At 39.8% G+C, this 72,089-nt stretch overlaps 1 protein-coding gene across 2 annotated transcripts; it reads left to right on the top strand.

Moving 5' to 3' along the window:
- The first annotated feature begins 1,305 nt into the window (after positions 1-1,305).
- Positions 1,306-59,861, top strand: SLC16A9 (solute carrier family 16 member 9). Of its 2 annotated transcripts, XM_033208798.1 has the most exons (7): positions 1,306-1,900; positions 17,120-17,260; positions 24,668-24,899; positions 35,693-35,836; positions 44,235-44,330; positions 56,004-56,918; positions 57,653-59,643. In XM_033208798.1, the coding sequence occupies exons 3-7, from the start codon at positions 24,704-24,706 to the stop codon at positions 57,829-57,831; spliced, it is 1,530 nt and encodes a 509-aa protein (XP_033064689.1). In that variant the 5' UTR covers positions 1,306-1,900; positions 17,120-17,260; positions 24,668-24,703; the 3' UTR covers positions 57,832-59,643. The 2 variants fall into 2 exon arrangements, with proteins under 2 accessions (XP_033064689.1, XP_033064688.1); XM_033208797.1 differs by lacking the exon at positions 17,120-17,260 and having other exon boundaries at positions 1,489-1,900; positions 57,653-59,861.
- The last annotated feature ends 12,228 nt before the right edge of the window (positions 59,862-72,089 follow it).

A 72,089-nucleotide genomic window follows, 5' to 3' on the forward strand; every position in this document is an offset into this window, starting at 1 on the left:
GAGAATCACTTGAACCTGGGAGGTGGAGGTTGCAATGAGCTGAGATCATGCCACTGCACTCTAGCCTGGGCAACAGAGCAAGACTCCATCTAAAAAAAAATCTTTTATTGAAACATATAGAGAAAATAACACAAATTATCAGTGTAGAGGTCAATGCATTATCACAAAGTGAACGCACTTGACTAACAATAAATAAGGTAAAAAATACAGCCTAAGAATCCCCTATTGTGTTCCCTCTCCTCTTCGGAAGTAAGTTTTTTATGGTGTTGACAGTATAGCTTCTCCATTTTTTCTTCCAGAACTTATTCTTGGAACCACCTTGCTCTCTTTCTGTTACTTTTCCCCCTTCTCTTTTTCCTTCTTACAACAAAACAAAATACTATTGACTAGCAGTGGTCATTCTCTTCCCTCTAACCTGAAAGTCAGTAAATTGAGTAGAAAGGACTGATGGGGGCAAAAGGACTGAACCTCCACCACATTTGTGCTGTAAGAAAACATGACATGGTTGCCTAGGCTCCACAGGTTTTTTAAACTCTCATCTCACACAGACTCCATGATACAGGAAGATTCTTGTGATTTCATAGACAAGGAAATGGAGGCTCAGCAGCTTGATCAGCACTTCTGAAACCAAGCCTTTGCCGGGTGTAAAGTCTTCGTCTAGGCCAGGACCAGTGACTTTCAGTGTATAAAGGGAGTTCTCATCAAGGTGGTTGATGGCCCCAGTGTGGTGTGGCTTCCCAGAAAAACACATACACAGAGAAACACAAAAAGTGCCTATGACTTTGGAGGGTTCCCACGGCTGGCGAACCACTGGTACCTCTGGACAGCCCCCAGCTGCTGCAGTGACTCTGAGGGATAAAACAGCCATCCGTATCCGCGCGCAAGCCCATTACCGTTCAGCCAAAGATAGTATTGCTAATGGTAGTATTGTTAGTGCAGTTCAACTGCAGGACAGACTGACGTCCTTAGAAGCAGCCTCTGTGTGTGTGTGTGTGCACCACGGGACGCCCTCCTTTCCCGCGGAGCTGTCACAAAGGACTTCACTTGGCATCCTCACTCCTCACTTCCCAGGATCACGGACTCCACAAAGTTCTGGTGCCCGTTTCTCCGGGACCACTGCCAGTTGAGCATACAGCTCCGGCCAGGAGGGCGCCAGTGGCCCCGGGAGCCAGGGAGACCAAGGACAACTAGCATTCATTTCTAGACCCCGGCTCCCCCGAAATGCGCACGGTCCTTGGCGGGCTCCGTCAGGGCACGTGGTGGGCGGCGGGGGCACAGCGGCGCCTGGGTACGCGCGTGTGTGCGCACCGAGAGGGTGCCTGGCCGACGGTGCCCACCTCTCTCGTGGCCTTAGTGGGTCCAGGCCTGGTAGGGCCGGGGCCGCGGCTCGGGCAGTGCCCTCCCTACTCCTGGTGGGGCTGGGAGCAGCGGGAGCAGGCACAGCGCCCCTACCGCCCGCTTTTCCGCCTCCATCTCCTCCGCCGCCTCCTCCTCCTTCCCCCAACCACCCGCGCAGTCACAACCGGTTCAGACTGGCCGGGGTGCCCCGCAAAGACAGACAAGGGAGAAAAAGACAACAGGGAAACCCCGGGGAGGAGGAGGAGAAAGAGAAGGTGGAGCCCAGAGAAGGGGGCCGGCTCCCCAGCTCCATGTGGCCGCCGCCGCTGCGGGTCTGTGGGGGCAGAGGGCAGCGGCTCCCGGGGCCGCGCGTAGCGGGACCGATTGCCTAATACTCCGGCAGGGGCCGGGGCCGCAGCTGGCTCGGATAAATAGCCGCCCGGCGGGCCCGGAGCTGTACGGGAGAGCGGCAGCCGCGGCCCCCACTACACCACCAGCCCGGCCGCCCGGGGCATTGCGCCGGGTGCTGAGTACCGGAGGCCCCGCAGAGGCCGGGACTCAGGTAAAGGGCTGGAGCTTGTGGGGAGGGTTCCAAGGGAGGGCAGCAGTCCCTGCTGCCCTGCGTCCTAGAGACAAGAAGTCACTCCGACTCCGAGCAGTAGGAGGGGGTGGTGGAGCAGCATGGAACGTGGCTTTTGTCTGGGGTGTATGCCGGGGCTTCGAGTGTCCACGGTGCGCCCGCCCCTCGCCTCCTCACTTTTTGATGGGGCGCTTCTACAAAGTGGGCAAGTTTTCCCGGGAATCTGAAGGCGGCATTTTGCACGGAGTAGAAAGAGAGGGAGGGTGGTCCTGGGGGTGGTACGTTGGCCCCCCAGAGAGCTGCCCCTGGACTCCCGAGAGAGCTTCTAGGGTTGCTGGTGGAAGAGCAGGGAGAGGTGCATGTGTTGCAGGTCTGCCTCCATTTCCCAGAGGACCGAAAGGCCTCCAACTGCCTTGGTCCGGAGCGCGAGCAAGCAGGTGCCCTCGGAGGGTTGGGATTGGGGAGCCGGCGGTACTCCTGACCTACGTGGAGCGCAGCGCGCAGGGCCGGCGGATTCTGCACGCTGGCGCCAGGTTCAGCACCACCCGTCAGCCCTGGGCAAGCGCGGGAGCCCAGCCTTTGCCACCGCCGCAGGAGGCACCGGCACCGCGGCCACCTGGCCGCTTAGCCAGAACTTGGGAGGACTTGGTGCTTAATGCCTCATCTTTGGTTCGCCCGAGGTAACCTGCCGTGGCTTCAGCAGCGCCCAGAGGCTTTCCAGAGAGCTGATAACCACGAACAAACTTGGCCGTCCAAAGCAAATCAATGCTTTACCTTGTTTTTGGGGTCCCTAGTCTATCCAACGCAAATTATTCCGGAAGTTTAGTCAGGGTTTACACTAAATATATTACTTATATAGTAAGTTATTCGATATAACATTTTTGATCAATTTTCTAGGCTACAGTTTTGATGTGTTTTTAAAAAAATCTTGAATTAACTGAATAATAGTTCATACTGAAGGTGGATTCCCCCATTCCCTACACCCAGAGTAGAATTTTCCGTTGTTCTATCGAATTTTGTAAATTGTTATGCCTTAACAGTTTCTTGTATTGGAGTTGGCTTCAGCTTTGAGAAATTCTTCAGGCAGGTTTAGGCAGAGCTGAGGAAGCTAGAGAAGATTCCGAAGAGAAAGGATGATTATTTGCTGCACGATTATAGCGTCTTTTAAAACTTCTAATAGGAAAACACTTACACTTTCCTGGACCAAATGCAGAGTAAAGCCATTTTCTATTATCTGTTGCAATAATTAATAATAAATATGTAAATGCAGAAAACATGGTTAATACCCAAATCATTGCCAGAAACCAGTCCCGCTCCCCACCACCTCAAAAATGTCCTCGGAAGTAGGAATTAGCTAACAAAATAGCTTAACCTGCAATTTTGCAGCAACTCAGACTTTCAGCACCACCCATCCCCTAATAACATCCCTATTGGTTTCTTCCATTTTGTGTGTAGGCGAGTGGAATAACAAGTATCCTTCATATCCATAGGATGAGCATCGGGAGGAACCAAAGATATGGGGAGGTAGATCAAGACATTAGGAAATCTTTTCCGGCTTCTGACTTTGAGTCTGAAAAGGTGGTGTGAATTGATTGGTGTCTGAATCTTTATCAGGACACATGGTGCTCTGGGGTGGATCTGGCCTTGCAACTCAAGCTAGAGGATGACAACTACACAGCCGTGGTCACATTTTCAAGTTTTACTTCCTTGCCCCAATCTTTCAAACCCCTAATTAATTAATTAGGTAATAAAAATTGTATATATTTGTGATGCACACAACACGATGTTTTGAAATAGTAATACATTGTAGAATGGCCCAACCAACATAATTAACCTATGTATTATCTCACATTTTTATCTTTTTTTTTTTTTTTGGTGTGGTGAGAACACTTTCAGTCTACCATCTTTTTTTTTTTTTTTTTTTTTTTTTTTGAGACGGAGTCTCGCTCTGTCGCCCAGGCTGGAGTGCAGTGGCCGGATCTCAGCTCACTGCAAGCTCCGCCTCCCAGGTTTACGCCATTCTCCTGCCTCAGCCTCCCGAGTAGCTGGGACTACAGGCGCCCGCCACCTCGCCCGGCTAGCTTTTTGTATTTTTTAGTAGACACGGGGTTTCACCGTGTTAGCCAAGATGGTCTCGATCTCCTGACCTCGTGATCCGCCCGCCTCGGCCTCCCAAAGTGCTGGGATTACAGGCTTGAGCCACCGCGCCCGGCCCAGTCTACCATCTTAACAATTTTGAAAATACAATACATTGTTATTAACTATAGTCAATATGTTGCACAATAGATCTCTTGAACTTATTGCTCCTAACTGAAATTTTGTATCCTTTGACAAACATCTCTTCACCCCAACCCTAGCTACTGGTAACCAGGGTTCTACTCTCTTCTCTGACTTCAACCATTTTAGATTCAAGTCTCCCTCCCCTCCCCTCCCCTCCCCTGCCCTGCCCTGTCCTGCCCCGTCCTGCCCCGCCCTGCCCTGCCCTCCCCTTCCCTCTTTTCTTCTCTTTCTTCTCTCTCTTTGTTCTCACTGCAGCCTCGACTTCACCAGGCTCAGGTGATCCTCTCACCTCGGCCTCCCGAGTAGCCGGGACTACAAGCATGTGCCACCACACCCAGCTAATTTCTGTGTTTTTTGTAGAGATGGGGTTTTGCCATGTTTCCCAAGCTGGATTACAGGCATGAGCCACTGTGCCTGGCCAATTTCCTTCTTTTTTTTTTTTTTTTTTTTTGAGATGGAGTTTCACTCTGTTTTTTGAGACAGAGTTTTGCTTTTGTCACCCAGGCTGGAGTGCAGTGGTGCAATCTTGGCTTACTGCAACCTCTGCCTCCCAGGTTCAAGCAGTTCTCCCGCCTCAGCTTCCCGAGTAGCTGGCATTACAGGCCCGTGCCACCATGCCTGGTTAATTTTTTTTGTATTTTTAGTAGAGATGGGGTTTCACCATGTTGGCCAGGCTGGTCTTGAACTCCTGACCTCAGGTGATCCACCCGCCTTGGCCTCCCAAAGTGCTGGGATTACAGGCATGAGCCACCGCGCCTGACTGATTTCCTTCTTTTTCAAATCTGAGTTAGTCTCCTATTGTGTGTGTGTGTATCACATTTCTTTATCCATTCATCCACTCATAGACATTTAGGTTGATTCCATATCTTGGCTATGGTGAATGATGCTGCAAGGAACATGGAAATGCAGCTGTCTCTTCAGTATAATGCTTTCCTTTCCTTTGGGTATATAGTGAGATTGCTGGATCATATGGTAATTCTATTTTTAATTTTTCTGAGGAAATACCATGTTGTTTTCCATCATGGCTTTCCAAGATAGTATTACTTAATGACTTCGACTTGAATTAATGATTGCAAAAATGTATATATTTTGATCTACTTAGCCTTTTCTTCAGGAGGTTCTTGGCAGACACCAAAGTAACTCTTATAGATGATGAGATTGAACTATAACAAAAAACCAAGTTCGAAAAAAGAAAGAACACATGGTCCCTGCCTCCAAATGTTTAGTGAGGAAAAATAGACTTACAAATTTCTGTATTACAAGATAGGATAAATGGAGTCATAGGGTAGCAACATCAATAGTGTGCTACTGAATGACAAAGAAAAGGAGAGGTTCATTCAAGGCTAAGTATGAAGAAAAGTTGTGGGGTGGGTGTAGCAATTTAGCTGGGACTTGAAGAAGGAAGAGGATTTCCTTGATCGAAAAGAGGCCTGCTGGAACAAGAGAATAGCACAGAGATAAGGAAGTTTAGTGTGTTTACAGGAAGCGAAGCAGTTTGGAGTAGCTGAACTCTGGAATTTAAGACAGATAAGGCTGGGAGGTGGGATGGGGCTAGATTATAGAGACTATGGCATGTCATGCTAAGAAATTAAAATGTGATTGAACATTATTGGTATATTTACATAAACAGTGTCAACGTCCTTAACTGTACTTTTTGCTTTTAATTTCAGTTTTATGAGTTTCCTTCTCAAATAAGTAGTTGATTAAAATCTCAATATTTACTTCCTATCAGTTACTTTCAGTCAATAAAAGAATAATGTATTCCTGATATCCTTCAATGCTTTATCTAAATACAACAGTATTTTACCCCCAAACCTGCATTCCAATGATATGAATAGCTCTTAGCTTGATTAAAACTCTTCGGATTGGAAAACACTTGCACTTTCCTGGGGCAATAGGCAGAATATAGTCATTTTCTATTCTCTGTTGCAATCATTAATAATAATAATAATTAATGTTTATTAAACATGTTATGCCAAGGGAGCCACATAGTCTTATGTTATCTAGGGAGGCGTTATTTTGATCTTAGACTGAGAATTTTTACAAGGTCACACAACTAAGTAAATGGACCAAGGAGTCTACCCCCAGAGCCTGTCCTTTGAACTATTGTACTAACATGTAACAGGGGCGTAGTGTATGATAATTATTATTAATATTAGTTAGAAACTGTGCCTGATTCCTGTAGCAGAACTGTTTCTCTGTTTTTCTCTTTGCATCATCATTTTCATCATTCAGATTAATTTTACCTTACACGTTCAGTGACGGGACATATTTTAATGTTTTAATATACCTTTAAACACTCATGGGATCTTGTACTTTTATGACCCACCCAAAAGAAACTCTTAAACTCTGAGAAGAGACAGGATGTGGGATGAAAAAAAATGTTAGCAAAAGTGATGGCACTAAATGTGAAGACCAGGACTTACAGATTCTCTGGAAGAATGTCGATTACCAATATTCTCACGATTCCCAATAAACTCCCCAAATCACCAGATCTTTTTGCATTTCAGCATCCTATATATTTTTCCGTGTGTCTTGATTTTTTTTATTATGAAGGTAATACAGTGAACATACTACTTTGTACATGACATACTAAAGTATGTATTTAGACAACAGATCAGACATCACATGATCACGTATAAATTGTGCAAAACGTTTGCTAACTGAAAGAACACATCAGTGTTGTTATTATCATAGATTTGCTCACCAGAACACTACTCTCAGGCCAAGCTCTGCAGGAGAGGGTTGTGTGGAGTAGAGAGAAGCTGAAATGAGAACCCAGCAGTCCAGTGACCCTGGTAACAGTGTGGGACCCAGGGAGATGATGATACCAATGGATCTCAGTGTCTGGCCCTCACTCTGCCTAAATTTAACTCTGTTACATCTCTGTTTTTGTATTTACTTTGTTAAATATTCGGACCTTTCCATCTTTTCTCAGACTCTGAGTGGTTTACACATTCTGCTATTTTCACTTTTGAGTTTGAGAGTAGGACTTAGAAATAGATGACTCTTCACTGGATTGGTGAGCAAACGATCCTGAAACTGTTCTCTCCTTCAGCATGGCATCTCTCAACTTCACTTTCCTCATGGGTGGATTAAGGGATTGAATAAGATCAGTGGTGGTAATCACAATCTTCACAAGGTTTACCCAGATGAGACAGGCATTATAAATGAGCAAAGAAGACTGGGGACAGTGGTTGGGTAGTAGGTGTGTGAAGGTGTGGGGGATAGCACAGGTGAAACTAAATGCAAGGAAACCTTAGTCCTGTGGTCAGGGAGATATTAGGGAGTGGAAGGACCTGGAGAGAAAATGCCTCATCCAGTGAGAGCCAGACTTACTCAGTTCCAGTTAATCGTTATGTAAGAACGAGGGCCCAGTGTTACCACACCCTTCGATGTTTTGAGAGAATCCTGAAATTCAGATTTTTATGTGAAATCTTCTAGTGTTAAAATATCAGCAATTTGGCCGGGCACGGTGGCTCACGCCTGTAATCCCAGCACTTTGGGAGGCAGAGGTGGGCAGATCACGAGGTCGGGAGATCAAGACCATCCTGGCTAACAGGACAAAACCCTGTCTCTACTAAAAATACAAAAAGAATTAGCCAGGCATGGTGGCAGGCGCCTGTAGTCTCAGCTACTCAGGAGGCTGAGGCAGAATGACATGAACCCGGCAGGCAGAACTTGCAGTGAGCCGAGATCACGCCACTGTGTTCCAGCCTGGGTGACAGACCAAGACTCTGTCTCAAAAAAACAAAAATAAAAATTTAAAAAAAATCAGCAATTCATTCAAATTTGCTAAAAAACAAAACCAAAAACGTTGGGTCTGCCAAACAAAACACATTAAGAGATCAGATTTGGCTTGAGTGCTGTCAAAGTTTCCAAAATATCTTCTAGCTTCAGACTTGGGTGATCCTATATAACCTATTTCTTCCCCTTTTGCTAAAACAGATGGTAGTACTCCCTGTATCCAAATTATGACAGCTTTAGAGGAGCTCTTTGGCAAATGCTGGGTTTTGAAAAATCTACAAGGCCTTGAAGGTTAAAATATATTCTTTTTTCATAGCAGCACTATTGATAAAATTCAGAGGCTTCCTACCATGGGAGGCCATGGTAGGAGAATTGCTACAGCCCAGCAGTTCGAGACCAGCTTGGGTATCACAGTAAGACTTCGTCTCTACAAAAAATAAAAAGTTAGCTGGTTGTAGTGGCACCTGCCTGTAGACCTAGCTATTTGGGAAGCTGAGGTAACAGGATCATTTGAGCTTGGAAGGTCAAGGCTGCAGTGATGAGCTGTGATTGCACCACTGTACCCCAGCCTGGGCAATACAGCAAGGACCTGTCTCAAAAAATCAGAGGCTCCAGAAGTTAATTGCCTGTTTTTATTGTCCCTTTCAGGAACAGTTAGTGTGATTTAATTCCAAGATTCAGAACTGCTCTTCTAAATATTTTACTTCCTGTTCTGCCTTTCCATCTCGATGCGAAAGAATCAATTTAGGTTTCCACTTGGATGAGGCATGTTTATATGCTTGGCTTATGGTGTTCAGACAAAGAAATCTTCATTGTCTTTAACCTGGCAATATTTCACCACATATTCTGTCCCTCTTCCTTAACAGAGCTATCTAGGGATGTCCTTGAATTTCAGCTAGATGAATAAATTAAGTGTTTGACTTTTAGAAGTTAACATGGCAATTTAGATTTTTTTGAAAAGCTATTTATATGGATCCAAAAAATAAAAAGGTAAACATAATGAATGGATTGGCAGTGAAATTCTTTAATACAAGTGTGTTTTTAAAGCTGAGTTTCTTGGATTTGACTGGCTGGGATGTGTTATTTGCTTTATGTCAATGAGCTATTCTACAAACAAGTGGACCTGACTTTAACTTAAAGTTCAGAGCAGATGTTGACAATGAGAAGGAAGCATCTGAGTACATAAAACACGAATGACGTGTTCAGAGAAACCACATACCTTACTGTGACTGAGCTGACTACAGAGGACAAACAAGAGGCTCTGAATGACAGTTCTGAGCCACGATTTGCCCTTGTCCCAATAATGAGTCAACCCCACCCTTCCACATCAGAGAGTATGTTAACCATCACTGAAGGTTTAACATTTAAAACTGAATCAGAAAGAATCAGGTAATTATTTGATCATTTCAGCCCTGTCATCTGATGTTATCTTGGTAAAATATTTGGATTTTAAGTTTTTTACTCACGTATTCAGCTAGCTTTTCAGATTCAATGGTGGAAAAAGACTCTAAGCTCCAGAGAGGAAGGGGCCATATCTCCTTCACCCCACAATGCCTTCTAAATGCACTCAATTCATTTTGTTGAATGAAAGATATTTGATTAATCATTTGAATATATAGGAGATTTAGGTAAGTAGGCTTTCAATGAATTCATTCATTCATTTCATACAGATTTGTTGAGCTTTCCCTATGTGCCAATCATAATTCTTAGTGCTAGACATATGGGATAGACTTGTGGGCTAGTCCCTTAACAAATAACAATCTGTTATAATAAATGTTGTAGCAGGGATGCTTAAATTGGTGTGAGACCTTGGAGGAGGAATGACTGATGTAGAGTTTCATGGATAGCATCAAGATGAGAGAAACATTTGGGCTCAGTCTTGAAGGAAGAGTTGGAATTGGAGAAAGACATTCCAGCTGCCTCCACCTACTAATAGGAACTGAAGAGTCAAAGCTTGGACAAGGGATGGAGCATGCTAAAATGCTGAGTCACGAGCTGTGTGGGTTGGGGGACACAGATTTGTGGGATATCCTAGCGTTACAGTAGACTTTTGGAAGAAAGAATCAGGTAACTGGCTACTTATTTAAAGATCTGGATAGCTGATGTCATATGGACAAAACATGGTTTTATAAAATCAATGTTTTCATTTTTGTTTATAATTTTTGAATAACATTATAGTTTTAGTGATGGACGACTGTAAGCATCATGAGGGCAAGAATGATTGTCATTGATTTCTTAGTGTCCTTTTGTAATTAATGAAATAACTTGTGCTCTGCTAATGGGTAAATTGTGGGTGATGAGGAACCATGGAAGAATTTGAAAACTTGGAAGCAGAATTGAGATGACCAGAGAGCCGTGGTTTAGGAAGATCCATCTGGCAGCAGCTCGGCAGATGCCCTGCAGCAGGGAGACAGTGTAGGCCGAGGGATCCATCTGTAGGCAGTTGTGATGGTCCAGGCATTCGCAGAAAAGATGGAGAGGAAAAGTCTGATTGCAGAACTCTTTAGGGGACCCTGGTATGCTGGAGACGAGGGGCTGGGATTCAAGGAAGAGCTGGAATGCAATGAAGTCAGGCTCAGTGCTTGGGCAAATGGAATTATGGTCATGACAGTTTTCCAGATAAAAGTCAGGAGGAGAAATTAAGAATTGAGTTTGAGGGGCCTGGGCACATCCAGTTGAGATCTTGACATGGAAAATGGTGAAAAATTGGTTAGAAATGTGGATCTAGAGTTCTGAGAGAGGTCAGGGCTGGGGATGGAGACTTCAGACTTCTTGCTTGAGTATCTGTGATCAGTTGGTGGCTTTTGAGAGAGCCTGGGAGAGTCTTGTGGGAGTGGGCTCACGAAAGCAAGGGGGCAGTGGTTCATAAAAACAGAGAAGTAAACAGTGTCAAGAATGAGGAGGTTGTGCTGACGAACAGTGAGGAGGCAGGGAATGCCATAGTGAAAATACTTCTTCTTGTTTGGATGCATCAGAAGCCAGAAATCACTGAGTAGAGGAATGATGAGAAAGAAGGTGAGGAAGCAGAGGTAGGGAGAGTACCCTTTCCTGTTTTTCTAAGAAAACCTTTGAAAGATGCAACTACAGTAACAAGATCTAACACTTACTAAATAGTTACTTTATGCCAAACTCCTTGCCTGTGCTTCATAGCCAGGCTTGAAATCCCCTGTAGGTTTTAGCATATGCTTGGATGGATACTAGAAACATGCTCATGTGAAATACAAACTTAAAATGGGGTTCTTCATTTGCTTTTTGCTGCACATTGAATTACCACCTTTTTTTGAAAACTGGTTTTGAAAGGGAGATCCTAGGAGTCTTTGGGATAAGGAAGGGGTCTCTGAACTGGGGAAAGAGCAGCAAACTGGAGTATGAACAATGCAAAGATGAACTTGACTGTGCAGTGCTTAAGAGGAAAAGTCAGCCATTTGTCAGCTTTCATTCTACCAACAAGTACCCTAATAACTGTGCTGCAACATCTGGAAAGGGGGTGCTAACCAGCTATGTGGTTTCCTGATTTGAGGAGAAAAGTAAAGAAGGAAAGAGGGACGGAAGGAAGAAAGGGAAGGAAAGACAGGAAACAAAAGCAAACCTTGTTTGGACTTCAGTGCCTCTTGATTTTGTCTTTTTTTGGCTGTCAGTGACCTGGGAGCTTTTCAGTGATCTAAAAGCAGCCTATGATTGTCATTCTGGTCTTTCCTCACTAAGACTTCTTCTTCCTATTTGCTGACTTTTCTTTCCATCAGGAAATTATTCTAAGAGATGTTAAAAATGCCATTTCCATATCATATTATTATTTTTGGGTGAGGGGAGAGATGTGATACTAGTATGTGTGTGTATGTGTGTTTTAAGTGCAGTTGAATCTGAAATAATGAAAACCTAGAACCAAGTATCTAACAGAAGATGTGCTATTGTGGCAGGGAAGGAGGAGAGTCGAGGATGCTCTGGCCAGAGGTCTTTATAGGGAAAGTACCTTAAAGATTTTGAGGGGAGCTATAGGAGGATAAAAAATAACTTTTTGTGACTACCAATTATATCTAAAGGGATTAAAAAAAAACAGTGATACTTTATATTCAGATTACTATGTGCCAGGCACTGGGCTAAATGCTTTACAGAAATTAACTCATATAATTATTACCACAATCTGATGAGGTAAATCCTGCCATTCCCCTCACTTTTCAGATGAAGAAAAAGAGGCACAGAGCTATTTAAGTAACTTGCTGAAGGTCACACTCTTGGCTGGTACCAGAGCTGTGATGTACACTCAGGTTATCCAGGACACCAGCCAGGGTGCTTATTCCTTATGTGAAATTTTCTAGAATAGATGTTCTCATGTACTCATAGATGTAAGTATCTGTGTGTGTACTTGTATGAGACTGTAGTTATTGAAAACACAGAGAAGTGGAAATTCAACCAGCCATTCTTGTGAACCACATAATACCTTTACCAAATGATCACAGCCTCTCTTCTGCTACCTTTCCCACACTGAGAGGTTGTTTTGTTAATTTGAGCAAATTAATAGGTGACAGTCATTATCCTGACAGCCTTATAATTATTGTCATTCACACCATTATCTTTGTTAGAATCTTCTCAGGGGTTTTCCTGCCAGCCCCATGCCTGTTCTGTTGGGGACTACAGAAAAAGCAGAACTGGGGAAAGAGCAGAACGCTGGGTTATGAAAAATGCCAAGATAAACTCAACTGTGCAGTGCTTAAGAGACAAAGTGTTGTAATCCCAGCACTTTGGGGGGCTGAGGCAGGTGGATCAACTGAGGTCAGGAGTTCGAGACAAGCCTGGCCAACATGGTGAAACCCCATCTCTACTAAAAATACAAAAAAAAAAAAAAAAAATTAGCCAGGCATTTCGGCAGATGCCTGTAATCCCAGCTACTTGAGAGGCTGAGACAGGAGAATCGCTTGAACCTGGGAGGTGGAGGTTGCAGGGAGCCAAGATCGCGCGCCATTGCACTCCAGCCTGGGTGACAAGAGTGAAACTGTCTCAAAAAAAAAAAAGAAAAAAATAAAAAGAGACGAAGTGTTGACTTTTGTCAGCTGAGTGTGGCTTGGACACAAAGAATTGGGGCAAGTATCTGGGCATTGACTGCCCAGAGATTCTTGGAGCTGCTCCTCCTGGGTCTTTTCCTTGGCTACTGCACAGCAGAAGGGTGGCATTTTGGGTGGTTGAACCTGTGCTTGGCTATTTGGGACAATGGGAAAGAGATGGAACAAGACTTTTCTCTCTTCTGGCTGGCAGTGGTGTGTCTTGCCCTTTCTGGAGCCACAAGGGTGAAACTGTGCTCATTCTCTAGCCAGAGACCAGCCAACAGATTCTGGGGATTTGCCACATCAAAGTGTGGGGTTAATAGCATTGCCACCACCAGTGCGGACAGCGTCAAATGCAGCAAGTGAACGAGCAGGCAACTGTACATTCATTTGGTCTTCCTCTATGGTCCAGTGTGCTTAGGAAAAAAAGTCGTATTCTCCTGAAAGAATCTAATTATTCTGCTCTTTTGTTTTATAAAGTTTTGTTTAAGTGTTCTAAGTATTAAGAAATAACTAAATATTTAAAAGTTTTAAAAGCCCTAGGTCTCTAAATGATCCAGTAACCGGTTGTTGTTCTAGAATTCTGGATAGCCAGTAACTACTCCTTAGACAATGGCTATGAAATTACCAGAAATCCCTTAAGTTCCAGATTCTTCAATACCAGAAAAAAAAATCCTAAGGTTGTGAAAGTAATAGCTCATATTTATTAAGCATTTTTTTTTTTTTTACTACATGCCTAGCAGTGAGCTTTGAATTTGCAACCCCACTCTGATCCTGTTTTACAAATGAGAAAACAGGCTCAAAGCCAACAAGCAATTGGCTTAAAATCCCATGCTAAGTAGCACAGACTGGACCAGAACTTAGATACAAACTTGATTTAAAAAGCATCTGATCTTAACCATTACTCAGTTCCTATCGTTCTGGAACCAGATACTAGAAAAATGTGCCTTCTTCCTATCTACCCCATCTTGATGGTAAGACTAAGAAGAATAAAGGAAAGCTAGGAAGTAATTGAAAAAAATTGTTAACTTGCTTAAAATAGTTTTCTGTTTTCTCCGTCCTCCATGTGTACCTAAAGCAGCCCAAGGTCACTGATGTTGACCTCAGAAACCCTGAATTTATGTTTTATTCTCATTATTCAGATTCCTCTTTCATGATATTTAGGCATTCCTGCACCCGAGGAGAAGCTTTGCTCTGTTGCTCCTTTGTTTGAGGAGCTATAATACCAATGAAGTAAGCAGCACCTAATTTCTGATTTTGTTTCCCTCACACAAACCTGTTACTAGGTTAAAAATTTGGGTGTAGGTATAGGTGGGGAGAGTGGATGTGGGTGGGGAGGAGGGCCATTGACCCGGTATGTGGGCTCATATTTATGAAAAGTCTCGTGCAGTTGTTAATTTTATCTCTAAGTCAGGCCACATATTTGGTCATTGTAACTGTGTGTTTATAGCATTCATCTTTTAAAAAGTAAGTTGCCAAGACCAGCTTGGTTGGGGAGACCCTAACCCAGCAGCACTAGAGGAATTAAAGACACACACACAGAAATATAGAGGTGTGAAGAGGGAAATCAAGGGTCTCACAGCCTTCAGAGCTGAGAGCCCCGAACAGAGATTTACCCACATGTTTATTAACAGTAAGCCAGTCATTAGCATAGTTTCTTTAGATTTTAGATTAACTAAAAGTATCCCTTATGGGAAACAAGGGGATGGGCTAGTTATCTGCAGCAGGAGCATGTCCTTAAGGCACAGACCGCTCATGCTGTTGTTTGTGGTTTAAGAATGCCTTTAAGCGGTTTTCCGCCCTGGGTGGGCCAGGTGTTCCTTGCCCCCATTCCCATAAACCCACAACCTTCCATCATGGGCTTTATGGCCATCATGAACATGTCACAGTACTGCAGAGATTTTGTTTATGGCCAGTTTTGGGGCCAGTTTATGGCCAGAATTTGGGGAGTCTGTTCCCAACAAGATTTATCGTGTTATAACTTACATCCAGTAAAATTCAACAATTATAAGCATACAGTATGATGAGTGTTGACAAATTCACATGGTCAGGGTTTACATTAATTTTTTTGGATTTATTATATTACAAATTACATATAATTCACTTATTTAAAGTGTATCACTCCCTTGATGGCTTTAGTATATTTAGAGTAGTACCACCATCACTACAATCAATTTTAGAGCATTTTCATCACCCCTGAAAGAAACCTCATATGCATTAGCAGTCACTCCCTATTTCTCCCTACCCCAAAACCTCCCAGCCCTAGGCAGCCACTAATCTGCTTTCTGTCTCTACAGATGTGCCCGTTCTGGACATTTCACATAAGTGGAGTCATACAATATGTGATCTCTTTCAATTACGTTTTCTCACTTAGCTTAAGGTTTTTAAGGTTATACATGTTGTTGCATGTGTAAATATTTCATCTATTTTTATTGCTGAATAATAGTCCATTGTGTAGATGGAGTCTCGCTCTGTGACCCAGGATGGAGTGCAGTGGCACCATCTCAGCTCACTGCAACCTCCACTTCCTGGGTTTAAGCGGTTCTCCTGTTGCAGCCTCCCAAGTAGCTGGGATTACAGGCACCTGCCAACAGAGCTGGCTAATTTTTGTGTTTTTAGTAGAGACGGGGTTTCACCATGTTGGCCAGGCTGGTCTTAAACTCCTGGCCTTAAATAATCTGCCCACCTTGTCCTCCCAAAGTGCTGGAATTACAGGCATGAGCCATTGCACCTGGCTGAATATTTAGTATATTTAATATAGTCTATCTGTAGTCTATCTTAATATGTAGACTATTTTCTATATATATTCATCACTGTTTGGCTAATAGCATTAATTTTTAAGATGTAGATATTTAACCAAAACCTGGGTTTTCATATCCTCTTTTTTGTTTTCTTTCAATATTTAGTATGCTACTAGTCAGAAACATGAAAGTAGCTTAATCCCATCTTGACTTCTGAGACAATCTAATCAAGGCCACCACAACTGGATTTACAGTTGTACTAAAATTATTATTTGGAGGCCGGGCACAGTGGCTCATGTCTTTGATCCCAACACTTTTGGAGGCCGAGGCAGGCGGACCACGAGGTCAGGAGATTGAGACCATCCTGGCTAACATGGTGAAACCCTGTCTCTACTAAAAATACCAAAAAAAAATTAGTGGGTCATGGTGGTGGGTGCCTGTAGTCCCAGCTACTCGGGAGGCTGTGGCTGGAGAATGGCATGAACCTGGGACACAGAGCTTGCAGTGAGCCGAGATCGCGCCACCGCACTCCAGCCTGTATGACAGAGCAAGACTCCACCTCAAAAAAAAAAAAAAAAAAAAAAAATATATATATATATATGTATCATTTGGAGTTCAACCCCTGGAATAGCTATTTCAAGCTGTAGAAAATGCTTATAGAATTGTGTCTATATACACACACACACACACACATACAGAACGAAGATGACTCAATATGATTTTACAAAGAGTTTTAATACTTTAGAAGCACAACAGGGTGGATTCTTTTTCTTTTCCTTAAAAACCGATGTTGATATATAACTATATTTATTTGACCTTAGAAGAGAAATGATACACTGGCATTTTGAAATGTCATTGGAAACTGCCAAAATTAAGTCACTGGTGACTATAACTTTTAAAGGACTTACGTTAGTGTTAACTTGATGACATTTGCTAATATATAAATCAACAAAGAGAGTAGTTTTACCTGACAGTTTAGGTCTTTGACCCAGAGGAGACTTATTTTAAAGTTCCATCCTATTTAAAAATGGTTATAAAAATCAGTTATAAGTGTTGACACTGTTGCAGCTGATGACTGCAGATGCACTTTTTACCCCTTGAACAGTATAAAATGAAATTGTTTAAGAAATGGGAAAGCGAAAGTAGAAGTTGAATAATAGATGTGGTAGGGAGAAGGCAGATTCAAGAACTAGAGAAATGATCACTTGTGTTATGCCTCTCATGAAATGAAATGTAATTAATTTGTATTTGAGTTATGAGCTTCATTTTGTATTAAATATATTTGTTTACCTATTTTTAGAATTCCCCCCCAAAATCTACATTTTTGCTTACATTTCATTAAAACACCCAAAGAATGACTTGTTTACCTACATTTGTTGTTTGTTTGTTTTTAGGTATTGGTTAATTATTTCTCAATTCCCAGGATTCCTTCACTCAAACTGAGGTGGTATAGGATAAATGGTATATGTTTGGAGGGACAAAAGTCATTGAGGGGAACAGTGACATCAGTATTACAACTGCTTCTGGCTGAACAGGTTTGCTCTTTAGTTTATAAAACTTGTTACCAACATTGGAGTCAGAGCTAAAATATAATTTTCAGTAGCTTTTGAAGTGTTTCATTTTAACAGCTTTATTGAGGTATAACTCATACATGATAAAATTGATCCATTTCATGTGTGCAGCTCAGTGATTTTTAGGATGTTCATAGAGTTGTGCTACCTGTACCACAATCTAATTTTAAAATGTTTTCATCATCCCACAAAGAAGCCCTGCACCCTTTAAGTCATTCCCCATTTCCACCCCTGAAACTTTTTTCCAAAGTGGCTTCGGCCTTTTCATCTGCACCAGCAGCATATGAGGGTTTCAGTCCACCTCCTCACCTGTGGTTTACAGGCTTAAAGTGTCATAAATGTAACTGTAGGAAGGTCATGGAACCCAGCATGCTTTAGACTTTTGACTCACCTCACAGATGACTAGATCAAGGCAAAATCAACCTGGAATCAACCATTTTTTCCCAAGATAAAGTCACAGGATTCTTGGCTCTTAAAATAGAGTGCTTCAGCACCAGACAGTCTGGTAGTGATTGAGATTCAAATAAAAATGTGCTACTGTTGAACTCCTTTTGTATTTCAAGTGAAAAGTCTATGTATGAATCTTTAAGGAGATATTTATAGACAATGCTCAAATGGGGGTTATTAGGGAACGATTATTTTGGGGAAGGGAGCAAAGGCAACAGGAAACTGTTTTATTTATTTGTTTCCTTATTTATTTAGAGATGGAGCCTTGCTCTGTCACCTAGGCTGGAGTGCAGTAGCATGATCTCGGCTCACTGCAAGCTCTGCCTCCTGAGTTCAAGCGATTCTCCAGCCTCAGCCTTCTGAGTAGCTAGAAATACAGGCACGTGCTACCTTGCCCAGATAATTTTTGTATTTTTGTATTTTTTAGTAGAGATGGGGTTTCGCCATGTTGGCCAGGCTGGTCTTGAACTTCTGACCTCAGGTGATCCACCCACTTCGGCCTCCCAGAGTGCTGAGATTACAGGCGTGAGCCACCCCACCTGGCCGTTTTTTTTTTTGAAAAAATATTCCACCACTTAGATAATATAAATGATTTATTCTACAATATATAGAAACAATTATTTCTTGGGGTTATAAACACAGACATCTTGAAACTCATTCTTCTTGAATTTACATGGAGAGTATCATTTTTCTAATCTTGTTTTGCTATGTGAGCCCTGTAAGAACTGCCCTCTACAACTCCACCAAACCTATCAGGCCTATCCTGATTACACATGTATGTTCATGTTGTTCCTCTTGCCTTGGCCGCCCTTATATGAATCTCTTCATTGTTCTTTAGAACTAACCTACTTTATGAGGCCCTTCCACTCCTGCTCCCACCTTGAGTGCTTTCATTTCCTTTAACTCCTAAACATTTAATATCCATCCACTTGTTTGGCACCCAACCGTGTACATACTCTCTTGTGCACATACCTTCCCATATGGAGACACTTTCCCATGTACACATATCTTATCTTCCTAAGTGAGTTAAAAGAGCTTCTGAGGTTAGGGACCATACCTTCTAGGTCCTCTGGTCTCCCTTAGTAACTAGTGCAATATAACGTAAGTGTAAGTGATCAAGAACATTTTGAATAAAGACCACTTTCTTCTTCTTCTATTTTTTTTCTTTTTGAGACAGCATCTTGATCTGTTGCCCAGGGTGGAGAACAGTGGCATGATCATGGCTCACTGCAGCCTTGACCTCCTCAGCTCAAGCTATCATCCTGCCTCAGCCTCCCAAGTAGCTGGGACCACAGGTGCATGCCACCACACCCAGCTAATTTTTAAGACCACTGTTATCTTGCTGCATTTCTGTAAACATTAGGATAAATAGGCTTAGTGGAAATTTTAGTTAATATGGAATTTTTATTAAAAAGAATGCCAGATAAGGGAATTTATCATATTAGATCATAAAATATGAAGAAGGGACGATAATAGGAAGAAATTTTCTTAAAAACAGATACTGCACATCTATATTTCTTATATTCTATGGTCATCAACAATATTCCTCAGCTTTACCTTTGTCCCAAATGGGACCAAATGGAGTATAGAGGGTTAAAATAATCAACTTGAAATTACTGCATACTCACAATATATTTATCCAAGTAAATATATTGTGCAAGTAAAGAAATGAGTATCAATAACTTAACAAAATAATTTACTGGGTTAGCTCACAAACGTGGAAGGCTGGAGAAACCAGGCTTCGGTATCTCTGGGAGGTCAAGGTAGTAGAACTGACAGAGGTCTCTTCAGTGCACTTTCATGGGGATCCGGAATCTCTGCAGATTTTCCTTGCCTTTCCTTATAGCATTTCACTCAAGATTCAGGCATTTCAATCAAGATTCAGAGTCCTGAAAGCCTACTGGCTTCTCCTGGGTTATCTGCCCTTTATTGCTCAAGGTCGAGGAAACTTAATGAACAGTCCCACAAGCCCTCTAGCCGTAGGGCAGATCTATATCCTCAAAAAGGAAGTTGAGTACCATTACCAAAAAGGAGAAATGAAGACTAGCCTATTTATAAAATCACCTTACACAGTACAGAATATCAGAAAAACAGCTGGTGAGAGGCACCTAGGGAATAGAGGAAGCCACGAGAGGAGGGTGCTAGAGTGACAGAATACAGGAAATCACTAAATGGTAGTTTTCACTGTGTTCTATTGAGACTACATGTATCTTAAACTCTGAGATGATGACAGATCAGAAGCTGTTAGTCATCACTATAAAAACTTGCCTTTCTAGTCAGAGTTGATGTGCATGGGAACTTTGTATTTCCAAGGTTTGCTCTCGTAAATATTTACTGTGAGAATTTCTTTGGCTCTTGTCCTACATCCTGAAATGTCACCGAAGGCAAGGCATGGCAATGCAAGGTAGGGCAGAGGTATGTGGTGTAGAAAGGCATTTTTGTCTACTTAGATTTGAAAACTGGTAGGGGAGATAATTCTCTTCATCCTCCCCCATTACCCGCAACCTCTCAGGAATACTGGCTTTATTCATGATTCTGGTGCTTTGTCTCTATAAATGTGTACTTTTCCTGAAGTGCTGTGACTGGAGCATTTGAATGAAGGACAATCTCATATGCATTTGTCTTCACACAACCTCTTAGTCTCTTCAGGTGTTTGGCTATTTTATCATATCCTATCTAGTTTGAGGAGTTCAGACAATATTTTCTTTAAAGAGGATTCTGAACAGAAATTGTAAAGTACTAAATTGTCATTAGAAAGACCAGCATTACGTTGTTTACTTTTACAATAGAGTAGGTAAGAGAGTTTATGGAGAGAGTAAATGTCCAATGGAGGAACATATTTGATTACTACAAAAATTTCTGATTTGGAAGTTTGGATAATTCTGTTAACACAATCATGTGGTTTGAGTGTCTGGATTTTATACCTACAGTTTTGTTCACTACTTGTAACATCTTTCTGTTTTTGGTTATTAAATGTTGAAAGTTAATTTGTATAAAGACTTATGGCACATGGTGACATGAGTTCTGCCCATTGCTCTGAAATCAAAGTGAAGAAATAAATCCACGGAAGCCCAGGCAAATGATGGGTGTAGCTATCACTCTCTAAAGGTAGCCAAATGCCTTGTCATCTAATTAGGCTGCGTGTGAATGGATACTTGATATTCCTACTGTCTTCAGACATTATCTGTTGAAACCACAGCCAAGGGCATGGTTTGGCAGAACCTGTGGGCAAAGACTCTGTTGCACCTGACTGTAAACCTGGCATAGTGAAGAGACATGGAAGGTGCAGGTTAAGTGGGAGGCCCTGCTGGGGACTTGAAGGTTAGGCCTTGGATCTCCAAATCCATTGCCATGTAAGCTGTTTAGAAAAAGAAGAAAAATTTTTCTTTTCTTTTCTTGCCTTTTGTTGCTGTTGTTGTTGAGACAGGGTCTCACTGTGTCCCCCAGGCTGGAGTGCAGTGGTGCAATTACTGCTCACTGTAACCTCAAACTCTGGACTCAAGCCATCCTCCTACCTCAACCTTTTGAGCAGCTGAGACTACAGCTGCACCACCACACCAGGCTAATTTTTGTATTTTTTTGGTAGAGATAGGGTTTCACTCTGTTGCCCAGGCTGGTCTCAAACTCCTGTCCTTAAGCCATTTGCCTGCCTTGACCTCCCGAAGTTCTAGGATTACAGGCATGAGCCACTGTGCCCAGCCCAAATTTTTAAATAAAGTAAACACCATTTGGGTACCAACACTAGTAGAAATCAAAAACAAAAATAGACCAATTTTTCCTATGAATTAAAAAATCCCTCTGCCAAAATAGACTAACATAGTCAAAATAATGCATGAACCAGGGAAATTTAATCCAATAATTCATGGATGCTTCAGTAGTAGAAAACATATAGTTTACCATATTAAAAGTTATAAAGGGAAAATTGTATGACTATCTTCCTATACACTGGAAACACATTTGATAAAATATAATAACGATTACTTATAATAACACTCAAAAATATAAAAATGCAAATTACTTTCTTAACTTTGTAAAAGTAATCCAACTAAGCACCAGAGACACCATCATGCTATTTGAGGGCATTCCCACTAAAGTTAGGAATTAGACAAAAATGTATACTTTTGTAAATTGATATTATTCTGTATGTACTGTTCAATGCAAAGACAAAAGAAGGAAATTAGGGGCTGGGCACGTTGGCTCACGCCTGTAATCCCAGCACATTGGGAGGCTGAGGCAGATGGATCACCTGAGGTCAGGGGTTCAAGACCAGCCTGGCCAACATGGTGAAACCCCATCTCTACTAAAAATACAAAAGATTAGCTGGGCATGGTGGTGGGTGCCTGTAATCCCAGCTATTCAGGAGACTGAGGCAGGAGAATTGCTTGAACCTAGGAGGTGGAGGTTGCATTGAGCCAAGATCGTGCCATTGCACTCCAGCCTGGGCAACAAGAGCAAAACTCCGTCTAAAAAAAAAAAAAAAAGAAGGAAATTTGAAATATAAATATTTAAGACATATAAGGAGATAAAAATTGCAACTGTAGGTGACTATATGACTGTATTGCATTGTGTATTGTATATTCAGAAAATCATCTGAAAATCCACCACAAACAGGATAATTTTGTAAGGAAGTGGGGTGTAAAATTAACATACAGACATCAATAGCTTTTAAACATACAAACAGAAGACGAATAAAAGAAATGACCCCAATTACAATATTAGCAGCAAGGATAAAATCTATAAAAATACAGTACAATGAACTATTGAGGAACATTTTAAACACTAAGAACATAGATGGAGACTTGAACAAATGCAAAACATATTATGTTCTTAGAATGAGTTGACATCGTAAAAGGTCAGTTCTCCATATATCAACTTTTACATTTAACTCAGTCCTAATGAAAGCATCATCTGATTTCTTTTTGAACCAGACAGGCTGATTCTGAAGTTCATATAGAACAGAAAACATGAATAGCTACAAAATATTGCAAAAGAAGTGTAATTATAAAGACAGAAAAAGCCCCATTAGAGAGTAACATATGGTAAAAGAACTTTTATAAAAAATATTCTGTGATTAAACAAATGTGGTAATGATGTATGAATACACAGACCAATGGAACAGAATAGAATATCCAAATACATCTAAGAATTAAGATTTTCAACTGACTTTTCATCTTCAAAATGATACACCACATTTATACTATAAGAAATGCAAGTTGAGTGAGCTGAGATCACGCACTGCACTCCAGCCTGGGCGACAGACCGAGACTCCGCCTCAAAAAAAAACAAAAAAAAAAAAAAAGAAAAAGAAATGTAAGTTGAAACTATGATGAAATGCTATTTTAAAACCAAGAAATTTGCAAAAATCCAAAAATTTCACAACACATTCAAAACCCTGGAGACAATATGAATTAGTTCAATGCTCTTGAACTTAATTTGGTAGTATCTGGCCTCAATGATCCTCCCACCTCAGCTTTTTTCAATACTTTCTGAAATTACAATTGTAAATGCATATTCCCTTTGACTCAGCAATTCCTCTTTTGGATTTTATCTAACAGATATGCCTATAAGCAAAAAGGTATATGAATGTGTAAGGGTTTTTCATTGAAGCCATAGGGACTGGTCAAAAAAACTTAAGATCAAGTTCCATACTGGAATATAGTACAGAAGTAAGGAATGAATAAGGAAGGTCAGTATGCATTGATGTGCAAGATCTTCAAGATATTTGTCAAGTGAAAGAGAACACATACCAATGTATATAATATGCTCTTTTTTGTGTAAAAAATAGAGGAAATCTATATTTGAGTTTGCCAGTGCATGCATAAAGAAACCTTAGAAGGATATACAAGAAACAAGATGCACTGGTTACCTGTGGAGGAGATAAGGCTTAAGTGGGAAATAGGTAGATAGAGGACTGTCTGTCTTTTGTCTTTTTTTCATTTTGAACCATGCAAGTGTTTTTGCTATTGAATAAGTAAATAAGCAAGCATACAGCCATATGGTATAAGTACATCCTATGTACTTATAAAAATGACTAAGGATGCTGTCTATGTATTGATAGGGAAAAATCTCTCAGGATGTTAAGTGGACAAAGGAAGGTGGGGAGTGTAATATATAATACACTACTTTTTTATGAAAAAGACATTGAGAATATTTGCTTGGTTTTGCTTATACATGCATAAGGAAACTGGAAAAATACTCCAGTCAGTGAGCATTGTGATGTGCTGCCAGTTCCCCTCCAGGTCCCCTTCAGGAATGACAGAGTCCTTGCCCCAACTGTCGAGAATGCTGACAGCTCTTATGGGGATAGATTGCCTCCTCTGAAGGGAGCCACCTCACCTTGGATCACCACCCAATCCTGGGTAGCCATATCCAGTGCATGATCAATGTGGAAGTATGGATGGGAAGCTCCCAGCACCCAGCTCAGCACAGCTCTGAAGGGTCATCCCAACTTTAGAAATCCCCTTCTTTATAACTGGAAAGTTATCTGCAGCTGATCTTCTCCCTTTGCCATCTGTGCCCTTCCATAGGCATCAACTAGAGAGCATTCCTGATCAGTCTCCTTCTTGCTAGGAATCTGCTTCCTAGGGAACTCAAGAAACTAAAAACTAAGAAACTAAAATTAGTGGCTCTCTGTGGTTGAGCAGGGTGGGAACCTGGTGAAGGTAGACAAAGTTGAGAAGGTTATATTTCACTTTACGCTTTTTATAATTAAAAAAAATTGTACCATGTATATGCATCATTTATTCAAATAATAAATGCAAATGTATTTGTTAACTTGCTATGTCAGTGATATTTTATGCTTTTCCATGCATGTCTTTGGAGAATCTTTTTTATTTTTTACTTTCGGAGGAGATATTTTAACCCCAAGTGCTGTGTCCTACCACACTCTAAATAAGCTTTTCTTTTCTGTTTGTTTTTGTTTAGGACCTGCAGAGAAACGTCTCCTGATTTTGTCTTACAATGGAACTTAAAAAGTCACCTGACGGTGGATGGGGCTGGGTGATTGTGTTTGTCTCCTTCTTGACTCAGTTTTTGTGTTACGGATCCCCGCTAGCTGTTGGAGTCCTGTACATAGAATGGCTGGATGCCTTTGGTGAAGGGAAAGGAAAAACAGCTTGGGTTGGATCCCTGGCAAGTGGAGTTGGCTTGCTTGCAAGTAAGTGGATAAATTTATGCCTCCCTTTACTCTTTAATCATTTAATTACGCTTACTACATCATGAACATTATACAAGGCAGAGAGAGCTTTCTTTTCAAAGTATAACATATCTTTTACCACCTTCATTAAAATGATTGTACTTTCACTGTAATAAATCTGTGTGAAAATACAGGCACTCCCTAAGATGTTAAATCATCCATCCATTCATTCATATCTTTATTCATTTATTTTCTACGATGTGCCAGGCAGTGAACTAGATGCTACAAATGAAAAGATGAACAGCAAACACATGGTTCATGCCCTTAAGAGGCTCACAGTCTTGTAAGACACACATATGTATGAGTAAGAATGAGTCAGGGAGATGAAGGTAGTGATCCAGGTACATTCAAGGTATGTTCAAGGTACACTGGTAAGGACCAAAGGACCAAATGGCTCTCGGCAGCCCTCTAAGCAGCTTCTACATGGCTTGTGATTACTCTTCTTTGCTTCAGATACACTGTGGTCAAATCACATGTCCTGTGATCATGAGAACTTCACAAGAAAAAGCAGACATAGCAAAGAGTCTCACAAAATCCAATCCAATCCAATCACAAAATTAAAATCCTCATTAAAGATTTTAATATAGTGTTATGTATAAGATATATGTGATATATTTTGTGTGTCTCCAAAGGTGATATTCTTGATGAACAGTTGCATATGATGTAATAGTGATTCCTGTCATCTTTAGAGAGAACAGTAGAGACTTTTTATTTTCCTTTGCACCATTAAAATCATATGCCACTTCAACTTCTAGAATCATAGTTGGAACTCTGCAGTAATATTTAGTGACCATTACTCCAACACATTTGGAACTATTTAAGCACAAAAGGTGGTGATCTAGATAGAGTCAGTAGCCCTGGGCTCTCTTCCTGTGTGCTATGAACTCACCATTATTCATTGAGCAAATCACAATCTCTATTCTTATGGGGAAAATCAGGACATTAAATATGATTTGTAAGGTATTTTTCAGCTCTAAAATGGTTTCTTGAAAATATGCTTAAAACAAAATGTATTAGTCATTCCTTCTTTTAAATATCCTTCTCTCCTGAATTTTAAAGGGGATGTCTTTCAAAAAAAGCAATGCTTCCAATTGTTATATTACCTTGTTAAATTATAAACAAGACAAAAAGGCTTAAAAAACAATGCGGGATCATCTCACTATGTCAGATAAGATGACTAAATACAAGTAAACACATAAAAATGTTGCCATTATAAGCTCAAGGGAAACAGGAAAAGTTTGCCTAGATTTGTTTCATAGAGTTTCTCAAAATAAGGATTGCTTGTAAAGCCATCAAAGTACAAGCGGATGATAACCGATAATGTTAATAATGCGATTTGAAAGTATTGATTTCTAAAATAAGACCGGTAGTGGGGAGGAAAGAATTTTTTTAAATGTTCTCTAATTAGTCACCATTTCTATTAGCAAATACTAAGTTAAACAGAAATGTAGTTACTTTGGCTTCCAGCAAGGGTCAAAGGATAATTGAAATGCTAACTCAATTAGCACGTACTCGAAGAATGAAGCTTCTTTTCACAAGTCTGTCCACGTTGGAGTAGAGGGTTGAGGAGAGCCTAGATCTCCTTAAGGATGGGCATTGGTGGTCAGAGCTGAAGCTGACTGTTTTTGACAATTCAACTACAGCTCTACACGTTTTCCAAGTTTCTAGGTGGATGATCACTCATCTCAAGAGCCAGGAGCAGCCCTCTTTACTCTTAGGCAGAACTGGCTACATAATTTGCAGGCCCCAGTGCAAAATGACTATACAGAATCCTTGTTAAAAAATTAAGAATTTAGTGACAGCAGAGCACTAAACCAAGTGTGGGATCCTTCTAAGCACTGGGCCCTGTGCAACTTGCATAGGTCACAAATCCAACAAGCCAGCCCTGCTTGTAGGGACCAGAGAGTTAGGCCATCTTATCAAAATTCTAGCAGACAACAAGTACTTGAAGGAGCTTGAGGGTGGAGTCAGAAGCTAATTCAAGTCCTGGCTCTACCACCATTGAGCTGAGTGACCTTATGCAAGTCACTTAACCTCTCTAGGTTCAATGTCATTTGCACCTGGTGAGCAAAGCTTTTAAAGATGAGCCTAGAAAAAATGAGGGCAAATAATTCAAGAATGAAAAGTGGTGGGGAAAGAAAAGGATGGCTAAACAGCTATAACTTCCGCCTGCATGTGTGTGTGTGTGTGTGTGTGTGTGTGTGTGTATATGCATATATATATATATAAACATACATACATACATACATACACTTTAGATATTGTGTTCAAGTTTCAGTATGGCTGGCTCCATTGAACATATTGTATTTGATGTTGGCCTCTTTGGGTTCCTCATAGCATAAATTAAGAAGCAAACTCTGAAACAGTGTTTATGTAGTATTAGTAAGCAGTGTCTGGCAGTGTGCAAGCCACTTTGACCATCTGCTTTATGACAACTTTGTTCTACAGAGAAACAAGTGGATCATTAGTACCCTGGAAGTGGAATAAGTATTTTTATGTTGGTTACTCAAATGGACATCAGCGGTTCTTAGCCAGGGAGATAATTAGGATCATCTATGGGACCATTTCAGCATATAATTGCGTGGATTTGACACTCAGACATTCTAATTCATTTGGTCCATCATGGGGCCTAGATTCATGAATTTTTTATTTTTTTATTTTTTATTTTTGAGATTGGGTCTTGCTCTGTCCCAGGCTGGAGTGCAGTGGTGCTGTATTGGCTCACTGCAACCTTGACCTCCCGGGTTCAAGTGATCCTCCCAACTCAGCCTCCTGATTAGCTGGGACTACAGGTACATGCCACCATGCCTAACTATGTTTTTCTTTTCTTTTTTTTTTTTTGAGGCGGAGTCTCGCTCTGTCGCCCGGACTGGAGTGTAGTGGCCGGATCTCAGCTCACTGCAAGCTCCGCCTCCCGGGTTTACGCCATTCTCCTGCCTCAGCCTCCCGAGTAGCTGGGACTACAGGCGCCCGCCACTTCGCCCGGCTAGTTTTTGTATTTTTAGTAGAGATGGGGTTTCACCGTGTTAGCCAGGATGGTCTCGATCTCCTGACCTCGTGATCCGCCTGTCTCGGCCTCCCAAAGTGCTGGGATTACAGGCTTGAGCCACCGCGCCCGGCCCTTTTCATATTTTTTGTAGAGACAAGTTCTCACTGTGTGGTCCAGGCTGGTCTCAAACTCCTGGGCTCAAGGGATTCTCCTGCCTCAGCCTCCCAAAGTGTTGAGATTACAGGCATAAGCTACTGTGCCTGACCTCATGAATTTTTTTAAGTCCCCAAAGTGATTTTTAGTTAGGAACTACCACTGACTTAAGCCCTCTATCTTTAAATTTTAATCTTTAACTTTTTGATAACTCTCTGATGTACGATTTGCTTTGACATTTTTTAAAGTAAAGAGAACTATTATAGATTTCTTCCTGCATGTGGCGCTACTCATGCCATGTAAATCATGAAAAGTAAATTGTCTATAAAACGTGCAAAAGAAAGGTACCCTTCAGGATGGAAGATGAAGACAGTTTTTGGAAAGGTGGGCAGGAGAGGGAGCTGGAACTTTGCCAAGATTGTGCCTAAGCATGTGAAATATGAAGTCCTACTCCTGGGCATTGACAAACCTAGATTTGGACAGTAGCTCATAATAGCATATTAAAACTGTGAAAAGGCATGGAATTCTGGGCTTTACACTCTTCGTAATCTTAATTCTTAATTCTTTTTCCTTGAAACTTAAATAATTGAGAAGAAAATACTTCTTCCCCTTGCCTGATTTCTTTGTTTGTCCGGATAATCCCTGGGATGAATAAAGCTGGGTAAGAAGGATCCTACCCTCCTGGGTTATACATTGTGAATGAGCTCATTCTCATTACACATATTCCTAAGGTCTCTGAGCTAGGGATGCCAAGATAGAAAACACCATCCATGTTTCTAAGAGGTTTGTAGTCTCAGGGAAGAGACAGAAAAAAAAGGTAACTAATAATTTGAGAATTCACAAGTATCAAGGAGAATAGCAATGGCAGAAAAATCTCTGAGGTTTTAGAGGGATAGCTTTTGAGGAAGCTATTGAGATGGGTCAGATAGGACAATGGACTTTCATAAGCAGATAGACAGGGAGAGGGAAGTCCATGCGAATTAACTTTATGCAGAGGCCTGGATCCCATACTGCAGAGGCTGTGTTCTGGTGGAGTAAATTTGGCTGGAGAGGAGGGATTATGTTAGAAGGTGTGACAGTCAGTTTTATGTGTCACCTTGGCTAGGTTACTTTCTCCAGTTGTTCAAACATGAATCTAGGCGTTGCTGTGAAGTTATTTTGTAGATGTGAGTAAAGTGCATAGTCACTTAACTTTAAATAAGGCAGAGTATCCTAGAAAATCTAGATGGATTTGGCTCAATTGTTGCAAGGCTTTAAGAGCAGAAATGAGCTTTCCCCAAAGAAGAAATTCTGCTTGTAATTGTAGCTGCGACCTATCCCTGAGAGTTCCAACATGCCCTTTCTAACAGCCTCTCCTACAAATTTTTGACTTGGTTAGCTAGGCAGGTATTGTCTGGCTGCCTAGTATGGTTATGCCAAATGTGTAGGCCAATTCCTTGCAATAAATGTCTTCATATATACTTCCCACTGATTTTGTTTCTCTGGTTGAAACCTGACTGATAGGGGAGGAATGGAAGGTAACTGAACTAGAGAGCTATCATGGCCTTGCATTGTTTTAAGATGAGCTAACACACCCTTTGACTAGATATTTGTTCTCCAAATTCAAGGAAACGGTGCTTCTGTTTCTCACACTACCCAAGTGCTGAAACAGCAGGAAACAACACGGAGATCTAGTCTGCAGTTTTGTACTCAAAGCAGATTTGAGAGTTCTTGCCCTCTCCCTTTTGTCTTCACCTCCTCCAAAGGTGTTCAAACTCATAATATGAGTCAGTAAATGTATCACCATGTTAATACAGTGAGTCAGTATGGCTAGGCCCACTTGCTGAATGAGTTATGAGTGCTGGCAGAGCTGTATCCCTAAGCACTGTTAACTCCTTCAAGAAGTACTGAATTCCTGCCTCTCTCAAGGATTCTGTTGCATTGGCAGGTTCCCAGTGTGCTAGGCAGATTTAAGATTGGTAGGAATAAAGACCACGTTTTGGTTAAGCTTTCTGCCATCTAAATACCACCAAACCAACTAAAATGAAAGGCAGTCAGGGTATATGAGATCAAAAATTCGAGTGGGCGTGGCTCCTTAGTGCCTTTTTCTTTTTCAAGGAGATGAACTTGAGATTTACAGTCTTTGCTGGAGCAAGGATTGAGGAACCTGCAATTTGGGGGAGCTCACATCTTGGGCTCCCTGCATTTTAGGTGGAAAGGTAGAACCTTCACAGGCCCAACTGATCCACTCTGTTAGGAAATCCTTGCTGCATGGCAGGTCCATAACTTGGTTACTGCTATATTTTGTTTCTCACTGTAGCATCAGCCAACTGATGTATTCACTGCAGCAGACCTGGCCATCCTTATACTCCTGGGACTCTCTGAAACTTTCTAGGAAAAAGAAGTGCGTGGAGGTTGAGTTTATTTCCCAAAGGGAATAATTTCATTCCCAAAACTATCCTATAATAAATTAAAAACTGAAAAATCACGTTATGTTTCTATTTCCTCCATTTAGAATACATGTTCATCCCTTTTGTTGACATAACCATACTTCACAGCCTAGTTCAAGGCTTAGTTCTGTGGCCTTGGTTGCTCTCCCTCTTATGAAATCCCCAAACAAGCCATCTGAACCTTTCTTTTGGTGCTTTTGGCCTTGGGTTTTATTTTAACCCTTGATGTGAGTTTGTTTTGCCTCTTGTCTAGATCCTGGATTGTGTTTGATTTCTCTGTGTCCTTTTCTAACATTTTATGAGACTCTAGAACTGTACTGTCCAGTACTATGGGCACATGTGGCTACTGGGCACCTGAAATGTGGCTCATTCCAGTTTAGATGAGCTATAGGTATAATAAATACACACTGGGCTGGGTGTAGTGGCTCATGCCTATAAAACTTAGAGCTTTGGGAGGCTGAGATAGGAGGATCACTTGAGACCAGGTGTTTAAGACCAGCTTGGGCAACATAATGAGACCCTGTCTCTGTAAAAATTTTTTTTTTTAATTAGGCAGGAGTGGTGGTAACTTAGGAAGCTGAGGCAATAGTGGCTTCTAAACACCAATACTGACAACAGTAATATTGGCTCTTGAACACTAATACACAGGCAATGGTAAGTTCCGGAAAAACTTTCACCAAAGGCAAAATAAATATAAAGGCAATGACAGATGAAATGTGTGTGTGTGTGTGTGTATGTGTGAAGTTCCCCTTATCTTCTTACTGCCTTGCAGTTTATTCTGAAATTACATCCTTCTCACTATTTGCTTATTTAAACATTTCTTCTTCTCTAATTAAGCAGTAGTAATAATAGATGGTTATTACTTTTTTTTTTTTTGAGACAGAATTTTGCTTGTTGCCCAGGCTGGAGTGCAGTGGCGTGATCCCAGCTCACTGCAACCTCCACCTTCCTGGTTCCTGCAATTCTCCTGCCTCAACCTACTGAGTAGTTGGGATTACAGGCATGTGTCACCACGCCTGGCTAATTTTTGTACTTTTAGTAGAGGCAGGGTTTCGCCATATTGGCCAACCTGGTATTGAACTCCTGACCTGAGGTAATCCACCTGCCTTGGTCTCACAAAGTGCTGGGATTACAGGCTTGAGTCACCATGCCCGGCCAGTTATTGCATTTTTAAAGTATCTTGTGAAAATAAAAAATTAGGAATCCCCTCCCCCCTTTCCCCCTTTTTTCCCCTAAAATTGTTCAGGTTCAAAGGTGTGGAATCACTGGTTCATGTCATAGGTAAACTAACTTTTGTTCCAAAGTTCCCTTCTGCAAAGTTTTCACTTTGCATTGTAAGAAATCTCCTGCAAGTAGCCCTTTGATTTAATCTGTCTCTTGAAACTCATCCAGTGCTGAGGAATAATAGATGGTTTATCATCTTGAGGCCTTGCACAGTTACTATAAAGCTAAACATATAAATGTGTCACATTTTGCAGATGTGACTTGATGGTCACTTTGATACATTTTGTCTTGTTATTGCTGAAATATGAGGCTATTGTGTTTTAAATCTATGTAAATAGGATCTATAAATAAACCCAGGTTCTAAGGATAAGGGTAAAATAATTTGCTCTGAACTATTGAACACCAAGTGATTATAAATTTTATGTTTTCATCTAACATAAGTTCATAAAGCTATGTTATCTATAAGACATTAACAAAAGTACCATTACCAGTGGTGAATCCATACAGGTCTGCAGCAAACTTGATCCTTGCTTCCTTGGAGGAAAGAATTCAGCCAGGGGACAGAGGTGGGTTTAAAGCAGAGAAAGAGACTAAGGCAAGTTTTAGAGCAGGAGTGAGAGTTTATTAAAAAATTTTAGAGCAGGAGTGAAAGGAAGTATTTACACTTGGAAGAAGGCTAAGTGGGCAACTTGAGAGATTCAAGTGCCCCATTCAGTCCTTGACTTGGGGTTTTACCAATTGGCATGGTTCTGGGGATTTTCCTTCTCTCTTGATTCTTCCCTCGTGGTTGGCTATTGCTCAACTGCTGCATGTGCAGTGTTGGTCATTTGGGAGGGTGACCACGTGCATAGTGTGTTTACTGAGGTTGTGCTCGTGCTCCGTAGGGGCAGTTTTCCTTTACCAGTCAAATGCCCCCAGAGGAAGGTCGTACATCCATTTTGCCTCTTAGAGAGCATGCCCGAGTCCATGTGCCCAACACCTGAGATTTTACTGAGAAGCTGCTGATCACCAGCTCCAGGTGTTTTCTATCTACTGGGAGACTGTCTTCCCCTGGTGTTGGCTGTGGCCAATTATCATTTCAGAAAAACAGTATATTAAATGCCTGACCATCACCTGATGGTTACCGGAAATTCCTGGGTGAGGCAAGGGCTCTCCTGCCCTGCTCATGTCTGCCTAACTACCTACTCTAACAGTACACTGATGTTCTTTACTAATAATTTGATTGCTAGGAAAAAATTAAGATCCCAATTGAACTATTTCTCAATCAGGGAGAATGCTGATCTGACTTTGGCCTTAGACCTGTCATTGGCTAGCTATGGACTCTTGGTCAAATCACATGATCTTTCTGAGTTCCAGTTTCACCATTTTTAAATTGAGGTGTTTAGACCATTTCCAACTTCCAAAATTTCAGTTCTAAAATTTTTTGTCTTTAATCTCTGACCTAATGATATATTTCTCTAAATCAGCAGCAGATGGCAGTGTGAAAGTAGAGAACTTTAAAACCTGTTTCCATTTGCTATTTTCACCTGTAAGAGAATTTCTGTTCATTTTTTCCTAATGCTTAAATGTTTTTCAAAAAAATCATTTGTTAGGCAGGAAAAGTGACTTAAGAATTTATCACATAGTTTATAACAATGCTGTACATTTCATACAACAGTGGCTTTGGTTGTACGTGCTATGAAAATTATGACTCCTCCATCTTGCCCCCACACTCCCAGCCTCTGAGGCTTCCTCGTGGAATTAACATACATTAAGGAGCATAGAGTTAAAGTCCTGTTTTGAGGATGAAACTTGAAACTTTTCAAGTATTCCAGAAATAATAGTCTCTGTGTGTTTCAATTCCATTGTGTTGTAAAATTTGCGAACACTGAAACTCAATGTAGTTTGCTAACAACAGAGAAGTGTCATGCCTTATGCTCTCAGACATCCATTTGTAAAATTAGACCCTTAAAACTGTTTCTATTTTTGAATTATCTAAGTATTTCTCATTGGGTGTACAGACAGCCCAACTATTGGATGACAAGTTTGGTCTTTCGAATGGATTTTCCTTTTAAAATACTGTCACAGAATATTTCCCTCTGTTTGTCATGTAAATGTGTCAGTCTCCTCTTCTGCACTGACTCACACAAGAGGGCCTGAAAATGGAAGGATCCAATTTATGGCCAGGAAGGAATGTGGGAGAGCCTTAAGCACCAGAAGCTATGATCTCAGTATATCTCAGGGGCCATAAACTGGTCTTAAGTATGTGTTTAAGAAATTCTCTGGAATTGGGAAGAATGTAAGAACTTAGTATAGTGCATGGGTTATTGGAACCCGCTTCTGTCATTTACAAACAGTGAGACTGTGATGGATTCCATTGTTTCGCTGAGGTTGCTTCAAAAAGGGGTAAAAGACACATACATACAGAAAAGTGTATGTATCATGACAGTATAGCTTGATGAATGTTCATGAACTGAACACACTCATGTAATCATAACATTCATGCTGAGAACCAGAACATGAGCAGTACCCTGCAAGTTTGGCTTTGCTGTCTTCTGATTATAACTCCCCAGGCCCTAATAAAGATAGCCAGTATCCTGACTCCTAACACAGATTAGTTTTGCTTGTTTTTGTAGTTTTTATAATTGAAATTATATGGGTTGTACTTTTATGTTGGGTGTCTTTCATTTACACTGTGTTTGTGTGATACACTGTTAACATGTGTAGTTGTAGATCATTTTCACCGCCATATAATTATGTATATAACTTTAGGTGTTTATGTGGGTGTTTCCGTTGGGTGTATACATAGAATTGAAACTTCTGGGTTTTACAGCGTGCTGTGTTCAGCTTTTTTTTTTTTTTTTTTGAGATGGAGTCTCGCCCTGTGGCCCAGGCTGGAGTACAGTGGCACCATCTTGGCTCACTGCAACCTCCTCCTCCCAGGCTCACGCCATTCTCCTGCCTCAGCCTCCCGAGCAGCTGGGACTACAGGCGCTCACCACCTTGCCCAGCTAATTTTTTTGTATTTTTAGTAGAGACGGGGTTTCACTGTGTTCACCAGGATGGTCTCGTTCTCCTGACCTCGTGATCTGCCCGCCTCGGCCTCCCAAAGTGCTGGGATTACAGGCGTGAGCCACCACGCCCGGCCTGTGTTCAGCTTTAATAAACACTGCCAGCAGTGTGTGAGAATCCTGTTCCTACCACTTTCTTGCTAACAATATTGTCTGTCTTTACCCATTCTGGTAGGTGTGGTTTTTGAAAATTGGAGATCGTAGCTTGAAAGGTTGTCAACTCAATTCAGATATACTTCTCTTTGCTTCCAAATCCTTGGTCTTTCTTCTACCATAGACTTGAACAGCTTCTTTGAGCTTCAGTTTCCTTCTGTGTTAAATGAGACTGTTGGGCTAAATAACCCTTAACATCCTTTTATTTCTAGTATATTAAGTTCTATACTTCTGAGTACAGTCCTAGTAGGAAAGAATTTCACTATCGCTTAAATTCTGTTACATGAGCAGTTGCCCACTCATGATAGAACAATTCCAGGTGATGGTCACTTTTGCCTGTCAGTCAACAGGGCACAGTGACACTATCAAATGGGTACTATTATAATTCCCATTTTCAGATGAGGAAACTAAGGCACAGAATGATCAAATAAGTTGCCCAAGACCAAACAGCTACCAAGTAGTAGTGCTAGAATTTGAATAAAATCTGACTCCAGAACCTCCATTTTACCTATGTGATCTTATCCTTTAATTTCATTATCAAAAAAAAATGAGACTAACAATAGTATCCACCTCCCAGGGCTGTAGTAAGATTAAAATGAGATGAGATTGTTCATGTGAGCTGCCTCATATAGTGTCTGCATATCATAAATACTCAGTGCATGTTTATTTTTATTGTTTTATGATGGAAAGAATCATTTTGAACTTATGACGGATGGATCATATGATAATAAGTGAAGGTTTCACTTCTTTTTTTAGGTCCTGTCTGCAGTCTCTGTGTCTCATCTTTTGGAGCAAGACCTGTCACAATCTTCAGTGGCTTCATGGTGGCTGGAGGCCTGATGTTGAGCAGTTTTGCTCCCAATATCTACTTTCTGTTTTTTTCCTATGGCATTGTTGTAGGTAAGGAACCTCATCACTATGACTTTCCTAACCTTCAAGGGATACACATCGTTTCACCAGTGCCAGGTTTATGATCCAGTTAATGTAAAGGAGTGAAAATGCTCACTAATAATTTACTTTCAATAACCACTTCTCCAAAAATTGTTGCTTTAGTAAAAAAAAAACCTGCACAGTGAATCAAAATGTTTGAGAGAACAAGCAATCCATACTCTATCTCCTTGCAAGGCACAGGGAAGTTTTTCATCTCAGCCCTTGTCTCTCTGTAGCACATACGGGAAACGTGAGGGGGGAACACAAAACTTGGATGTTATGGACATCTGTCACTTCTCACTAAATTATGAAGTGGCCCTTTTCCTGTTGGGCAGTCAAGCATGATTCTTTGGAGCTGTTTGTGTTCACAAACAGCTGTCTGCATTCCATAGCATCTGTTGCTGTGGGCCCAAGTCAAAAGTCACAGCACAAGTAAAAAGTATATTTGAAAGCATGTATTAGTATTATTATTTTTTTTAGAGATAAGACATGAGTGAAGAAAGCTGAGTGGTGGGATGATACTGGTTACAGGGGAGGAAAGTATAGGAGGCTCAGGACCTTAGAGTACAGAAAATTTGGGAAGATATCCTTGTCATGTCATTACACTAATTCTGTTCAGTGTTAAAAATCACTAGACTTGGTATTTCTAGGAGCTGTTGGTAGAGACTTAGAAAAAGATGGCCTCCAGGTTTCAAGTTTCTTCTTAATGCCTCAAAGGAGCTAATTTTGTTGACTACCAATATTCCTCTTTTCTGCCTGGAAATATTTCCCCAATAATAAATAGAAAATGTAGCAACTAATATTCTCTGAGTACTTATCGTATGCTAGGGACTGTGCTAAATGCTTTATATGATCTCATTTCCTCTTCACAAGAACCCATTTTACAGAGAAGGAAAGTGAAGCTCAGAGAAGTAAAAATATTACTAACTAAATTAACAAAGCTAGAAGACTTGGTCTGATACTTAGTGACACTCAGTCTGACACTCAGTAGTCCATCCATTTATATGGGATTTGGCTTACACTTTTGACTGCTGCTGCTGATGGTGGAGTTACAGGGCTTTCACTTGGCTTTCCTCACTATGATGGTGTTGTAGGGAATGATAACTCTTATTGCTTTGGCCAAGGGACCAAAGAACAATGTGGGGAGTTCTACAGCTGTTGCATATATGTGCTATAATTAAATATCAGGGACTGGGGAAAGGACCATTGGCTGAGCAGTTGGGGCATAATCCCATATATTACCGGCCCCATGTAAGCGCACTCTAAGGGGAAGCCATGTAGACCCTTCGTGTCTCTGACAACAATGTTCAAAATGTATTTCACTTTCCTCAGTGTACAGTTACTCAAATAGATGGCCATAGTTCTCTTTGGGGAAAGACTCAGGTTATCATTCCATATATACAAACTTGTCATCATGTTTGTGGCAATGTGTCTCCTCCTAGAGTCCTGGCCTTTCCTTCAGTTAGTGGATTCTGGGTCAGAAAACAGGCTCAAGTCTGAGGATGTATATAACTCTGATTTGGCAATAGGTTCTGATTCTCAGTGACTAAGAGGAAACTGTCAGCTCATGGAGGGAGCACTGGACTTCAGGTCAGCAGACAAAGGTTCTGTGAGTTTGAGCAAGCTCCTTCATCTCTGTGAATGGCTGTACCCTCCCGCATCTGTGAAAGCAGGCTAAGAAACCTACCTCAGATGGGTCTTGTGAGGACTAAATGATGACAAGCAAGATAACAATACAGAGTTGAGTTAGATTTCAATTAATAAAAGTATCTCTCACCACAGTAATTACTGGGGACCTGTGAGTTACTGCTTGCTGGCAAATTATTAATATTTACCACCATCGTTGATTTCTTCACAGTTTTATTTCATCAGTAGGCTCATAGTAAAGGGCTCATGGAATGTTTGTGGGATAAATAAATGAGATAATAATGAACACTGGCACTTTCATTCTGTTACCATTTGAAGTAGAGTATCAAATTGAAAAGAAAGTGACAGGAAATTATTACACAGTCTTAACATCTTATTCCTGTATCATGAGCTGAAGGGTTCAGTCTAATGGTAACATTTATAAGATGCAATTCTGTGCAGAATCATATCCTAAAGACTTTCATTTGTCTTTAATGAGCTAGATGGCCTCTTAAGCTAGACAGTGTGATCAAGGGAAAGATCAGACACTGACTAGCAGGCAGGCTCTGGGGTTGGGCCATGTGGGTTAACCTTCTTTTATCCACTTGCCAGCTGTGTGACTGTAAACATGTTTTGTAACTACTGTTTTATCATTTTTAAACTGAGCATAATAATGGCACCCATTTATAAGAGTTTGTGAAGATGAGTGACATAATGCAATGAATGTTAGCTAGCATAAACCATTATCATTTGTTTTATGACCCTGAAAAATTATTCAGCCTCTCTGAGCTTCCGTTTTTATTTTTTATAAAATGGCACTGATGTGAGTTCATGGAGGTATTGTGACTATTCATGAGATAATGTTTATAAAGAGACAAACAGAGATGTTTAATACGTATTTGTTCCTTTCTCCTTAAATTCCTTTCTGACCCATACAGCAGTAGTTTTTGGCTACTGAAGAAGCTCTATTGAATCAGAAATATTTGTGTAAGAGATTTAAAAATATAGAAAAAGAAATTAAAGTTATATTGGATATTATAACCTAAAATGTCAAAAGAATGCTAAAGTGTATTAAATGATATAATTCTGTTTTACCATTTAATTGATTTTTTCAAAACTAACAATTTGAAAACATGATGCTCTTTTGTTTAGGTTTTTGTAGCTCAAATGAAAACCTGTACTAACTTGTCAGATTGCAGGATTAATTGCAGTGAGGAACCTGATACCATATCAGTATAGCTTTTGTACTCTGTTAGAGTAAGTTCATGTGTTTATTCTGTACTTTTGTTGTTGTTGTTGTTGTTGTTTTGAGATGAATGCAACCTCCGCCTCACGGGTTCAAGCGATTCTCCTGCTTCAGCCTCCCGAGGAAGCTGGGATTACAGGAGCATACCACCACGCCTGACTCATTTTTGTATTTTTAGTAGAGATGGGGTTTTGCCATGTTGGCCAGGCTGGTCTTAAGCTCCTGACCTCAGGTGATCCTCAGTCTTGGGCTCCCAAAGTGCTGGGATTACAGGCGTGAGCCACTGTACCCGGCCTCTGTTTATTCTGTACTTTAAATAGATCTTCATTCAAACCTGATTTTGTAGCATCATGCGTTGTCTTTTTGAAAAACATTGGTTTGCTGAGTTATGCAAGAACTTAAAACTGTTAACACATTTCATTGTAAAACATCACTTTGGTTAATATTACCAACAAGTTCATTAGAAATCTTTATGGATTGGCAAGTGATTGTAAGCCACACGGCCAAATCTGGTAATTGAGGCTCCTGTTTTCTCAATAAAATTACTAAACCGGGGAAAAGGCAATACAGTGGGAGATGAAAATTAGGTGGGTAGGAGGTGGCGGTGCAGGAAATGTGCCTGTAATGATTTGCTCAAGCCTCTTTCTAATAATTTCTCTTTGCTTTTCTGAAAAGCACAACTCAAAATCAATTCCTGGTATTCTCTTTTCTTTAGAATATATTGTTATTTAGCTACCTGATTATGGTTTTCTTGTTATTCCCTTCCCGATTTTTAGAAGAATTCCATTTTCTTCCCCCCTGCCTCCTGCCACCGCCCTTTTTTGGTAATATCTGCGTAGTCCACTGAGAGTGGGGAGGGAAAATAACATGTTTGTAGACAGTCTGATTCTCTTACTGCAATTCTGCCAAATGAGATAAAGGGCATTTCTTGTATATTCACTTTAGCAGAAATAGAGATTTACAAGTCCCCCCTTTCAAAATTGTTATATAATTGAAGATAATCTTTAAGTGTCATGGATATACAGGTGTAATAAGGCACTATGATTTTTTAATGTAGTCTGAGGCAGTATCTACATAATGCCATAATACTCAGGTGAAAATGAAAAAAGTATACCAATATAATGGATATTTTTTAGTACTCATGATAGTGTAGGGGCAGAAACTACATCTTTACTTTTTTTATGTCTCAATTTCTACAACTATCTTACGAGATTGTTCTACAGATAAAGAAACTAGGAATTAGAGTTTAAATGACTTTGCCAAAGCCACACAACCAATTGTCTAGTTGGAGGAATAGACTTGGAAATATGTAACTTATAGCACAGCACAATAAGTGCAATGATGAAGCCAATGTATGTGCGTGTGCAGGGGAGACACGGTGGAGGCTTCATGCTTAATTTATGCTTGAGCTGGAATCTTGAAGAATAGGCAGGAAGTGGTTCAAGTGAATACGGTTGGAAGAGGAGTGGGGATGGTGTGAGGAGGACCTTTCAGTAGCCTAAGTACTCAGAGAAGCAAGATAGAATGGCTAAACAGCAGTCTTTTTATATACGTTTGTTAAGGAATGCACAGATGGTGTGAGGAGTTGCAAATATGTCAAAGCATGGTGTGCAACAGAGGCCAGATGCTAACAGTTTTATGTGGTCTTTATTGCAGTAGTATGACATGATGAGAACTGTATGACAACAGTTTAGAAGACAGATTGGTGGGAAAGGTACTGAAGGCTGAGACAGCTATTAGGAGGCCTTAGATGACACACAAAAAAAGATGAGGAGATGAACTGAGGCAGTGTTAGTGCAGAGAGAGACTGAGGTTGACAATTTAGGCCATGGGTGTGATAAAGAGCTTGATGTCTGGTTTGATGAGAGGAGATGAGGGGAAAGAGGCCTCTGAAGTTGTGTCTCCAGTGTGTGAAATGGAAGGTAAAGTGTGGAAAAGAAATGTTGCAACATGTAAAATATATTTAGTTTTTATCATTTAAAGAAAGGGAAACAAACAACGATGCCTTACTAATACTGATGCTGTGAATTGTCAGCAGTACAAGTATTTAATTTTTAAAATTGTTATACTTTTACTGGAGGTTGGTACACAGAAGTTTTTCACTGGTAGGGTCTGATCCAAACTGGTGGAGGCCAAGGAATGCTTTAAGGCAGTGGTTTCCAAACTGTTTCATCTTGGGGCCCTTTATATTCTTTTATTTAAGATACCAAGAAACTTTTGATTAGGACTATTATACTTAGATTTAGTCTATTAAAATGTACTGTATTAAGAGATAAGACCTTTATAAATATTTATTTAGCTATTCAAGATAACAAATCTAGTACATGTTAACATAAATATCATATTTATTATGAAAAATAACTGTTTTCCAAAGCAAACAAAATTTGGTAAAAAGAGTGCCATTGTCTTACATGTTTGCAAATCTCTTTAATGTCTGGTTTCATAGAAGGCAGCTGTATTCTCCTATCTACTTCTGTACTCAATATGTTACAATATGCTTCTTGATTGAAGTATACATGAAGAAAATCTGGTCTCACACACAAAGATGTGATTAGAGAAGGGAAGAGTGTTGAATAGCCATTACAGGTAATTATGGATATTCCTGTACCAAAATTGGTAAGTGATAGTTTCCTAAGGATTAATTGCAATGACAAACCTGATACCGTATCAGTATACTTTTCATACTGTTATAGGAAATCCATTTGTTTATTCCATGCTTTGAATAGATCTTTACTCAAACCTAATTTTGTAGCTTTGTGCATTGGCTATTTGAAAAATATTGATTTGCTGAGTTATGCAAGAACTTAAAAATGTTAACACATTTCATTGTAAAACATCACTTTGGTTAATATTACCAAAAAGCTCATCAGAAATCTTTATGGATTGGGAAGCTGTCAAACGCATGGTGACAGATACAAGTTTTCCAAAATTGTTTTTTTTTTTTTTTGCTGGAAAACATGCATTTTATCATTGGTAACAATTACTGCCAATTGTTTCCCGGCATTGGTTCATTTCCAAGAAAATATCGGCCAGACACCCAAGGTTAAATAACCGTAGTTTCTGTCAGACATTGTTTCAAATAAAATGATGTTCTATTTTAAAAGTGGTTATTTTAGCTAGCTATAAAACAATCGTGTAAGTGCTTATCCTTGCAGCAATTATTGTAATTCAGGTGAAGCACTGAAAACAGATGTGTTTGTTCTGACTGTGAGGGTGTGGTGGTGAAACCTATAAAGTGTCAAGTTCCTTAGAAATACCTTAGTTTGTGGTAGGCTTTTTGCAGTTTTACTCACCATCTCTTTTGCACCATCAGCATAAATGTAAACATAGTGAAAAGAGCAGAGAACATCTCAGTATTATTATAAAAATAGTTTTGACTTGACTAACTTCATGAAAGATCTTAGGGACCGTAGGTACACAGACTTCTCTTTAACAGCTGCCGGTTTAAGGTTGTCCTGATGCAGATTAAGAAAGGAAATCATGCCACCTTTTCTTTCTTTTTTTTTTTTTTGAGACAGAGTCTCACTCTGTTGCCTAGGCTGGAGTGCAATGGCACGATCTCAGCTTGCTGCAACCTCCACCTCCAGGGTTCAAATGATTCTCTTGCCTCAGCCTCCTGTGTAGTTGAGACTACAGGTGTGCACCATTGGGTGCCTGGCTAATTTTTTGTATTTTTAGTAGAGATGGGATTTCGCCATGTTGGCCAGGCTTGTCTCAAACTCCTGACCTCAAGTGATCCTCCCACCTCAGCCTCCCAAACTGCAGGGATTACAGGCGTGAGCCACCGTGCCTGGCCTCAACTTTTGCTTTCTGACAAATTTAAAGTAAATGCATTTCAGATTTCTGGTACATTAAAAAAAAGTGAAGTAATCTTATCTGAACCCTAAGACCTTTAAATCAGTTTTGAAAATTCATTTTAGTATAAGATTTAAAGTTTAAAAGTTGCTGTTTCAACTTTGTTGGCATTGACACTTAGTAATCTGAAATGTCTTTTTTTCATGTCTTCGATGCTTAACCTTTGACACAGCTCTGACAACGAAATCACAGAAAACATGAATGAATAATGCAAATATAAATTTGCATTATTTACAATAAAGCCCCCTCCAAAGGCTTTCAGAAATAGTCTTAGTTAAGTTAAAGGTGACAGTTTTTGGCTTCACAAAATTGATTGGTTAGAAACAGTTCTTATTTCATGTTCTGAAGTGTCCTCTGTGTAGTAATGACAACTATATAAATGAATCCAACTCATGCCTTAGATTTTGAAAGTATTTTTTCCCCATAAATGACATCAAAGGGCACTCTATTTTTAAAGGGTTATTTAAAGTCTAATTGTTTTAATCTCTCTCATTTCATTAATAAGACTCTGTATGCAATCATGGATGATCATCTGAGTCGTGGGTTAAATGCTGATTTCCTAAAATGTTTATGCAGTGTATTTGTTAAACTCATGTATTCATTTAAATCATAGTCCAGGTAGCTGTTTTAAGTAATGAAAATGACCTTAATAATTCACGTAATAGGCCATAGTTAAAATTCGGTTGTTAGACTATGGCTCTTGTGTTGTTATAGAGTGATCCTCAAGAACAGATAACGTTGTGGAAGAAAGGCATAAAGTCAATGACTGAGGGCCAAAGGAGAGTTATATGAAAAACAAACTGGGGTTGTCAGATTCTTAAAAGGGAAGAAAATATTAAGCTAACAAACAAGAGCCTTGGGGATTATCTGGAGATAAATATTACCCTTGTGATTCAGGAACAGAAATTTACTTGTAACTTTTTTTGTTGTTAATTATAAAATAATTTCAAATTTACAGAAAAGTGGAGAATAGTATAGCAAACAACCATAGTTGTTAGTATTTTGTTGTATGTGCTTCTTTTTTTGGTGAAAGTATTTTAAAGTAAAGACATTACTACATTTTACTTCTAAATAAGGTAATATGCACCTCTAAAAGATGAAGACTTACAGATATAAATTTCACTGTGGTGAGATGATGTAAGAACCCCACAGGGCCTTCATATTGCAGACTGGGTTGTGCAGGCTAAACTCTAACAAAATAGCTTTGAGTGATCAAGTGTATTTTAAAAAGTTGTTTAGAGGACTTACAAGAAGAAGAACACTGAGCTGGGGGCAAGGACTTGAAAGAGGCGTAGATCTCTATGGGGCAAACTTGATCAAATTTGCTGTTTTGTATGTGAATTTAGCCATTTTCTCTCTCTCTCTCTATAATGTCTTAATTTACATTGGCATTATTCATTCATGCTTTAGACATTGGATGCTTTTTTACTTGACCCTGATCTAGGGTGTGGGGTGAAAAATGAGGCTGCCCAGTGGTGCCTATTGGGGCTACACACATGGAAGGAATCTAGGAGTCTGTACTTATAACAGTTTTAGCCAGCAAATAATGGAATGTCCTGTTGGACATACTTGTTTTTCCTTTTTTCTCTTGCACTGATGTAATGCAGTGTCTTAATTTATGCAATGTCTTCTCATGCGTAGGTCTTGGATGTGGTTTATTATACACTGCAACAGTGACCATTACGTGCCAGTATTTTGACGATCGCCGAGGCCTAGCACTTGGCCTGATTTCAACAGGTAAATTTTCAAATTGAGTACAGTATTGTCACCATTCAGTCTGCTAAACAAAGTAAAACGTTACCAAGCACAGACATGTTTAACCAATCATTACCCAGCTACCAATCAGGTAGCAAAATAATTTCTTTACTTCTAGAAGGAAAGTTTATTTTACACCGTAAATATGGCAGTGACTTTCTTTTTTCTTTTTTTACATTATAAATTTTTATGTCTTATATGGGATGTTTTCTAAAATATTTAGCTCTTCTAAAATTGTAAACTGATATTTAGTATAACATTAATAAATTTTTACATGGACACCTATGATTGTCAAAGCACTTTTAGAAACTTAAATTTAAATGACCATAAAACTTGAAAACTAGTCTTTATGATATTTTTTAAAAAGCTATTTTTTTCATCCATTGTATTTGCTTCCTGAAAGTCCAAAGTAAACCATCTCATTGCTTGTTATTTATTATTATTATATTTTAAATTCCGGGATACATGTGCAAGAACGTGCGGTTTGTTACATAGGTATACATGTGCCCTGGTGGTTTGCTGCACCCATCAACCCATGATCTACATTAGGTATTTCTCCTAATGCTATCCCTCCCCTAGCCCCCACCCCAACAGGCCCAGTGTGTGATGTTCTCCTCCCTGTGCCCATATGTTTTCATTGTTCAACTCCCACTTATCAGCGAGAACATGTGGTGTTTGGTTTTCTGTTCTGTGTTAGTTTGCTGAGAATGATGGTTTCTAGCTTCACTCATGTCCCTGTAAAGGACATGAACTCATTCTTTTTTATGGCTGCATAGTATTCCGTGGAGTATATGTGCCACATTTTCTTTCTTTTTTTTTTCTTTTCTTTTTTTTTTTTTTTGAGATGGAGTTTCACTCTTGTTGCCCAGGCTGGAGTGCAATGGCACAATCTTGGCTCACTGCAACCTCTGCCTTCCGGGTTCAAGCAATTCTCCTGTCTTAGCCTCCCGAGTAGCTGGAATTATAGGCATGTTCCACGACGCCCGGCTAATTTTTTGTATTTTTAGTAGAGACGGGGTTTCTTCCTGTTGGTCAGGCTGATCTCGTACTCCCAATTTTAGGTGATCTGCCCTCCTCGGCCTCCCAAAGTGCTGGGATTACAGGCGTGAGCCACCACGCCCGGCCTATACACGCCACGTTTTCTTTATCCAGTCTAACACTGATGGACGTTTGGGTTGGTTCCAAGTCATTGCTACTGTGAATAGTGCTGCAGTAAACATACATGCACATGTGTCATTATAGCAGAATGATATATAATCCTTTGGGTATATACCCAGTCATGGGATTGCTGGGTCAAATGGTATTTCTAGTTCTAGATCCTTGAGGAATCGCCACACTGTCTTCCACAATGATTGAAGTATAAAAGCATTCCTATTTCTCCACATCCTCTCCAGCACCTCTTGTTTCCTGACTTTTTAATGATTGCCATTCTAACTGGCATGAGATGGTATCTCATTGTGGTTTTGATTTGCATTTCTCTAATGACCAGTGATGATGAGGTTTTTTTTTCATGTTTATTGGCTGCATAAATGTCTTCTTTTTTTCTTTTCTTTTCTTTTTTCTTTTTTTTTTTTTTTTGAGATGGAGTTTCGCTCTAGAGTGCAGTGGCACAATCTCGGCTCACTGCAGCCTCCACCTTCCAGTTTCAAGTGATTCTCCTGCCTCAGCCTCCCGAGTAGCTGGGATTATAGGTGCCCACCACCACGCCTGGCTAAGTTTTGTATTTTTAATAGAGACAGGGTTTCACCACATTGGCCATGGTGGTCTCAAACTCCTGACCTTGTGATCTGCCTGCCTCAGGCTCCTGAAGTGCTGGGATTACAAGCATGAGCCATTGTGCCTGGCCAGATGTCTTCTGTTGAAAAGTGTCTGTTCATATCCTTCACCACTTTTTGATGGGGTTGTTTTTTTTCTTGTAAATTTGTTTATGTTCCTTGTAGATTCTGGATATTAGTCCTTTGTCAGATGGATAGATTGCAAAAATTTTCTCCCATTCTGTAGTTTGCTGGTTCACTCTGATGATAGTTTCTTTTGCTGTGCAGAAGCTCTTTACTTTAATTAGATCCCATTTGTCTATTTTGGCTTTTGTTGCCATAGCTTTTGGTGTTTTAGTGATGAAGTCTTTGCCCATGCCTATGTCCTGAATGGTATTGCCTAGGTTTCCTTCTAGAGTTTTTATGGTTTTAGGTCTAACATTTAAGTCTTTAATCCATCTTGAGTTAATTTTTATATAAGGTGTAAAGAAGGGGTTCAGTTTCAGTTTTCTGCATATGGCTAGCCTGTTTTCCCAACACCACTTATTAAGTAGGGAATCCTTTCCCCATTTCTTGTTTTTGTCAGGTTTGTCAAAGATCAGATTTGTTGTATATGTGTGGTGTTATTTCTGAGGCCTCTGTTCTGTTCCATTGGTCTATATCTCTGTTTTGGTACCAGTACCATGCTGTTTTGGTTACTGTAGCCGTGTAGTGTAGTTTGAAGTCAGGTAGCGTGAAGCCTTCAGCTTTGTTCCTTTTGCTTAGAATTGTCTTGGCTACATGGGCTCTTTTTTGGTTCTATATGAAATTTAAAGTAGTTTCTCCCAATTCTATGAAGAAAGTCAATGGTAGCTTGATGGGAATAGCATTGAATCTATAAATTACCTTGGGCAGTATGGCCATTTTCATGATATTGATTCTTCCTATGCATCAGCATGGAAAGTTTTTTCATTTGTTTGTGTCCTCTCTTATTTCCTTGAGCAGTGGTTTGTAGTTCTCCTTGAAGAGGTCCTTCACATCTCTTGTAAATTGCATTTCTAAGTATTTTATTCTCTATGTAGCAATTGTGAGTGGGAGTTCACTCATGATTTGGCTCTCTATTATTGGTGTATAGGAATCCTTGTGATTTTTGCACATTGATTTTATATCCTGAGACTTTGCTGAAGTTGCTTATCAGCTTAAGGAGATTTTGGGCTGAGACAATGGGGTTTTCTGAATATACAATCATGTCATCTGCAAACAGAGATAATTTGATTTCCTCTTTTCCTATTTGAATACACTTTATTTCTGTCTCTTGCCTGATTGCCCTGGCCAGAACTTCCAATACTATGATGAATAGAAGTGGTGAGAGAGGGTATCCTTATCTTGTGCTAGTTTTCAAAGGGAATGCTTCCAGCTTTTGCCATTCAGTATAATATTGACTGTGGGTTTGTCATATTTTGAGATATGCTCCATCAATACCTAGTTTATGGAGACTTTTTAGCATGCAGGGGTGTTGAATTTTCTACAAGGCCTTTTCTGCATCTACTGAGATAATCATTTGGTTTTTGTCATTGGTTCTGTTTATGTGATGGATTATGTTTATCGATTTGCGTATGTTGAACCAGCCTTGCATCCTAGGGATGAAGCCAACTTGATCGTGGTGCATAAACTTTTTAATGTGCTGCTGGATTTTGTTTGCCAGTATTTTATTGAGGAAATTTGCATCAATGTTCATCAGGGATATTGGCCTGAAATTTTCTTTTTTTGTTGTGTCTCTGCCAGGTTTTGGTATCAAGATGATGCTGGCCTCATAAAATGAGTTAGGGAGGAGTCCCTGTTTTTCTATTGTTTGGAATAGTTTTAGAAGAAATGCTGCCAGCTCCTCTTTGTACCTCTGTTAGAATTTGGCTGTGAATCCGCCTGGTCATGGGCATTTTTTTGGTTGGTAGGCTATTAATTACTGCCTCAATTTCAGAGCTTGTTATTGATCTATTCAGGAATTCGACTTCTTCCTGGTTTAGTCTTGGGAGGGTGTATGTGTCCAGGAATTTATCCATTTATTCTAGATTTTCTAGTTTACTTGTGTAGAGGTGTTAATAGTATTCTCTGATGGGATTTGTATTTCTGTGGGATCAGTGGTGATCTCCCTTTATCATTTTTTATTGAGTCTATTTGATTCTATTCTCTTTTCTCATTTATTAGTCTGGTTAGTGGTCTATCTATTTTGTTAATCTTTTAAAAAACCCAGCTCCTGGATTCACTGATTTTTTCTTGAAGGATTTTTCTTGTCTCTATCTCCTTCAGTTCTGCTTTGATCTTAGTTGTTTCTTGTCTTATGTTAGCTTTTGAATTTGTTTGTTCTTGCTTCTCTAGTTCTTTAAATTGAGTTGTTAGGGTGTCGATTTTAGATATTTCCGTTTTCTCCTGTGGGCATTTAGTGCTATACATTTCCCTCTAAACACTGCTTTAGCTGTGTCCCAGAGATTCTGGTTCATTGTGTCTTTGTTCTCTTTGGTTTCAAAGAACTTTTATTTCTGCCTTAATTTTGTTATTTATCCAGTAGTCATTCAGAAGCAGGTTGTTCAGTTTCCATGTAGTTGTGCAGTTTTCAGTGAGTTTCTTAATTCTGAATTCTAATTTGATTGCACTGTGGTCTGAGAGACTGTTTGTTATGATTTCTGTTCTTTTTCATTTGCTGAGGAGTGTTTTACTTCCAATTATGTGGTCTGTTTCAGAATAAATGCTATGTGATGCTGAGAAGAATGTATATTCTGTTGATTTGGGGTGTAGAGTTCTGTAGATGTCTATTAGGTCTGCTTGGTCCAGAGCTGAGTTTAAGTCCTGAATATCCTTGCTAATTTTCTGTCTCATTGATCTGTCCATTGTTGACAGTGGGATATTAAAACCTCCCACTATTATTGTGTGGGAGTCTTAAGTCTCCTTGTAGGTCTCTAAGAACTTGCTTTATGAATGTGGGTGCTCTTGTATTAGGTGCATGTATATTTAGGATTGTTAGCTGGTCTTGTTGCATCAATCCCTTTACCATTATATAGTGCCCTTCTTTGTCTTTTTTGATCTTTGTTTCTTTCAAATCTGTTTTATCGGAGACTAGGATTGCAACCCTTGCTTTTTTTTCCTTTCCATTTGCTTGGTAAATCTTCCTCCATCCCTTTATTTTGAGCCTACGTGCGTTTTTGCACATGAGATGGGTCTCCTGAGTGCAGCACACCGATGGGTCTTGACTCTTTATGCAATTTGCCAGTCTGTGTTTTTTAATTGGGGCATTTAGCCCATTTACATTTAGGGTTAATATTGTTATGTATAAATTTGATCCTGTCATTATGATGCTAGTTGGTTATTTTGCCCATTAGTTGATGCAGTTTCTTCATAGTGTCGATGGTCTTTACATTTTGGTATGTTTTTGCAGTGGCTGGTACCTGTTTTTCCTTTCCATATTTAGTGCTTGCTTCAGGAGCTCTTGTAGGCAGGACTGGTGGAGACAGAATCTCTCAGTATTTGCTTGTCTGTAAAGAATTTTATTTCTCCTTCACTTATGAAGCTTAGTTTGGCTGGATATAAAATTCTGGGATGAAAATTCTTTTCTTTAAGAATGTTGAATATTGGCCCCCACTCTCTTCTGGCTTGTAAGGTCTCTGCAGAGAGATCAGCTTTTAGTCCGATGGGCTTCCCTTTGTGGGTAATCTGACCTTTCTCTCTGGCTGCCCTCAACATTTTTTCTTTCATTTCAACCTTGGTGAATCTTATAACTATGTGTCTTAGGGTTGCCCTTCTCAAGGAGTATCTTTGTGTTGTTCTCTGTGTTTCCTGAATTTGAATGTTGGCCTTTCTTGCTAGGTTGGGGACATTCTCCTTGATAATATCCTGAAGGGTATTTTCCAAGTTGGTTCCATTCTCCCCATCACTTTCAGGTGTACCAGTCAAAAGTAGGTTTGGTATTTTCACATAGTCCCATATTTCTTAGAGGCTTTGTTCCTTTTTATTCTTTTTTCTCTAATCTTGTCTTTACACTTTATTTCATTAAGTTGATCTTCAATCTCTGATATCCTTTCTTCCACTTGATCGATTTGGCTATTGATACTTGTGTATACTTCATGGAGTTCTCATGCTGTGTTTTTCAGCTTCATCATGTCATTTATGTTCTCTCTAAACTGTTAGCAATTCCTCTAACCTTTTTTTAAGCTCCTTAGCTTCCTTGCATTGGGTTAAAAAATGCTCCTTTAGCTCGGAGGAGTTTGTTATTACCCACCTTCTGTAGTCTACTTCTGTCAATTCATCAAACTCATTCTTCATCCAGTTATGTTCCTTTGCTGGCAAAGAGTTGTGATCCTTTGGAGGAGAAAAGGCAGTCTGGTTTTTGGAATTTTCAGCCTTTTTGTGCTGGTTTTTCCTCATCTTCATGGATTTATTTACCTTTGGTCTTTGCTGTTGGTGACCTTTGGATGGATTTTTTGTGTGGTCATCCTTTTTGTTGATGTTGATGCTATCACTTTCTTTTTGTTAGTTTTCCTTCTATCAGTCAGGCCCCTCTTCTGCAGTTCTGCTGGAGTTTGCTGAGGGTCTACTTCAGACCCTATTTGCCTGGGTATCACCAGCAGAGGCTGGAGAACAGCAAAAATTACCTCCTGCTCCTTCTTCTGGAAGCTTCATCCCAGAGGGGCACCTGCCAGAGGTCAGCTGGAGCTCTGTTGTATGAGGTGTCTGTCTACCCCTGCTGGGAGATGTTTCCCAGTCAGGAGGCATGGGGGTCAGGAACCCACATGAGAAGGCAGTCTGTCCCTTACCAGAGCTTAAGCGTTGTGCGGGGAGATCTGCTGCTCTCTTTAGAGCTGGCAGGCAGGAACGTTTAAGTCTGCTGAAGCTGCACGCATAGCCATCCCATCCCCCACATGCTCTGTCCCAGGGAGATGGGAGTTTTATCTATAATCCCTTGCCTGGGGCTGCTGCCTTTCTTTCAGAGATATCCTGCCCAGAGAGGAGGAATCTAGAGAGCAGGAGTGGCTTTCAAAAGTCTCTAAGATATCTAATTTGGGGGCATTCAATGTCCAACATAACATATGAAAAGAAAGCTTATGGGCGCAGTAAATTGAGAGTCACATGCTGGTGAAGGCTTTGCTAAAAGAAAAAGCAAGTGCTTCTAGAAAGCACTTTATCCATGAAAAAGATAGGGGAAAAGGAAGGAAAATGAACATCCCTAAGGCCACTGTCAGAAAGACTTGCTGATCATGTCTCCACCTCCTTATAGTGTAGAACTTACAATTTTTCTAAAGTACTGGTTTCTCAATACCTCTCACTGGCCTGTGTGCATATCCAAATGACAGGCTGTTTACTCTTGTTATTCCTTTGGTAATCAAGAGATGATCACTGAGGGGGGAATATAAAATATAATTTTTAAATATAAAAGCATTCTGGACATATAAAAGTGGTGTTTCAGTTTTCAGATGAATTTTTTAAAGTTATGTACAGTTCTTATCAAAATGTATGTGGCCAACATTTCCTGAGTTTTTTAGGACATACAGTTGCCAAGTTATCAAAAGTTGTAAATTTACATATGCTTCTTGCTGGTAGGTGGGTAACCCTGGAAGGTCAGGCTTTTAGATAGGCTGAAGAACGTCAGTAGTTATTCTGGCAACAGGATCCAAACTAATATTTTGTTCCTGAGGCCAACCGAGTGGCAACAAAGTGATTCGTGGTTGAATTGAATCCAGCTGGATATTCCTCCCACGTATTTTAAGAAGCACTGCCTGGTGAGAAGTGTGAATTGTGGTCTAGGCGGAGACAAGGCCAGAGTCAGAGGATATGGCTAAGGCAGTGATGGGAGAAGGGATGCAAAAACAGAAGATGGGGAATCCAGAGTAGTCAGATTTGCAGTTTGCAGAACCTGTGAGGATCTTCTACAAGTGTAGGAAGGACTGTGAGAGTAGGTATGGCAGCTTCAAGGACAGTGGGTCTCAGCTGTACTATATTTTCTGTAGAGGCAGCATGACGTCGAGTTAGAAGCACAATCCTGGATCCATACTGTCTAGTTTTGAATCCTCCTTCTGTCACTCACCAGCTACCTGGTGTTAGACAAGTTACTTAACTGCTCTGTGCCTCCGTTTCGGAACTGTAAACTAGGGATAATAGTATGTTGATGAAAATAGTCAAATTCTTTAAAATATTTGAATTTTCATGAGTAACAAGTGGCCCGTGACACAGTCCCATGAGATTCTGTCTCAGGTGGTCAGGCTAAACTTCATTTTATACATTTTAGGGAGACATAAGACATCGATCAATACATGTAAGTTGTACATTGGCTTGGTCTAGAAAGGCAGGACAACTGGAAACAGGGGCTTCCAGGTTGTAGGTGGATTCAGGACTTTTTAAATTGGCAGTAAATTGAAAGGGTTAAGTTATTGTCTAAAGATCTAGATTCAATACAAGGGAATGTCTGGGTTAAGACAAGGGGTTGTGGAGACCAAGAGTCCCATTATGCAGATAGAATCAGTAGAAGGGAGTATTTCTTATCAGTCTTAAAGAGTCTGTTCTTTCAATCTTAAGATGCCTGTTTTAATGTTAATACTGGTCAGCTGGGTCTGAATTCCAAAGAGGGGAGAGTAAAATCAGGCATGTCTAGCCCCCATCCCCCTGACCTTATCATGGCCTGAACTAGTTTTTCAGGTTTATCTTTGGCCAAGGGGAGGGTCCATCAGCTGGCTGGGTGGCTTAGAATTTTATTTTTGATTTACAAATAGTACCCATCACATTGGGTTATTGAACATATGAAAGGGATGTATGCGTAAGGCGCATGACAAGAGCTCTCAAGTGTTGGAAGTTATAATTCTGACCTAGGTTTCCCTAATGTCCGAATTTATTTGTTTTGAAGGTGTTGGGAATTGCATGCTGTGACAGATGATTTTGCTTTTCATTCAGTCTTGAGAGGAGGGCACAATGGCCTGGTCCATAGCACACTAAATAAAAAATGAAGCAACTATGGACAGTCAAGATTTAAAGGAGTTTTCAGTTTCAACTCACAGGGAGCTAGGTGAAGGGAAATTAGGGAGAAGTATGAACCCACCTTCAGTCAAAGATACGATAAACAAAACAAAAGTCACAGCAGAGGTTTTTAAAAATTAAAAAGAAACTGCACATCCAAACATTTGAAATATTGTGACCTAGTTGAAAGAAAGGAATGTGGGCATGAAATGAAGGTTTGGGTGAAGCGATCTTCCTTCGTAGTGAACAGGGGTTGGTCCACAAACGCCCATGGGCCAAATCTGGCCTACTGCTGGTTTGTGTGTGATTAACAAGCTATTGAAAAAAATCAAAAGAAGAATATTCATAATATGTGAAAACCAGGTGCAATTTCCATTTCAGTGTTCATAAATAAAATTTTATTATAACACAGCCATGCTTGTTTTTTTTATGGATTGTCTCTGGCTGGTTTCATGCTTCAAGGGCAGAGTTGAGTATCTGGGACAGAGATTGTACACCCTCTATGCCTTAAATATTTACTCTCTGATCCTTTCCAGAAGTTATTGACCCCTGGTATTAATGAGTTAAAGCATGGCTGTATTTCTCACTGCTTTGTGTTCCCTGAACACCATTTAATATTTTCTCTCTTTGTAATAATGTATAACATGCATGGAAGCATAATTCGTTTTATTTCACTTAACCCTTTACAATGATTATATTAAAATTAGGATGCTCTTTTTGAAGATTAAAAATTACAGTTTTAGCTATTGCATGCAGAGCTTAATACCTAGGTAATGGGTTGATAGGTGCAGCAAACCACCATGGCACACATTTACCTATGTAACAAACCTGCACGTCCTGCACATGTATCCTGGAACTTAAAATTAAAAAAAAAAAAATCACAGTTTTGCAGTTTACAAAATTCAGGAAACTCTAAATTACTCTTCAATACCCTGGGGGAAAAAGTCCTGCATCTTTCTAAACCACAGACATGTTCTTGTGGGATGAAGGCTGAGGAAACTAGCCTCCAATGTGTAATTTGATTTTCCCCACTCTCTCCTATCTTATGTGTTCAATAAATATCTGTTGAATTGATTTTCATCATGTTGACAGATAAACTTGGTTGGCAAGAATAGGAAAGTTGTTTATTTATTTGTTCTATGTGAAAATATAGAACTTTCAAAACACCTAGAGCAGTTTTAAGTATCTAATGAAGTGGCACTTTGTTAGAATCTGTACAAAGAAATGTTAGGCAAAAATCACAAATTTATAGTTAATAGGTACTAATGCAGCCAGCAGTACATGAGGTCACCCTGCTGTTTTTAATTCTGTCAGTGTGTTTTCTGTAGCATTTTTAACTTTTACAGTATATGCTACATTTAATGAGAGAAAGAAAGGATTACATTTGTCTACTGTTACTACTTCTCAGTAGTTAGCAAAGAGATACTCTCAGCAGTCTATTTTAGCTGCCATTACATTAACATGAGACATTAATATTTGCATGCAAAGTTTTTTTTTCCTTTGGGAATGAAGGGGTTAAGTTTAAAAAATGTTAAGAAGGGACAACTGAGGTCCCAAAGAAAATATTTTCTTACAACTCTAAGGCAGAGTCATTTGGCTATTCAGAAGAATTGTTTTATAAGGTAGGTTTTTATAGCAGTCATATCCATGCAATCAGTGATACCTCTGAGCTTGGTCCTACTGGCATCATAAGGTTATAATGTAATTTAATATTGACCATCTTAAACATATGATCAACTTTTTCAGACTATTTTTTTCCTGATTTTTCACATGACATTTCCCAATGACATTTAAATTTTAAAATGCTCTGTTTTTAAAGATTGAAATCAGAACCAGATGAGAACAGTACCAATTGATTAGGCTACCATAACTTGGCAACACTGTGTGTTTAGTGTGATCAGTGCTAAAAATGTGAATTATTCACAGTGCTACACAGATGTATAAACCAGCATACTTTGTAATTTAAATATCCTAAAAATTATACTTTTCTCATAATTGTATTAATGCATGAAATGTGTGAATCACTCATTCTGGTGATTCAGCAATGGATTTGAACTATCAAGCCATTATAAATATCATTAAACTGCAACACACTGTTTTTAAAACGTAAAATATGAAAATTTACTTTTCTGGAATAAATATGTAGAATGGAGCCTGACACATAATAAGTGCAAAGAAAGTAGTTTCATGATGATACTTTGTTTTGGGTTTTTTTGTTGTTGTTTGATTGTTTGTTTGAGACGGAGTCTCACTCAGTCACGAGGCTGGAGTGCAGTGGCGTAATCATGGCTCACGGCAACCTCTACCTCCTGGGTTCAAGGGATTCTCCTGCCTCAGCCTCCCGAGTAGCTGGGACTACAGGCGTGCGGCAACATGCCCAGCTAATTTTTGTATTTTTAGTAGAGACGGGGTTTCATCATATTGGTCAGGATGGTCTCGAACTCCCGACCTCGTGATCCACCTGCCTTGGCCTCCCAAAGTGCTGGGATTATAGGCCTGAGCCACCGCGCCCTGCCAATGATACTTGTTAAGAATATGGGCTATTGGGGTCAAACTGACTGAGTGTGAATCCTATTTATGTTCTTTACAGATTTTTGATCTATGGCAAATTTCTCAACCATTCCAGCCCTAGGTCACTTTATCTCTAGACTGGAAATAATAATAGGACCTACTCAATGGGATCAGTAAAAGCATTAAACATGATCATGCAAGTAAAGTGCTTAACAGTGTCTGAGCTGCAAATTCTAATTCTTAAATGTTCTATCAGTATTGCTATATTGTTGTTATCTTCTATCTTCTTACTATGATTTAAATATAAAGTTACATATAAATGCCAGTGTAAAAAATAAATTGAATTGTGATACTACAAATTCTAATCCTGAGAGCCTGAGATTACGAGGTTGAACAGTTCCCGTTCCCTTTTTAGGTTCAAGCGTTGGCCTTTTCATATATGCTGCTCTGCAGAGGATGCTGGTTGAGTTCTATGGACTGGATGGATGCTTGCTGATTGTGGGTGCTTTAGCATTAAATATATTAGCCTGTGGCAGTCTGATGAGACCCCTCCAATCTTCTGATTGTCCTTTGCCTAAAAAAATAGCTCCAGAAGATCTACCAGATAAATACTCCATTTACAATGAAAAAGGAAAGAATCTGGAAGAAAACATAAACATTCTTGACAAGAGTTACAGTAGTGAGGAGAAATGCAGGAGCACGTTAGCCAATGGTGACTGGAAACAAGAGAGCCTACTTTTTAAAAACCTCACAGTGACACACACAAAAGAGCCTGAAATGTACAAAAAGAAAGTTGCAGAACAGACATATTTTTGCAAACAGCTTGCCAAAAGGAAGTGGCAGTTATATAAAAACTACTGTGGAGAAACTGTGGCTCTTTTTAAAAACAAAGTATTTTCAGCCCTTTTCATTGCTATCTTACTCTTTGACATCGGAGGGTTTCCACCTTCATTACTTATGGAAGATGTAGCAAGAAGTTCAAATGTGAAAGAAGAAGAGTTTATTATGCCACTTATTTCCATTATAGGCATTATGACAGCAGTTGGTAAACTGCTTTTAGGGATACTGGCTGACTTCAAGTGGATTAATACCTTGTATCTTTATGTTGCTACCTTAATCATCATGGGCCTGGCCTTGTGTGCAATTCCATTTGCCAAAAGCTATGTCACACTGGCGTTGCTCTCTGCGATTCTAGGGTTTTTTACTGGTAATTGGTCCATCTTTCCATATGTGACCACAAAGACTGTGGGAATTGAAAAATTAGCCCATGCCTATGGGATATTAATGTTCTTTGCTGGACTTGGAAATAGCCTTGGACCACCCATCGTTGGTAAGATATTTATCTTAAAGTCATCCCATTTTACTGTTCTTCCCTGTCATGTCTCCAGATATAGAAATCCAGATTGTAATAGTAGCACAGATTTGTACAAAATAAATCTGCATGGAACATCTCATGGTAATGATTTATTCAAGACTGCTTTGATGTAATTGAGAAACCCAGTATGCATGCTCTGGGATTTGTATTCACTCTATATTTGGGAGAAACTCAGAGTGCCTGCTTATTCTTTTTTTTTTTGAGATGGAGTTTCACTCTGTTGCCCAGGCTGGAGTGCAGTGGCGCAATCTCAGCTCACTGCAAGCTCCGCCTTGTAGGTTTATGCCATTCTCCTGCCTCAGCCTCTAGAGTAGCTGGGACTATAGGCGCCTGCCACCACGCCCAGCTAATGTTTTGTTTTTGTTTGTGTTTGTGTTTTTTTTTAGTAGAGACGGGGTTTCACCATGTTAGGCAGGATGGTCTTGATCTCCTGATCTCGTGATCCACCTGCCTTGGCCTCCCAAAGTGCTGGGATTACAGGCATGAGCCATTGCACCCAGCCTGCCTGCTTATTCTTATCCAAATATTTGAGAGATTCTCTTCTTCTAACTCCCAGTAAACCACGTTGGAAGTAGTAGAGTAATACATATCATAATTATAACTATATATAAAACTGATGAAATTAGGGTGTGGGCTGGATGTTCATACTATTTCCATGAAACTTACTTCTTTTCTTACTGTCTTTTCAGGTTGGTTTTATGACTGGACCCAGACCTATGACATTGCATTTTATTTTAGTGGCTTCTGCGTCCTGCTGGGAGGTTTTATTCTGCTGCTGGCAGCCTTGCCTTCTTGGAATACATGCAACAAGCAACTCCCCAAGCCAGCTCCAACAACTTTCTTGTACAAAGTTGCCTCTAATGTTTAGAGGAATATTGGAAGACATTATTTTTGCTATTTTATACCATATAGCAATGATATTTTAACAGATTCTCAAGCAAATTTTCTAGAGTCAAGATTATTTTCTTATAGCAAAATTTCACAATGGATGACTCTGAGTGAATTATTATTTCTTACATATCCTGTTTTTTATGTAATGTATGCGTAGCCTCTATCTCGTGTATTTTTTTCTCTTTCTCCTCCCCGCACCAAAAATGGGACTATTCTATTTTACTGTTATTCACTAGTTCTTAACATTGTAAAAAGTTTGACCAGCCTCACAAGGCTTTCTCTGTGTAAAGAAGTATAATTTCTCTGCCAACTCCATTTATTCCACTGCAAGGCACCTAGAGAGACCACTCCTATTTTAAAAGTGATGCAAGCAGCATGATAAGATATGTGTGAAGCCCGCTAGGAAATAAATCATTCTCTTCTCTGTGTTTGACTTGCTAGTAAACAGAAGATTTCAAGCCAGCCAGGAAATTAAAGTGGTTACTAAAACAGCCTTAAGAATTGCAGTGGAACAAATTGGTCATTTTTTTTAAAAAAGTTATTTTAACCTACAGTCACCAGTTTTCATTATTCTGTTTTATTTACCTCACTGAAGTACTCACATGTTATTTGGTACCCACTGAGCATACACTGTTTCAGTTCCTAAGGTGTTTGCTGAGATGTGAGTGAACTCCAAATGGAGGAGTAGTCACTGTAGACTTTCTTCATGGTTGGCCACTCCAGCCTTGCTCACTTTTGTTTCTTGACCATCCACTCAGCTGATGTTTCCCGGGAAGTGCTAATTTTGCCTGTTTCCAAATTGGAAACACATTTCTCAATCATTCCGTTCTGGCAAATGGGAACCATCCATTTGCTCTGGGCACAGTGGGGATGAGTTGCAAGTTCTTGCGTATCCTCCCGGTGAAGCATTTATTTGCTACTATCGGATTTTACCACTATCAAATTTAATTCAAGGGCAGAACTAAAAATAAGTGAGTGTGTGTGTGTGTGTGTGTGTGTGTGCATGTGCTATGCATGCTCTAAGTCTCTGTGGGATATGGGAATGGAAAAGGGCAATAAGAAATTCATACCCTTATTCAGCTGCATTTAACCTTAAGAAAAATGACCTTGGGATAAACTCCAATGTTTAATACATTGATTTGTTTTCCTAAAGAAATGGGTTTTAAACTTTGGTGTGCATCAGAATCCCCTACAGATCTTTTTGAAAATATAGGTGCCTGGGTATCATGTGTGGAGCTTTTAATTCTGCTGGTGTAGGCTGTTGCCCAAACATCCATAATTTTATTGAGCTCTTCAAGTGATTCTGGTAACACAGCCTGGATTGAGAATTTTTATAAGATTGGCAATGGAAAAACATTTATTCTTTTAAATAATAATTTTTTAAAAACCCAAGAGGTCAGAAGTTTTTATAAACAAATAGCCAAGTGTTCTTTAAATAGGAGGCACCCTTCCCACTGTGCCAAAATCATCTTTTCATTTCTTTTGAAATATGTATGGTTATTTTATACTTGTATGTTGCCTTTCTTCGAAGGCACCTGAAGCACTTTATAAGCACGAATCCTCACAACACCTCTGTGAGGTAGGTAAATAGTACTTTTCTATGTAGTAAACCTGGAGTATGGAGAATTTCCTAACAGTTCATTCTACTTAATAATGCAATAATGGAGCTCCAAGATGTCTTGGACTTCTACACCACACTCAGACTTCTGGAAAATTTTCCGTACCTCATTCTTTAGTCCCTGTCAAGGTTAGTAAATAAAATAAGTGACATAAAAAAAAAAAAAAAAAACCTACCTGTTGTGTTGAAAGTTCCTTTTTGCCAATGTTATGTTCAGGAAACCCAATAACCTGAAAAAGTTTGACTTTGATGTGACATCTTCATGTTCATCAATGCTGATAATTGTCCAAAGGCATCTTCACTATGTCTACTAAATAACATCCAATGTGGGCGTTATCTATTGTCTAGGGGATGAATTTTAAGTTACAATAAAATATTTTTGTTTTGCATCAATTTGGTTGCTTTCTCTCCTCTTAGTTCTCCACCCAATTATAGTGACACATCACTTGAATGTAAAACTATAAATTACCCGGCATAATTCAGACTCTGGAACATGGTGACTGGACAAAAGCATATTCTAAATGCTTAGCTACTTTGACCATTGCCTTCCAAAAAGCTGGTATATCAGCTTTACCTCTTGTTGTAAAGAGTATTCTGCAGGTCTTAATTCTTAATAATAATTTCACCAATCATTTATAGAATTCTTAATATGTTTCAAGCTTATGGTCTTAATTCTTAATAATAATTTCACCAATCATTTATAGAATTCTTAATATGTTTCAAGCTTATGTTGTTTAACCCTCATAATAACCTTGTGAGATGGAAATTATGACCCTCATTTTATAATCTAAAATATAATTATCATAATACTATGGACAACATATTATAAAAGTATAAGTAACTTCCAAAACCAAAACGCAAAATGTTTCTCTTTGTAGAAATTAAAGTAAACCTTTTAATTTCTAACATGGTTCAGAAATGAGGCCTACCCAGGAGGGTTGCTCTAAAACCAATCCTTCAGTGAACAGAGAAAATTTTCTGTAGGGTAATCATGTCAGCAGGGAAGAAGGTTCAGCCACCAATCTTTAAAGGGCTCATGAGGAACAATTCCCAAGAACCAGGAGTTCCAGCACTGGGAGGTCATGACCAAAAACATATCTGCCAGCCAACCAGTCCCATGACCTTAGGTAGCCTCAGCACTTAGCAATTGGTATAGAATTATCCTAACTCAGGATGTTCCAGGACATAAAGGGGAGCTCCATTTTGAAACAAAGGACGTCTCATTTTCTCTTTTACTTAGGAATATTATACTGAGCACATAAAATACATGATTTACATTAGCAGTGTCATGCACTTTCTCCTTCATTAATAACAATCTTGGGCTGGGCACAGCGGCTCATATCTGTAATCCCAGCACTTTGGGAGACTGAGGTGGGTGGATCACTTGAGGCCAGAAGTTGGAGAATAGCCCAGTCAACATGGTGAAACCCCATCTCAACTAAAAATACAAAAATTAACCGGGTGTGCTAGTGACCCCAGCTACTCAGGTGACTGAGGCAGGAGAGTCACTTGAACCTGGGAGCTGGAGGCTGCAGTGAGCCAAGATTGTGCCACTGCATTTCAGCCTGGGTGACAGAATGAGACCCCATCTCAAAAAGAAAAAAAAATCTTGGGACTGTCTGCTATATAGTCACTTATATATGAAGGATGGTCAGTAAGATCCCTCTTTGAGTAAGGCGTTTAATCACAGTCAGTTAAAATGATCAGAGCTCTATGAATACGTGGATAATACTTGGGACAGCAGTGTACACCCTTGTTAAGGTTGTGATTCCACAGCCAGATTGCCTATCTCGGTCCCTGTGGCCAGGTGGGCTATTGTGGGAATTAAATAAGATTCCTAGTATATATACCTGACATGGTAGATGTCCAATAAAATATTAGCTATTATTTTTGTCATCATTCTTAAATGCATTGCTTCTCTGTACCTGAGGCAGGCATCAAGTGTTCCGGGAACTGGTGTAGGGTTAATGTTTGCATTAAAGAGCTTCATTTGGAAGAATAATGAGCCTCTGTTATTCCTAATCACGTAACTGTCACAGCTCTTGCCTGTTCTTGTCAAAATCTTCTTTCCTTAGGGATTCATGACTCAGCACATTTTTTGGAATTGCCATTCAGAAGCTCTGACACAAAACAAAACACAGGCTGTTCCTCCACAAATCAAATAGAAGCCACTTTGTAAACTGAATTGCTATGGGAATTTGAACTTTTTCTTTTTCTTAAGAACTCTCATCTGAACCGCTCAGAAGGTGGGCCTGAAATTGGGCAGAAAGCAAAATGATCTGATTTGTTTACTGAGTACTAATTGGCTTCGGCTCAGGGCCCTTACCTCACTGCTTTCCAGCCTTTGAGACTTACTCTTGAGGGAGTGCGATTTCTTGCCAGGTCTCCTAGTAGATCTCAGCTGCATTAGTTGTTTTTTTGCTGCATGCATTCCTTGTCCTAATGAGTCATTTACTTTTATTCTTTCTCCTTACAAAAAGAAAAATTTAAATTTAATCCGTTTTTAATAAAAAAAGATATTCTAAAATCTTTGGTAAGCAACATGTTTTCAATACATAATAATTAACTGTGGTCAAGTGCTTTCCTGCGATAGGTCAACTTAAAACTACATAGCCACAAATATATGCTGCTTATTTTCTCCTGGAAAAGTTCCTGATGTGATAAAGCAAGTTGTTATTCCTCCAGCTTAAATCTGAAAACTGCTGAATATCTACAGCTCTAATAGGGCATTGCTAAGGGCAGCCCAAATGACTTTAGAACCCTAGCAACAAAGGAGCAGGCATTTTTCTGGAAAGCACTCCCTAGTAAACTTCCTGCATGCAAACTCTGTTCCATAGTCTTTCCCACCAGGAAACGGGACAACTGAAATCCCAACATGTTGAGATAATACCAAATACACAGGGTCATCAGAGCAGAGAGGGAGGGAGACACCTTTCTTGAAGGCCTTTTATGTGCCCAGTATTGTTCCAGGTACTTCACAAACCATGTCTTGTCCTGTTTAAGCTCTAAAGCTGTTGGCAAGACTGGCTGCTTGACTGTCAAGATACCACAAAGATGCCTTCTTGTCTTAGGACATTTGGAGTCTCGCTCTTTCCTGACAGGTTCAGGTACTTCATTTCTTATTCATCCAACACTTCTTAAGTGAGCACCTAGTATGTGTTGGGTACTCTCTCAGGTACCAAGGATATAATGATGAGCGAGATAGACAAGGTTCCTGTACTCTTTGAGCTCATCAGTGCCCCAGAGTTGATCAGAATAAGTTAGATGGCAATGCAGTTGTAACAGAAGCTTCAGCTCCTGTGGGAAATTCTGGAGCTGGGATGGTCCTTCAGCATTGGCCCAGTGGCGTTCAGTCGTGTCTGACTCACATTAAGATTCCCAAAAGAATGGATTTAGGGGAGCAAGATGCCTAACTAGAGAAGCCTGGCACTCTCCCCTCACACAAAAGAACCAAGGAAAGAAATACACAGCTAAAATTTCACTGCAGTGTTGAAGATAGACTGCTGGGGTGCAGTGGGACAGTGGAGATGCACCTGTGGTGATTGGAAGTCTAGGAGGACAGTGTGGAGGTACGTAAAACAGCTGCAGTCCCGTCTCCTCCACCTAGACTGGATTGTCCCAGAGACAGGAGGGACTTCCTGTCGCATGGGAAAGGAAGCAAAAGATCCCCACCAGCCCTATTGATACTGCAGACAGCTACAGTCCTTACAACAGGAAAATCCTGCAGTCCTCGCAAGTCCTGAGCCCAGTTTGCAGAGCTGCTGGGAATTCACTCAGCTATGTTGCCCCAGATTAGGAGCACAAGGTGTGGACTCCCTATCTACCCTCGAGCCTCTGTGAACCAAGCTGCTGCAGCACAGGGCCATCTTGAGACCAAAGTCACCTCTGGAATGTACCCTGCTCTGGAGGCTAGCAGCCATTGCACCTCTCCAGCACTGGAAGCTCCATCTTCATTCCACAAGTCCACAGATATGACTGAATGCCACAACCCCAGCAGTGTGGAGCCAGAACCCAGAATCAGCTGTGACTCTGGTCCTGCACAGCCAAGAAACCAACCTCTACTGCTGCACTTCCAGTCAAAAAAATAGTCTGGCAGTCCCACCCAGGGCGAGCCTTCCCTTGAGCTGGCCAAACTGCTGCATATGCTATTCTAAGCAGAAGCAGTCCCTGAGCCTCCAAGCAGCTGATATGCCCCTGTGCCACTGCAGAGGAAATGAGTCCAGGATCTGGAAACAGCACTGTAGCACCCTTGCTCTCCACAGACATGCCTCTGGACTGTCCAGTGGCCCTGCATCCCCAATGAGGGCCTAAGAAACAGTTCCACAGGTTGCTCCCGGTGGGCATGCCTCCAGGCTAGCCAAGCAACTGTTCACCCATGTATCGGGCATAGCTTCATGCCTGTGCTTGCATCCCGGACCTACAAAACAGCCTTGGTAGGCTCTTCCCTGTAGAAACACCACCAGGTTAGCCAAGCAGTCATGCAGCAATGTCATGAGTCTGAGAATCAGTCTCGTGGCTCCCCTGACAAACAAGCCCCTAGGCCAGGCTGGCAGCAACGTGCTCATGTTTTGGACCTGAAAAATAGCCTTGTGGGCCCCCCATAGCAGGTATGCTTCCAGGTTGACCAAGCACATTTGTATCTGTGTTCCAAGACAGCAAAATAGCCCCCCGGGTCACCTCCAGCAGTCACGCACTCAGGTGAGCTGAGAAACTGTGTTACCACATCTCAGACCTGAGAAATAGCCCTAAGGGCTGCCCCCAATGCATATGTCCCCAGGCTGACCGAGCAGTTTTATGCCTGCATTCTGGACCTGAGAAACAGCTCTGCAAGCTTCTCCTGGTAGGCACACCCCCATCCTGGCCAAGCAACCATGTGCCTATGCCCATGGCAAGAGTAACAGCACTGTGGCCTTTCATAGTGAACCAATCCCCAAGTTAGCCAACCCACTGTGTATAGCATAAGCCCTTGGCCTGTGAAACAGCCTGATGAGTCCAATACCAACAGCACTGCTGCCACAACCCCTCTCAGCCTTGGCCACTAAGAAATTTTTAAATGCCACTAGTGTGGGTCATAGCTGAAGAAACTACACAAAGACTACACTGCTAAATCTATCTAGGACAAAGGCCCACATATCCCACCAAACTGGTATCCCAGGACCCATTCATACAAATAAATTTTTCCTGACAAAACCTAATTCTTAAAATTGGAAGAGGTGACTTTTCCACTAGATGCATAGAAATGAACACAAAGACACATCAACCACAAAAAAGCAAGGAAACATATCATCTCCAAGTAAAAGCAAGAATTCCCTAGTAACAGACCCCAATCAAGAGGAAATATATAAAAATGTCAGGGCCGGGCGCGGTGGCTCAAGCCTGTAATCCCAGCACTTTGGGAGGCCGAGACGGGCGGATCACAAAGTCAGGAGATCAAGACCATCCTGGCGAACACAGTGAAACCCCGTCTCTACTAAAAATACAAAAAACTAGCCGGGCGAGGTGGTGGGCACCTGTAGTCCCAGCTACTTGGGAGGCTGAGGCAGGAGAATGGCAGGAACCCGGGAGGCGGAGCTTGCAGTGAGCTGAGATCCGGCCACTGCACTCCAGCCTGGGCGACAGAGCAAGACTCCGCCTCAAAAAAAAAAAAAAAAAAAAAAAATGTCAGAAAAGAATTCAAAATAATAATCTTAAGGAAACACAGTGAGATACAAGTGAATACAGACAGACAATTCAGTGAAATCAGGAAAACAATTCATAATTTAAATAAGAAATTCCACAAAGAGATACTATAAAAAAGAACCAGACAGAAATCTTAGAGCTGAAGAATTCAAAAAAGAAATAAAAGGTACAACTGAGAACTTTAATAACAGACTAGACCAAGCAAAAAAATAATGTCTAAACTTGAAAACAGATTATTTGAAATGACACAGAAAGACAGAAATAAAAGAAGAAAAAATAAGAAAGAATGAAGAAAGCCTACAGGATATATGAGACACCATTAAGTGAACAAATATTTGTATAATGGGCATTCCAGAAGGGGAAGAGATGGGAAAAGTTGAGAAAAATATATTTAATGAAATAATAGCAGAGAACTTCCCAAGTCTTGGGAGAGAGATGGACATCCAGGTCCAGGAAATTCAAAGAACCCCAGAAAGATTCAACCCAAAAGGTTCTCTCTGAGGCAAACTAGAGTCAGATTGTCTAAAGTCAAAGACAGAGAAAGAATTTTAAAAGTAGCAAGAGAAAAGCATCAAGTCACACATAAAGAAATAACTACTAGACTAATAGCAGATTCCTCAACAGAAACCTTACAGGCCAGGAGAGAATGGGATGATGTATCTGAAATGCTGAAAGAAAAAAAGTGCCAGACAGGAATATCATACCCAGCAAAGCCATCCTTCAGAAATGAAGAAGAAATAAAATCTTTTACAGACAAGCAAAAACTAGGGGAATTAATCACCATTAGATCAATTAGTCTTACAAGAAATGCTCAAAAGAGTCTGACATCCGGAAGTAAAACTACCATCATGAAAACTATAAAACTCACTGGCAGAGCCAATGCACAAAGGAGAAAGAAAAAGGAATCAAATCTTATCACTACAGAAAGCCACCCACTTACAAAAATAAGCAATGAGAAAGAAAGTAAGGAACGAAGAATATACAAAAGAACCAGAAAACAATAAATAAAATGACAAGAGTAGGTTCTTGCCTATCAGTAATAATCTTGAATGTAAATGGTTTAAATTCCCCATTTAAAAGATATAGACTGGCTAAATGGATTTCAGAAATAAGACTCAACTATATGTTGCCTATAAGAATTTCACCTCACCTGTAAATGCACATATAGACTGAAAGTGAAGGGATGGAAAAAGGTATTCCACGCAAATGGAAACCAAAAGTGAAAAGGAATAGTTATACTGATATCAGACAAAATAGATTTCAAGTTAAAAGCTGCAAAAAGAGACAAAGACATTAGATAATAGTAAAGGGACCAATTAGCAAGAGAATATAACAATTGTAAATATTTACCCAACACTGGAGCACCTAGATATATAAAGCAAATATTATTAGATCTAAAGACAGAGATCCTTATACAGTAATAGTTGGTGACTTCAACGCCCCACTCTCATCATTGTAACAGATGTTCTAGACAGAAAAATCAACAAAGAAACACTGAAGTTAAGCTGCACCATAGACCAAATGAACCTAACAGATATTTACAAAGCATTTCACCCAACACCTGCAGAATACACATTCTTTTCATAAGCACATGGGACATTCTCCAGTTACTGACCATATGTTAGTACACAAAACAAGTCTCAGTAAAAAAAAAATCAAATCATATCTAGTATCTTATGTGACCACAATAGAATAAAACCAGACATCAATAACAAAAGAAACATTTGAAACTATACGAATACACGAAAATTAAACTACATACTCCTGAGTGACCAATGGGTGAAGAAAAAAATTAAGAATGATATATAAAAAAAAATTTCTTGAAACTATGAAAATAAAAAACACAGCATACCCAAACATATGGGACACAGCAAAAGCAGTATTAAGAAGCAAGTTTATTGCAATCAATACATATTTTAAAAAACTAGAAAGATTTCAAATAAACAACCTAATGATATACCTCAAAGAACTAGAAAAGCAAGAGCAATCCAAACCCCAAATTAGTAGAAGGAAAGAAATATAATAAAGATCAGAGCAGAAATAAATGAAATTGAGACAAAACATCCCCACAAAAGATCAGCAAAACAAAAAGCTGTTTTTTTGAAAAGATAAACAAAACCAACAAGCCGTTAGTTAGACTAAGAAAAATAAAAAACACATAAATAAAATCAGATACACAAAAGGAGACATCTCAATGGATACCACCGAAATATACAGGATTATTAGAAAATATCTTGAACAACTATATGCCAATAAATTAAAAAATTTCGAGGAAATGGATAAATTCCTGTACACATACAACCTACTAAGATTGAACAAAAAGAAATAGAAAACCTGAGTAGACCAATAACAAGTAATAAGATTGAATCAGTAATAAAAAATCTTCCAACAGCCTGGGCGTGGTGGTTCATTCCTGTAATCCTAGCACTTTGGGAGGCTGAGGCATGTGGATCACCTGAGGTCAGGAGTTCAAGACCAGCCTGGCCAACAACCTGTCTTTACTATAAATACGAAAATTAGCTGGGCATGGTGGCACATACTTGTAGTGCCAGCTACTTGGGAGGCTGAGGCAGGAGAATCCCTTGAACCTGGAAGGCAGAGGTTGCAGTGAGCCAAGATCGGGTCTCTGCACTCTAGCCTCGGGGACAGAGTGAATCTCTGTCTCAAAAAAAAAAAAAAGTCTTCCAACAAAAAAGAGTCTAAGACAGATAGCTTCACCCCTAGATTCTCTCAAATCTTTAAAGAAGAATTAATGCCAATTATTCTCAAACTATCTCAAAAAACTGAAGCAAAGGGAATTCTTTCTAACTCATTCTATGTGGCCAGCATTACCCTGATACCCAAACCTGGTAAGAATAGAACAGCAACAAGAAAGAAAAATACAGGCCAATATCCTTAATGAATATGGACACAAAAAATCTTCAACAAGATACTGCGAAACCTAATCCAACAGCACATTAAAAAGATAATATGTCAAAATCAAGTGGGATTTATCCCAGGAATATAAGGATGGTTTAATATATGCAAGTCAACAAACATCATACATCACATCAATGAACAGAGGACAAAAACAGTAGGATCATCTCAATAGATGCAGAAAAAGCATCAAATGATCAAACAAAAAGTTTTTATCACTTTGTGATAAAAACTCTCAATGAATTAGGCATAGAAGGAAAGTACCTCAAGGCCATATATGACAAACCCACATCTAACATCTTACCGAACAGGGGAAAGCTGAAAACTTTTCCTCTAAGAGCTGGAACAAAACAAGGATGTCCACTCCCACCACTCTTAATCAACATAGTACTGTAAGTCCTAGATAGAACAATTAAGCAAGAAAGAAATAAAACACATCTAAATTGGAAAGAAAGAAGTAAACTTTTCCCTGTTTGCAGATGACGTGCTCTTATATGTAGAAAAAAGCCAAAGACTCTATCAAAAAAGCTCTTAGAACAGACAAATGAATTCAGTAAAGTTGCAGGATACAAAATTAACATAGAAAAATCAATAGTGTTTCTATTCACGAACAACAAACTAGCCAAAAAAGAAATCAAGAAGGAGAATCCCGTTTATAATAGCTAACATAATATAATATAATAACCAGAATTTGTCAGGAAATATTTATTTGTATGAATGGGTCCTGGGGTATCAGTTTGGTGGGATATGTTGGCCTTTGTTCTAGGTAGATTTAGCAGTGTTGTCTTTGTGTAGTTTCTTTAGCTACAATCCACATTAGTGGCATTTAAAAATTTCACAGTGGCCAAAGCTGAGAGAGGTTGTGGTAGCAGTGTTATTGGTTTTGGGCTCACCAGGCTGTTTTACAGGCCAAGGGTTTATGTGTATACACAGTGGGTTGGTTAACTTGGAGACTGGCCACAGGATTGAGGCCACAGTGCTGTAACTCTTGCCAGGAGCATAGGCACATGGTTGCTTGGCCAGGAGATCAAGGCTGCAATGATCTATAATCATACCACTGCGCTCCAGTCTGGGCAACAAAGTGAGACCCCATCTCTTAAAAAAATAAAAATTAAATTAAAAAAAAAAAAAGGAAGACATACAAGTGGCCAATAAACACGAAAAAATGCTCAACATCACTAATCTCAGGAAAATGCAAGTCAAAACGGCAGTAAGGTATCATCTTTCCCAATTAGGATGGCTACTATCAAAAAGACAAAGCATAACAAATGCTGGTAAGTATGCAGGGAAAAAGGAATTCTTATACATTGTTTGTGGGAATGTAAACTAGTACAGCCACTATGGAGAACAGTATGGAGGTTCCTCAAAAAACTACAAATAGAACTGCCATATGTTCCAGTAATCCTGCTACTGGGAATTTATCTAGAGGAAAGGAATTCATTATATTAGAGACATCTGCACCTTCATATTTATTGCAACATTATCTACAATAGCCAAAATATGAAACTAACCTAGTTGATTCCGAGTTGACCAATGAATGAGTTTTTCCCTCCCTTGAGGGCAAATATTATTATGATTTCACGGATTTTAAATTTTGGAGGATGGAGAATTTCAGCAATGGCAGTTTAGCTGTTGTTGCTGTTTGCTGCTCAAATTTTCTACCAAATTTACTCCTGAGTCCAAAGTCCACATAAGGTCAGTAGTCGTTGATAGTTTCTTTACTTACCAATAGGATAAGATATTTTAGGATCATTTTGGATATTTTTTTGCCCCAGATCTGGAATTAGCTATTCCTCCAAGGAGCCTCTGGGGATAGTTTTAGACTGTAATGTGGGTACTCGAGACACTCATTGCTACTGGGTTGGAGATTGTTTCTGCAAAATCGGTATTTTTGTTTTGTAAGCAGAAAATGTATCATGAGTTAGTACTGACAACTCTAATTTAAATCAATGATCACATATTTTTTACCTAACTTCATTGATTTTTGTATTTAAATTCTCTGTTGCTAAAAATCCTGATTTTCAAATGACAGTAATGTATTTGATTTATCCTACTATTTGTATAACATTTTCAAAATAACAATAATATTATAATTATTACTAGTAATATGGTTACTGAAAACTGTTTTCTAGTTCTTTCTGTCTCTAGAGTAACCTATTTTAGATGTGTGAGCCAACTATGTTATAGTCCCTTGAAATGGTTTCTCTCCGTGTGACTAAGTCACCAATTTGATACTTACTTGGGTATATTTGTGCACTTTTAATTTGTATTTCTCCTATTATGTGTGAGATTGAATATCTTTTTATACATTTAAGGGATATCTGTATTCCTTTTTTTGTAAATTCTCCTTTTCTACAGGACAGTTTGCCTGTTTTTTCCCTATTTATTAGAAACCCTTTCTATTCTTTATTAGGGATACTTATCCCTTGTTTGTCTGCACTATCAGTTAAAATTGGTTTTTCCCATTTTTTCAATTGTCTTTTTATTTATCATATCTTTCGCCATATTAAAGCTTTTTTTATTTTTATGTTTAACTCATTTTTATCATGTTTTCTCAAATTGATTTAAAATATAAATTTGTATAACTCAGTAGCTTAGATAGTAACTTAGTAGCTATGAGTTATTTGTATAATTTAGAGAGTAGCTTAGATAGTAGCTAATATTTTTACTTATTTGCTTATTTTTGTAACTATAATAAAAAGTTTACATAGTATGGAGTGAATTTTATAAATACTTCCCATTTATGCCTTATGAGTTTTTTCCCATGCTTAGGAAGGCCTTCTCAACCTCAAATTATTTTTTAAATGTATCAGGATATTTTTGGTTACAGACTACAGAATACTAACATTTAAAATTGTAACTAAGTATGTTAAGAATATTTATTATCTTGCATAGTAAAAAATCTGGAGCTAGGAAAAGTCCAGCATAGTTAATTTTGTGACAAAACATTGTCATCAAGGACTTAAGTTGTTTTCATCTTTTTGTTTTATAATCATAATATAGTAGTTTATCCTCCTAGGCTGGCTGTCCTCATGGCCTCCAAGGGCTGCCACTGTTCTTTTTTTTTTTTTTTTGAGACAGAGTCTGCTCTGTTGCCTAGGCTGGAGTGCAGTGGCTCAATCTCGGCTCACTGCAAGTTCCGCCTCCCAGGTTCATCCCATTCTCCTGCCTCAGCCTCCCAAGTAGCTGGGACTACAGGAACCCGCCACCACGCCCGGCTAATTTTTTGTACTTTTAGTAGATACGGGGTTTCACCGTGTTAGCCAGGATGGTCTCCATCTCCTGACCTCGTGATCCGCCCACCTCAGCCTCCCAAAGTGCTAGGATTACAGGTATCAGCCACGGCATCTGGCCGGGCTGCCGCTGTTCTAAGTGTCATATGCAGACAACCATAAAAATAGAAGATGAAGGCTTCTCCTCAGACTTCATGTTTGGACAAAGTGGAAAACCATTCTTAGAAGGGCCCTGGCTGGACTTGGGTTCAAATCATGCTGCATGACCATTTCCAGTTCAGTCACTAGCGTTGGAGATGAAATTTCCAAGAATGACTAATAGATTTAACTGGCTGAGCGTGGTAACTTATGCTTATAATTCTATCACATTCAGAGGCTGAGGCAGGAGGCTCTCTTGAGTTTAGCAGTTTGAAGCCAGCCTGGGCAACATAATGAGACCCCATCTCTTCTTAAAAAATTAAAAATTAGCTGGGTGTGGTTGCATGCACTATAGTTTCAGCTATGCAGGAGGCTGAGGTGGCAGGATCACTTGAACCCAGGAGTTGGAGGTTGCAGTGAGCTATAATTGCACCATTGGACTCCAGCCTGGGCAACAGAGTGAGACCCAGTCTCAAAAAAATTTTTAAAAAGATTTAATCCTGAGACTTGTGCGGGGCCTAAAGCTAATGATTACCACACATGTGAGCATAATCTGGGTTGTTTTTTTTTTTTTTTTTTTTTGAGACGGAGTCTCGCTCTGTCGCCCAGTCTGGAGTGCAGTGGCCGGATCTCAGCTCACTGCAAGCTCCG

This window comes from Trachypithecus francoisi, unplaced genomic scaffold (genome assembly GCF_009764315.1).
Source record: "Trachypithecus francoisi isolate TF-2019V2 unplaced genomic scaffold, Tfra_2.0 Lachesis_group9, whole genome shotgun sequence".
Lineage (NCBI taxonomy): Eukaryota > Metazoa > Chordata > Mammalia > Primates > Cercopithecidae > Trachypithecus > Trachypithecus francoisi.

Coding starts and splice junctions, on each gene's coding strand:
- SLC16A9 (XM_033208798.1), top strand. CDS start 24,704: ATGGAACTTAAAAAGTCACCTGACGGTGGATGGGGCTGGGTGATTGTG. Junction 35,837..44,234: donor TTCCTATGGCATTGTTGTAG/GTAAGGAACCTC, acceptor TCTCATGCGTAG/GTCTTGGATGTGGTTTATTA. Junction 44,331..56,003: donor ACTTGGCCTGATTTCAACAG/GTAAATTTTCAA, acceptor TTCCCTTTTTAG/GTTCAAGCGTTGGCCTTTTC.